Below are 56,123 nucleotides of genomic sequence, written 5' to 3'. Positions count from 1 at the left end.
TTTTGTTTGTCAATTAATGGTGATGGTTCAGCTGGTATCCAGGTGGCGAGAAGGGAAAAGAAGCTTGAGCCCCCGCCTTATATCACATACAAATAAGCGTTCTAGGTCTGTTGTAGATCTAAGTGTGAAAGGTAGAGTGAAAATTCTAGAAACTAAGATAGGAGTATATTTTCACGACTTGGGGTTCACTAAACCAACAAAGATTAATGCAGTGAGCCTAAAAAGGTGTGTGCAAGAACATTCCTAGCAGCATTATCTGTGAGAGCGCCAAGGGGAAAACAACTTTATGTCCGTCAACAATACAATGGCTAATACCATGGTATGATCATAAAATGATGTAAATGAATTATGGTATATTTATATAACAGTGAAAATGAACAGTTGTTATATATATCATGGATAAATCTTGTAAACATCAAGCTGAGTGAAAGAAACCAGACCTTCCTTCCTGCCCCTCCCCCCAATATTGGACCATTCCAGATAAATGACATTCTACCATAGGTAAAACTATAGGGAAAGAAAACAAATCAGTGGGTCCCAAGACCTGGGGATGGGGAGAGGGATTGATTACAAAGGATTCAAGGGAATTTGGGGGGTGAGGGAACTGTTCTGTATCTTGATTGAAGTATGATAAATAAAACTCTGTGTTTAAGAAAAATCCTAGGGCGCCTGGGTGGCTCAGTGGGTTAAGCCGCTGCCTTCGGCTCAGGTCATGATCTCAGGGTCCTGGGATCGAGGCCCGAATCGGGCTCTCTGCTCAGCGGGGAGCCTGCTTCCCTCTCTCTCTCTCTGCCTGCCTCTCCGTCTACTTGTGATTTCTGTCTGTCAAATAAATAAATAAAATCTTAAAAAAAAAAATCCTAGAACTGCATACTAAATTTCACTGTACGTAAATTCACAGTACATATCTCTACGTTTAAGTCTTAAGATTTAAAACTTTAAAGATTTTATTTATATATTTGACAGAGAGCGAGCACAAGCAGGGAAGTGGCAGTCAGAGGGAGAGGGAGAAGCAGACTCCCCACTGAGAAGAGGGTCTTGATGTCTTGATGGAATGGTGGGACAAGAAGCTGGATCCCGGGACCCTGAGATCATGACCTGAGCTGAGGGCAGATGCTTAACCAATTGAGCCACCCAGGTACCCCAAGATTTAAAACTTTAAAAAGGATGTAAGACTAATCTATTGATGTCAGGAGATTCTTACTTTGGGAAGGAGAACAGTGCCTTCTGGGATGTTGGGACTGTTTTATTGTCCGGTGTAGTGGGTGCTTAAGTGGGCTCATTTTGTAATAATCCACTGGGCTGCCCTTATGTATTGTTTATTTTCTATATGTTCGATTTCAATTTTAAAAAGAGAACAGGGGCTCCTGGGTAGCTCAATTGGTTGAGTCTGACTCTTAATTTTGGCTCAGGTCATGATCTCAGGGTCAGGAGATCCATCCCTGAGGAGGGCTCACCCTCTGTGGGGAGTCTGCTTGGGATTCTCCCTCTCCCTCCGCTCCTTCTTTCCTTGCATGTGCGCTCTCTCTCTCAATAAATAAATAAATCTATCTTAAAAAAAAAAGGGGGGGAAGAGAGAACAACTTATACCCAGGATTTGTTGTATCTGTTTATACAGGTAGATTGCTCTTATAATGGCACCACATATAATTACAGACTGATAAAAACATTAGGAGGGAAGCAAGGAGATTCCAGGAGGGGAATCTTGTTCATTAGGCAGCTGTCCTAGTCTGGGAAGCTTCCCTTCCCACTCAAATTTTATGTGGAGACACGAGGGAAGGACACAGTTAATGGCGGAGGAGACAGCCTGGAAAACCCTTTCCAGATCGACAGACTCCTCCGAGTGGTCCCTCTCCTGAGCCAAAAGGCGGGAGAGACTGGAGCACAGTCCAGAAGAAGTGACGAAGGATGGGAAGGCTCAGTCTGCCATCTGTCAGGCTGTGTGGCAGCCAAACCCACTTGGGGCTGTCTTGTTCTGTCAACCGGACAGACCAACCTTCTTTGCAATCATGCCAGGACAGAAACTGCAGGACCCAGAAAGTCAGAGACCAGGTGGGTATCACTTGCCCTTTGTGCCCCTCTCACACGCCAGAACTCTCCCAGGCTGTTCTGTGTGGCTTCAGCTTCTGCCAGGGATGGGGAGGTAGTGGGGTCCTGGACCTCAGATCTTACCACTTCCTCCATGATGGGAATGACTGCAGGTGAGTCTCTGCTGCGGTTCAGAAGGTTTGGGAGCGGGGCAGTCAGGGGATACGTTGACACTTTTCATTATTTTCCTCACCACGGAATTATGGGTCCATCGTATCATTCAGTCAGTACCATTTTAACCTCTATTTGGGACATCCAGGATGCAGATTTCTCAATATTCAACATTCAAGGAGAGAAAGCAATAGGATTTTTAAACTGAGAGGAACTTTTAACAAGGAAGTTGCCAAATTGTAAGTAAATTCTCCTCCCTTTTCCTGCAAAGGGCACCAGGATCTGGGGTATGGTGCTGGAAACAAGGAACAATGGTCTCATGGCAATGGTCTTATGGCAATGCTCCCATCTGCTTCCCTTATGAAGTCGAAAACAGTCTAAGGTTGCATCTGGGGATCTCTCTGTGCAAGGAATTTTCCCAAGGTCTCCTATAACTAGGATGCCTGCCCTGGGAGTCTCTCTGGTTCTGGAATGATCCAGAAGCAGCTGATTCTCACACAGGACCCCAGATCACAGCTCATATCTGTGGAAGCCTGTATAGAATAGTGGGAGCAGGAAGGGTTCTTTGGGAACTGTTCAGACCTGTGTGTGTGTGTGTGTGTGTCTATGTAAGATTTTATCTATTTATTTGAGAGAAGAGACAGAAAGAAAGAGAGAGAGAAAGCACGAGTTGGTAGGAGAGGGAGAAGCAGACTCCCCACTAAGCAGGGAGCCCCAAGTAGGACTAGATCCCAAGATCCTGGGATCATGAACTGAGCCAAAGGCAGATGCTTAACCAAATGAGCCACCTGGGTGCTCCTGGACCTCCTTGTTTAGCAGAGGAGCAAACAGGGACACAAAATCTAAGAGTCCTTCTCCAAGACACACAGCTGGTCGACAACAGAGCCAGGCTTCTCATGCCTGGTCTCCAGACTTTCTAATCCAATGCTCAGTCTCCTGTTCTCTCAACCCATTTCTAGGCCTGTCCAGAGAAGGAAGTTTCATGAACTCTGGTAGCCTGTTTCCATGTGATAGCAGCCGGCTGTGGCTGAAAAACAAATATTAAGCATCTCTGGCACCGATAATGTTGGGTGATGCTTAAAATAATTCCATTTGTTTGTGCGTGCTTCCCTGCTGCCTGAGGACTGTTTCACACGTGGATGTCCTATTTTCCTTGGAAGCCTTCCCAACTTCCCCAAACACCTTGTCAGCATTTCTATCAGCTCCTTTGTATCCAGCCCAGGAATAGTTATTCTAAAACTTTTTATTTTGGGAAGTTCTAAATATTTACTAAAATCGATCCCCATGGAACTGTCACCCAGGCTAACAGTGATCATCCTTGGCGGGGCTTGTTCCATCTGTCTACTTCTCCCTCCTGTAATGCTTCGAAGAAGATTCTAGACATCATATCATTCATCTATAAATATTTTAGCATGTATCTCTAAAAGGTAAGGACACACTTAAAATAACCTCAAAACCATTATCTCACCCCAACTTTTTAAAGTTAAAAATTTCTTCATATCATTAAGTGTCCACTCAGTGCTCAAATTTTCAAATATCTAGTAAGAGTCTTCATTTTTTGTTCATTTGTTTGTTCACAGTTTGCTTGAACCAGGATCCAGAATATCTTACCATTGGTTGGTAAGTCTTTTAATTCTCTCTTAATCTGTAGGTTCTGCCTCAGTTTCCTTGCAATTTATTTGTCGAAGAAACCAGGTTATCTGTTGTGTAAGGTTTCCTACAATCTGGCTTTTGGTGACTGAAGTTTCTGGCACGTTCCTCTGTCTGCTGTATTTCCTGTAAATTCATTTCATTATAATCGGCTCTTCAGGATCTCTCCCTTGCTTGACTGTGTGAGCTCCTTGGGGTGTTTTGTTTATCTTGGCCTACCAAAAGCCTATCACTCTAAGTGCCCAATAAATGGGTAAAGGAACAAATGAAGTCAGGATGCTGTGTGTTCTTTCCTGATTAGGAAAAGGGAAGGCACCAAGTCAGGACTTGATCTTAGTTCTACCCTTTGTTCTAGACAAGCCTCTTAGCCTCTCTTGGCCTCTGTTCCTCATTTCCCAAATGAAGCAATAATAGCGTCCACCTCTGTGGGGTGACTTGGGTCTTAAATGAGGAAATATGTGTAAAATGCTTGGCATAGTGCCCCGCCTAGGCTCAGCACTCCATAAATGTTAGCTATTGTTCTGAAAACACTGCTCACTTGAAATTCTGTGTTAGTCACAATAGGCTAGGTCAAGCTGAAGTAAGAAATTAATCCTGAAATCTCAGGACTTAGTGAAACAAAGATCTTTTTTTCTTTCATTGCTCTTGTTACATGTCAAGGGCAAGTCGGTGGCCAGTATACTCCACACAGTCACTCAGGGATCAGGAGGCTTTCATCTTGTTCTTCCACTCGCATCTCATTATCCAAACACATCATAGGAACCCACTTAATTGCAAGAGTGTTGGGAAGTGTAGACCACGCATGTGCAGGGAAGGAGAAGAGAAGTGGATAGGAATGAGCCTTCACAGTCACTTCCATAGACTCGGTCTTGTCTGTGATTCACTGTTAGGATGATTGCACATCTCACTGGTTCTGGTACATTTCCAACAGGCGAGGAGTGGTAATCTAAGAGTTCTTAGATACCACTCAGTTGAAATTTAGAACAAATCACTTGACAGAACCATCTATTTTCCTGTATGCAATAGAGTGATGCTTTGCGATAGAGATCAGATCGTGACCCTCTCCTGTTTTCAGTCGTTCCATGGCTTCATAATGTACTTATAAAAAATACCTTTCACCATGAACTTCAAAATTCTACGGAATCTGTCCCTTGCTCTGATTTCCTGCCACAGGTTTCACTGACTACAGTTAACAGCCATGCTGTTCGCTGGGCTGATCCTTGACCATGTCAAGCAGAGGCTGGTCTGAGGCCTGTGTCTGTATTGTTCTCCCCCAGATATCCTGATGGCAGTGCCCACATCTAAGTCAGGCATCTGCTCAAATATCACCTCATCGGAAAGACCCTTCTCTGTAAAGTGCTGGCAAATGTTTAACGAGCATTCTGGAATTAAAAAAAAGAAAAATTTCCCCAGTTTGCACTGTTTGCCGATTTCCATGGTGTAAGTACAACCACCGTGACTGATTACAAGCTGCCAGCGTGAGCTCATTCAACACAGAGTCGGGAAGACAAGGGCAGTAGCACACCATGATGTGAAATTTACAACATGCAGATATAATGGATGTAAATGAAGAGCAGTGATGGTCGTAACAGGTAGAAAAATGAATATGAATGGTGAGTTTTGCGTATTTATTACCTTTGCTTTTATTATAATGTTTACTCATAAACTTATATAATTTAATTTATAATAATGGCTGTTTAATATATGACTAGAAACATTCCTAAAAATGTAGTCAGCTCTGCTGACGGTGGAGTGAACTGTAACCAGCATACCATTGCCTTCTCTGAAATGGGAACTTCACCACCATCCTCTTATCCTACTTTATTTTTCCTTAAAGTGTTTATCAGTACCTGCCATAATGTTTTAATTTACATTTTATTATTGTCTGTCTACCCTGCTATAATGTAAGTCCTGTTTTGTCTGAGTCCCCAGCACCTAGAACAGTGCTTGGTTCATAATGGATGTTCAATAGGTGTTTGTTGAAAAATGAATCACTGGGTCCCCTTATATTAAGGAAGAAAAAAGAAAGGTTGAATATAATAATAATATAAGATACACCAAGACAAATCTTTTCTCTAAAATAAGCTAGCACTTCTGAATTTAACCAAGAAAAGTGAAATGCTTGTCACTATTGTCTAGTGCCCCAATTTCAAGGTTGATGACCAGGCTCCCTGCTCAGTGGGGAGTCTGTTTCTCCCTCTCTTTCTGCTGTTTCCCCCTGCCTGTGCTCTCTCCCTCTCTGTCAAATAAAACCTTTTAAAAAATGTCTCAGGAGACTGTATCAGTTTACTCTTTTTTTTTTTTTAATATTTCATTTATTTAGTTGACAGAAAGAGAGAGATCACAAGCAGACAAAGAGGCAGGCAGAGAGAGAGGAGGAAGCAGGCTCCCCACTGAGCAGAGAGCCCGATGTGGGACTTGATCCCAGGACCCTGAGATCATGACCTGAGCTGAAGGCAGAGGCTTTAACCCACTGAGCCACCCAGGCACCCCTATCAGTATATTTATTACCAGCCATAAACCCAAACTATACCAACAGCAATCATTTCTGCAGACCAGCTGGAGTTCGATGGTCTTTCTTGGTGACAAGATTTAAGTATCTATTATTTATGCCTATTTTCATTAAGTAAATTCATAAACTTGCTTAGTTTTCTCTCATCACTTATTTTAATAATTCTTTGAGTCTGAATTTCTACTAGGCCTTCTGATCATTAGAAATTTAATACCAGGCCTGGTTTGTGTTCCCTTACCCCAGCTCCTGCTTTCAAAACTTCCACATTTCTTTTTCCTTCTCACGGCTCTCAGTCTAGCACACCTTCACCTCCAACCTGTCCCAACTAGATGGATCTCAGGGGAAGAGTCCTTCATTCTCTGAACTGCTGTGTGTCTTGGTTTCTGCTTTGGTCAGATAAACATATGCTTGATCACACTGTCAGAGTATGTGAGGTAACACTCTCCAGGAGGTTAATGTTTTGAAACTCAACACCCTTGAAACTTGAGCACTAAAGTGTTAGTATACTCATCTCAGCTTGGGGCTAGGCCTTACATTAAAAAAAATACATTCCAGGAACCTGGGTGGCTCAGTGGGTTAAGCCTCTGCCTTGGGCTCAGGTCATGCATGATCCCAGGGTCCTGGGATCGAGCCCCGAATCGGGCTCTCTACTCAGCGGGGAGCCTGCTTCCCCCTCTCTCTCTGCCTGTCTCTCTGCCTACTTTGATCTCTCTCTGTCAAATAAATAAATAATCTTTTTTTAAAAATTGTAAAAAATTATATTCTTACAAAGTGTTGAATTTAAGAGACTTAGTAGGAAGGGATTTTTTTTTTCTTTTTTTCTTTCTTTTCTCTTTTTCTGAGCATCACCTAATTCCTGGTTTTCCTGAGACAGCACTGTTTTGTCAACTGAATATTGAGCCTTACATTTTAAGCCAGAACCCAGAGGACCTATAGTTTCTGTTTGGGTAATCATCGGGTAAATGATTATGCTCTAAATGACACTGACTGATACAGTGCGGTTTGCTTTTTCATCCAAATTATTTTGATTTACTATCTTCTCAACTCAGTCTGTTAATCCCACCTGGATTAAAGTGGAATTTAGCTGGTACCTCTTGAACTGAATAGTATTAGAAAGGCATCCAAAAGCATACTGCTAAAAGGAATACTGGTCACATTAATGATGTTGCAGGGATAACTGACAAATCATTATTTAAGGTAGATAATCCAGGCTTAAATTCTTTAAAGTACCATTGTGTTTAACTCAAGAAAAAAACATTTTAAACCTGTAGACTTTCCCAGACTCCTCACTATTCAACTTCTTTCCCCTAGCTGTATCAACTTCTCTTAAATGCACTTTCCTTCTTAAATGATGTAAGCCCTCTCTCTCTCTCTCTTTGCCTCCTCTACCTGTAGAGATTTTATTATCATTTTTGGTGACTCATGCATTGCTCCCTTCCTTATTAGAGGATTATACGTCTATCTACCCTTTACCATGCAACATACAGGGACTTCCTGTTGGAGGAGAAACTTTCTTTCCCCATCAATGCTGGCCTTGGCCGTGTGACTTGCTTTGCTCAGAGGAATGTGAGGACATGAGACAAGGGTCACATTTTTAGGTACTTCTCCCTCTGTCACCCGGCAACATGTGCCAGGTGGTGCTTCCCCTTCAGCTTCCATCGAGCGATGAGAAGTCACGAGCAAGGAGTTGTTGGCTCTGACCCACCGCCATTGCAGTGTAATGGGGCCAAGAGAGACATATTTGCTATTGTAAACCACGAGGCGTTTACGCCATCATTCCTTGTTGCAACAGAGCTGACTGGCCCATCCTGGAGGGGCCTTTACCCGCTGGAATAAAGGAATGCTGGATTTTAAAAGGCAGCCCTTCTAAGTTTTCTGGTAGCGTATGAAGAGAAAAGAATTCAGTACAAGTTCCCAGATCACAGTTGAGCTTTTCCCCTGGGTCACCTGCTTGATGAGGGACAATCTGGGCTTTCAGCCTCCTCTCAATGGCAAAACAAAACAAATTAAAACAGAACAAAACAAAAACACGCAATTGTTTCTCAACCAACTCCAGGTACCATGTACCTTAAATAATTGAAAATTTTTTACTATTATATTTTTCATGTTTTGCTTTTCCAAATGGCCTCTGACTAGCACACAGATAGACTTCTGCAAATGAAAAAAAGCACAAAGGAACATTTTTTCCACAGTTCTTGAATACCGGTAATTATCACATTCTAAAAAATACTGTGTCATAGTTTGACTTGATGAAATCTTATTAAAGTGTAGTTTGACAACTGTAATTTGCTCTAGACAAGTTCTTTCTTAAATTAAGGGCTTAGGTAATTATATAGCTGGACATCTAAATAATTAAAGGTTTTCAGGGAATTTTATCATTTCTGAATGTCAAAAGGCCCATTGCTTAGCTTTATGTCTTAGCTTTCACTTACATTTATGTATGTATGTATGTGTGTATAATATTTTGTTTTAGTAATGGAGGAAAAGCTCCATGCTCAACTTTAAAATTACATTTTAAAATGTTACTGCTTTTCACAAGAATGTGCTAAAACGTACAGCGGTTAAATTTTATGTGACATTGATGGCATGTGTCTACTTCACAAAAGGCTAGATGCAGGAGCTATTATGATGAACAAGAAGAACAGGATTAAAGAAAAAGCTCACAACAGTAAAGAAAGCCTCAAACCACAGAATCAATCTGATAAACACTAAAAAATTAGTTTTATTAATCGTAAGACCAGCATCGAGACTTTACCAAAAATAGCAGGTTGGCCACATATAGTTGCTTTCATTTCTTCTAAAACCACACTAGGATGCAAATGAAGGGACATTTTAGGAGAACATAAAGCCACAGGAACAGAGAGCATGGGAAGAATTGGGAGACAGCAGCAAATTTTGGAGGCTGGGAGGCAATTGGAAGAATGTAACTGGCATAGCAGTCTTGAGACCACTAAATCCTAAAGGGATGGAGAAAGCCAGGAACAAGGCAGTCCAATGGCAGACCCCCCCCCCAACTCCCCTGTCCACCCCCCTCCCCCCACCCAGCCCTCAAAGACTCAGGAATTGGTAAACCCAGATACTTCTGGAAGTAAAAGTATGATCAGAAAGTTTGGTTGAAAGTCTGTTGAGGAAGAAGTTAGATGGGGGTGCCCGGGTGGTTCAGTCAGTTAAAGTCCAACTCTTTATGTCAGCTCAGGCCGTGATCTCAGGGTCATGGGTCCAAGCCCCACATTGGGCTTCATGCTGGGCGTGGTTACTACTTAAAAAAAAAGGAAAAAAAAAGGGCGATGAGCTCTCTGGACTTCTTACCTTGCAGGCCAATAGCAGTTGCTCCTCAGCTGAATGCACCAGCAGAGGAATGCAGGTTTATACTCTGGTGTTTAAATCAAGGGAATCATGACTGAAGAACCCCAGATATGGGTTAAGATCAGGTTACCAAAGTGACGATAGGAAGAGTAAGTAAAAATTTTTATGCTGAATATTGATACCACCCCAGGCTTCTTACCTATCTCTCATCCCAGAATGGGGTAGAGCCTTGTCTGGAGTTTGCAACCAGCCCAAGGAGAAAGAAGCCCATTGGAACAGGCAGATGAGTCATCTTGCACTGAAGCCATGTAGCACACCGGCCTTCCAATGGATACTTTGTTGCTCTACTCCTTTAAAAAAATTATTATTTCATTTTTTAAGATTTTATTTATTTATTTATTTATAAAAAGATTTTATTTATTTATTTATTTATAAAAAGATTTTATTTATTTATTTGACAGACAGAGATCGCAAGTAGGCAGAGAGGCAGGCAGAGGGAGAGGGAGAAGCAGGCTCCCTGCCGAGCAGAGAACCCAAGGTGGGGCGCGATCCCAGGACCCTGGGATCATGACCTGAGTGGAAGGCAGAGGCTTTAATCCACTGAGCCACACAGGTGCCCCTAAGATTTTGTTTTTAAGTAATCCAACGGGGCTTGAACTCACAACCCCAAAATCAAGAGTTGCACACACCACTGACTGAGGCAGCCAGATACCCCTGTGCTCTACTTTTTTAAGTATGAGAAGATAGCTAAGAATCACCAGATTTTGAGTAAATCCTGCACTTTGAAAGACAGAGACCAAAACAAGACAAAGGAAATAGCTTATATGAAAGAGATTATGTATAGAAAAGAAAATGTGAAAAAAACCCAAAATTAGTCCCTTGCATAAATAATGAAACAGAATGAGTAAAAATAAAAGGATTTAGGGACTAGAAAACAGATCATGGAAATTAAAAACGTAAGTAGAAATAAAAAATCCCAAAGACTTTTGGAAGAAAAAGTTAAGGAAATCTTCCAAAAGGCAGAAAAAAATACAAAGAGGAGGGGAGAAAATATAAAGTAAGGAATTAAAGTATTTTAGGAATTCCAGAAAAGGGGAGCAGAGAAAATGGAGGGAAGGAAATCATCAAAGAAATAACTCAGGAAAATTCCCCAAACATGAAGTTCCAGACTGAAGGGCCTACTGAGTCCCTGATAAAGTACATCTAGATAGACCCACGTTAAGACACAGGATAGTGAAATTTCAGAACGCTCTGCCCAGACGGGGGAACGAGCCAACATGAGAGGAAGACGTGAGATCAGAGAAACAGGTTTGAAAATGTATAGGGCTGGGATATATGGGAAATCCCTGTACTGCCCCTCCCCCATTTTATTGTAAACCTAAAACCCAAAACTGCTCTAAAAAACTAAAGTTAAAAAAAATGATAAGTGATAAAATACCTGACATATTTGGAAGTGATGAGAGATTTACTCAACGGGAGGAGTGATTGGGGCTAAATTAGTGGTAAGTATTAGAAATTTAAAGAAATGTTAAAAAGCGCTTAAAACTCTCAAGAGAGAAGTTGGACAGGAAAGACAAATTAATAATCCATGAATTAATTAGGTGTTAACAGGGTTTCCATTCTACACGGCTGCAAAATGGGAACTCTGACTATTGATTTAACCAAACTTCTAACACATTGGGAGGGTGAGTCTCAGAGAGCCCGGCGCATGTGGGTGTTGCAGAAAATGTAAAATATTCATCTCCTATGGAGGAAAATCAGTACGTAATGTTTAAAGTAAAAAAAACAAAAAACAAACAAACAAAACACATAAAAAAACCACCCCACAAAACACAAATGTCTGTTTATATTAGCATGTTATATAGAATTACGGGGGAAAATACAGAACTAGTTGAATAGTTCAATGAAGTTGCATTTTGGAAACGATGGTGGTTGTAGAGGCTGCAGTTTTTCATAACAAACCTTTTAGAATTACGGATGAGTCTAAACTATAGGCATAGGTAATGCTGATAAAAATATTGGGGGCACTGGGGCGCCTGGGTGGCTCTGTTGGTTGTTGGTTTCACTCTTGATTTCGGCTCAGGTCGTGATCTCAGGGTCCTGGGATTGAGCCCTGCGTTTAATGGGGAGTTTGCTTGAGGATTCTCTCCCTCTCCCTCTGCCCCTCACCAACCCTGCTATTCCCTCTAGCTCCCTAAATAAATCAATAAACCAAAAAATCTGTATCAAAGAAGAGGCTTTGAGGTGAAACTTTTGAATAGGCTATTTGTGAATTTGGCTCTCTTGGTTTTCTTTCAAGGAGAAAACTCTGGAATCCCCAGTCCTCGGAGACTCCTGGGAAGATGCTTCTCGAACGCCGGGCGGGGGGTGGGTGGGTCCGTGAAGGTGAGCCAGGGGCCTGTTCTAGGCGGGAAAATGCTGAAATGTGGCTGCGAGGACAGAAGGAAAGTTCAGCGAGTTACCCTGGGATAAGGACTACACAGTTGCAGGGATTTGTTTGGGATGACGGAAGGAAACCATTAGCCTCTGAATTCCGTGATTCCCAAACCAAACTTAGCTGGGAACTTTAAAAGAAAAGCTCCTTTATTCGGACGAGTTTACACTCATGCACAGAACAGACACGCACTCGCAACTCCAACCACAGTCAGACCATTGGGTTTTTACGGGGCGGGGTTTAGGACTGAGCATGTCAGGAAATGGAAGTTTTTTTTTTTTTTTAAGATTATATATTTATTTATTTGACACAGAGAGAGAGAGAGAGAACGATCACAAGTAAGCAGAGAGGCAGGCAGAGAGAGAGGGGGGAAGCAGGCTCCCCGCAGAGCAGAGAACCTGATGCGGAGCTGGATCCCAGCACCCCGGGACCTTGACCTGAGCTGAAGGCAGAGGCCCCAACCCACTGAGTCACCCAGGCGTCCCAAGAAGTGCAAGTTCTGATTGCGGCGGTCCACAAGGCTTGGGGGACACAGGCCTGTTAGACTATATCCTGAACAATAGCCCAGTGGTGGGGATTGGCCACACCCACAAACCCTGCTCCTCCTCAAACCTCAGATGTTCTGTTCTCAGCAATAATTCACATATATGAAGCTTGGGTCAAATATCGGCTTCAGATCTAGTGTGTGTTTCAGTATCCTGTTTTAAAATGTCCATTTTGCTTTCAAGTCAGTGGACTGCACTTTGGAAGGGATTTTTCTCCCAGAACTTCTCTTTATTATGGGGGATGTCTATTCCTACGCATAAGCACCCTTGTCATTCGGACATTGCAGACAGTTTGTTTCTTTTCTTTTTAAATTTTTTTAAAAACAGATTTTACTTTTAAGTAATCTCTTTATGGGGGATGTCTATTCCTACACATAAGCACCCTTGTCATTCGGACATTGCAGACAGTTTGTTTCTTTTCTTTTTAAATTTTTTTAAAAACAGATTTTACTTTTAAGTAATCTCTACACCCAAGGTGGGGCCCAAACTTAAAACCCAAGATCAAGATTCACATGCTCTACCAACTGAGCCACGCAGGCACCCCCAGTCTGTTTCTTTTTAATAAAAATGTTAAGCATTGAGAAAAAGAGGTCAAACTGCTCTTTTAATGGCTTTTCTAAAGCACAATTTAAACAGCAAGCAAAACAATTTATTCACTTATGTATTTGCTTTAAAGATTAAATTTATTTCTTTGAAAGAGAGAGAGAGAGCAGGAGCAGTGGGGAGCGGCAGAGGGAGAAGCAGACTCCCGGCTGAGCAGGGCACCCGACCAGACCCCGGGGCTGGATCCCAGGACCCTGAGATCATGACCTGAGCTGAAGGCAGATGCCTAACCAATTGAGCCACCCAGGTGTCCCCAACAAAACAGTTGATAATTCAGTTATTAATCCTGAGGTCATATTTTTATCTTTATTTATTTATTTATTTTTTAAATTTTTAAAAGATTTATTTATTTATTTGAGAGAGCAAGAGAGCATGCCCAAGAGTGGGTGAGGGGCAGAAAATGAGGACCTTCAAGCAGACTCCCCACTGCGTGTGGAATAGGCCGCCACAGGGCTCTAACTCAAGACCTGTGACATAAGACCTTGACCTGAGCCCAAACTGGAGTCAGTTGCTTAACTTACTGAGTTACCAGGCACTTCTTCATTTTTTTTTTAAAGTAAACTCTGCCAAGCATGATACTTAAACTCATGACCTCGAGATCAAGTTTAGCAGCTAGAAACAACAAATATCTTACATTCTTTTTATCTCATGAACTCTTTGAAATATGGTGAGAACATTATAGTGGATTACATCTCCCTTTGGACTAGACTCATTTCAAGTGCTTGGTGGTAGCCTCGTGTTAACGTATTTGCTGCGTGAAGACACAGCGGTCATAATGCGGACTGCCTGGCCCTGGGCGGTCTAGAGCTTATTCTAGATCTCACAGGCAGAAGATTACAGGATAAATGCACAAGCACGTGGCTGTTGTGTCAACTACACTCAATTCCTGGTTTAGTAGGAGGCCCATGAATGGTCTTAGCTAGATGATAGCCCTCTAGATGAAGGAGCTGGGAACCTCAGGACATGGTCTTGGATCTTGGGTCAAGGTATGGTAGTTTTCTAGAAACCTTCTGGGATCTTGTTTACTGACAAGCTTAAGCTAAGAAAGTTTATCCAAGGCTAGCCAAGATAGAGTCAAAATAATTACTAATAGCTTATTAGTATAAGAAATGTTACAAATGGCTACCACAACTCATATGTCCACAGAAACATAGCATCTGTACCTGTGTAGCCTATCTAGCTTTCCTGTCCCTACCACGACACCTTGAGAACACTCATGCACTGGCAAGGGGGATATAAATTGGTATATTGGCAGGGCCATCTTGGAAAAGAAGTGTAGTTGAAAATGTGCATATTCTCCACCTCAGCACTTCCAATTTAGGTATAGAACCTAGAGCAAAGGTCTGCAGACTTTCTGTGAAGACCCAAGTAGTGTGAAGACCCAATCACACAGCTCTGCTCTTGTAGTTGGAAAGCAGCCACAGATAACATGGAATAAAACGGTGTGTTTATGTTCCAATAAAACTTTATTTGTAGACACTGAAATTTGACTTTCATATAATTTTCACATGTCACTAAATATTTTCCTCTTTCTTTCTTTTTTCAGCTATTTAAAATGTGAAAACGATCCCCATTTTAATGGGCCATACCAAAACAGACAGCAGACTTTCCTAGAGGAACTATTGCACATGTGTTGTGAGAGGCTCTTGCAAGGACATGGATAGAACTAGAGGGTATTATGCTAAGCGAAACAAGTCAGTCAGAGAAAGCCTATTATCATTTGATCTCACTCATATGTGGAATTCAAGAAACAAATCGGGAGATCATAGAGGAAGGGAGGAAAAAAATAAAATAAGACAAAATCAGAGAGGGAGATAAACTGTAAGAGACTCTTAATTCTAGGAAACACACTGAGGGTTGCTGGAGGGGAGGAGGGGTAACTGGGTGATGGACATTAAGGAGGGCACGTGATGTGATGAACACTGGGTATTAGATAAGACTGATGAATCACTGATCTCTACCTCTGAAACTAATAATACATTATATATTAATTGTATTTAAATAAAATACTAAAATAAGAGAAGCTCTTGCTAGAAGGCTCCAGAAGTGTTGCCTGTAATAGTAACAAAATAACAAGTCTACCAAAGAAGCATAGACAATGACCGCTAGTTTATGGCATTATGGAATGCTACATAGTCCTGAAAAAGCATGAATACATTTACATGTATCTATTTTTTTTGTATCTTTTTTTAAAAAAAGATTTTATGTATTTATTTGACACACACAGAGAGATCACAAGTAGGCAGAGCAGCAGGCAGAGAGAGAGGGGGGAAGCAGGTTCTCTGCTCAGCAGAGAGCCTGATGCGGGGTTCGATCCCAGGATCCTAAGACCATGACCTGAGCCGAAGGCAGAGGCTTAACCCATTGAGTCACCCAGGAGCCCCTACATGTATCTTTTGGATAGATCCCAAACACTTAATATTGATTAAAAAAAAAAAAACAAGTTACAAAAGGATTCATGCAGTATGACAGTTACATGAAGGGTAAAAAAAAAAAAAAATAGGAGGGGGCAAAATTAAGTAATACATAGGTGATCAAACTATAAAGACAGTCCAGGAAATTATTAACACATAATTTGAGACAGTGGCTCCCTTGGGACCAGAAGAGATGAGGCTGAGTCGAGAGAAGCAGAGAAAAGCAGATGGGAGCTTCCGAGTTACTGGAATTTTTCTATTTCCTAAATTCTTGTGCTGAGCACACAGGAGTTCCTTTCCTTCTCACACTTTAAATTGTATATCTATAAACAATATACATATGAATGTATGCTTTACTAGAAATATAATTTTTTAAAAAGCATCGCTCCTGTTGATTTAAAGTTATGCAGTGCTTTATTCCACGGATTTGTTTATGTATTAGGGATGGAGCGGGCAGATCTTGGTTTTGTAGGAAAAGGTGCCCTCTTCTGGCGATATGTCCAATGTTGTGAACGATGTCTGAAAAAAACTTGCAGACTTTTTAAAATACCAGAAACTCATAAAATGACATGACTAAGAGGTACTCTTTCAGTTGTTTTATGCCTATTCTTAGTCAGGCTGAAGTCATTTATTTTTAGAAGTCTCTAGGGAAGCATTTTTTTCTATTTTCGTTTAATAATACGACTTAGTTTAGTTTTTAAAATCCTCCTTTCCTTTATATCTTAATTTCTACTTCTTTATCAGTCTATGAAGTCCCTTACACCCTTTTCTTGGAAGACTTAAGGTACAAGTCTGGAAGTGTTTAGCTTGAGATGCCTCCCGTGGTCTGTAATCACTCCAACAGGTGGGAAAGACGGAGTTTCTTGTCACCGGCAACAGCTTATTTATTCCTGCAAGTATTTCAGAATTTGATTCAAAGAGGAAGAATCTATTCAGATCTAAAATCTTGTGGGGACTGCCCTGGCTTGCCCAAATATCTAGCATAGGTCTCCCTTTACTATATAACACCACACTACGGTTTCTGAAAAGGATCTGAACAAAAATTACTGTTTGGTCACTAATTACCAAAAATACACTTGAAGTTGTAGCTTTAGTGAATTGGAACTAATAAATCCATTTTTTTTGACCCAGCCACTATAATTTAGTTATATTTGTTCCTTTGTTAACTCACCAAATAAAGTTATTTATGACTACTGTCATCTTAACCTTAAATCATAGTATTTTTTCTCCCAGATCATCTTAGACCACTAGTGTATGAGAATCTTTGTAAAGAATTCCTTTTTTGAACATTATATGTTAGTTTGAAAAAATTGTGACACATTTCTTAATTTCTTATCTTTCCTTTCTTTCATGGCTATCATAAACGGAATTTCTATGAAGGGTTTTATTGGCTATAAACTTGTTTTCCAGCAAAACATATTAACTGAGTAAAAAAGTGGTTGCGCTGCTTTTGAATATGTGTACTATATTTATTATGTATGGAAGAAAGAAAAACAGACAAGAGGAATTAGAATCCTATAGATTAAGGTTTATATTTTTAAAAAATATATATTTTATTTATTTACTTGACAGACAGAGACCACAAGTAGGCAGAGAGGCAGGAGCAGGCTCCCTGCAGAGGAGGGGCTGATGCGGGGCTTGATCCCAGGACCCTGACATCTTGACCTGAGTCAAAGGCAGAGGCTTTAACCCACTGAGCCACCCAGGTGCCCCTTTGTTGATTAGCTTGTCTGTTGCCCCCTCTCTAGGACAAATGCCTTCATCTGAGTAAATGGGAATTCTAAAGTGTTCATTTGATTGGTCCCAAACCACACAGTTTTAGTAATTCAGTTAACCTTTTAACCAGTTTCAAATGGACTTAAGTAGCAGATTGGTCTTTATCTTAATGGACTGTGTTACTTAGTGGGCAATTGGCCTGCCCAGTCTTCTACCATGGGGTAGCTGGGAGGCAGTGTTGTATAGTGGAAAGAGCTTCTAAGTCTGAGAGACAGAGCAGGGAGCAGGCTCTCACCACTGGGTGGCAGATAGTGGGGAAAATTGCTACGGGTTAAAAAGGGAATAATAACATATACCCTAGAGGGTTGTCACAGGGCTTTAAAGAGACGTGTAGTGCTTGAAACACAGTAGATCTTCAATTAATAGAAGTTGCCCTCATTACTAGGTATATATTTTTATCAGCTGTGTACTTATTATTATTAGCCATGTATTTATGTATTAGCTGTTTGCTTTTTATTAGTGGTATTTTTAATGCTTATGTGTGTTTTTCGTCTGAAATCCATCTCTGTAATTACTAGTTATGTGCTTTAATTCTCTGTATTTTACCACAGTCTGTAGCAGAGTGATACATTATATTTAATTCTTTGTTGCCTTAGTTTCCTTATTTGTACTAGGAAGGAGAAATTGAACCAAATAGTTTAAAAATCCCTCTTAACCCCTAACTTTCCATGTGCTTACCAGTTGCTATTTTGAAGCCTCAAATCCCTGCTTTTCAGAGGGTTTTCAGGTCAGAATGGTCTACATTAGCTTCCCACAATAATTCACTCCTCTAAATGCGTAATGAAAAATTTTGGTTGGAAGGGCCCTGGCTGGCTCAGTTGGTAGAGCATGGGACTTTTGATCTGGGAGTGAGTTCAAGCCCCACGATGGGTGTGGAACCCATTAAAAAATAATTAGATTGAAAATCATTGTCAGGAGTTTAAAAAAATGATGATGGGTTACATCACTGTTTCATAAATACTATCAGGCAAGCAGAAGAATAGAGAGAAAAATTCACTTGGATCCGTACTTCATATTATTTACCGAAGTCAACTTCAAGGGGACCTAGAAGTTCAATATTTAATACCAATCTATTAAAGACACACACACAAAAAGTCCTTGGAAAAAATGGAATGCCAGATTTAATCCAGCTGCAGAGGAGAGATAAATCTCTGATGCTTCACAAGTATTGGCTAAGGTCAGAGATGCAATATGGGAAGTCAGACTAACATTTGCGGGCACACTAACTGTACTGAAATGATTATTGAAAGAAACTAACATGATAGAGGAAACGAACATCAGATAATAGCTTTACTGTTCAAATACAGCAGGCACATCAATGGAAAAAGCAACAGGTGGGGTCCATCTAGGAGGCACTGAAGGTGACCCCGAGCAAGAGTGCATCATCTCATGGAAAGTGTCCACGAGCTGATGGAAAGAAGGCATACAAAGTAAGGTCGCAAAAATTAGCGAAAATAATAATGTTCAACCAAGCCTGAGCTACATGGTCACCATGAGGAGACAAAATGTGCTTTCTCACTACAGAAGAGTTACATCTTAAGATTTAGTTTACATCTTAGAGATTGAGTTTCCAATATGTAGCAGGCTCTTTAAAAACTACCCATACCCACATACTCTGGTTTCTCTTAAGATCGCATAAATCTTTCGCCTTTTACTAAAAACTACTCGTACCCTCTAACCCCTTAATTCTATTTTGAAAATATACCCTAAGGAAATAAACATAGAGGGAAAAACAGTGATAAAAGCACAAGTATTGGGGCGCATGGGTGGCTCAGTGGGTTAAGCCTCTGCCTTTGGCTTGGGTCATGGTCTCAGGGTCCTGGGATTGAGCCCCACATCCGGTGAGCAACCAGGGAGCCCGCTTTCCCCCCTCTCTCTGCCTGCCTCTCTGCCTACTTGTGATCTCTGTCTGTCAAATAAATAAATAAAATCTTTTAAAAAGGGGCTTCTCCATTTAGAGTACAAAGTAAATAGAAAGGGAAAGAGAGTTTATTTTACCACAAAGAAAAAAATATGGAACCTGTGTATACATGTGTATGCATATGTATGTATGTACATATATGTATGTATGTGTGTACTTAGTATACATAATATTATACATCCATTGATATGTTCTCTAGGCAGCAAAAGTTAATGTGGTCTGTGTGAAGTGTAAGTACTTGGAATTGTTTGTATGAAAATAATGTGAAAAGGAGAAGCACCAGATCGTAATTATATACTTAGTGCCGCTGAACCCATTCATGTGATGGTTATTCAGCTGAGTTTAGGTCTCATGGTGTCTGTTTCCTCCACGAATCAGATGACTGAGTTGTTTGTTGAAAGCACTTGGGAATGTGGAGGGCAGGAGATGAGGGAGGCGGAAACCAGAGAAGGCTGTCTAAGAACTGAAGTGGCTGCTTTGGGGCATGGGATAAAGAACAAGTATTCTTGGAAGGACTGATGGCTGAAGTTAAGGATCATGACTTTGTTGCAGTCTGAAGTGTGATTTTTTTTTTTTTCCCCCTGGCAGTGATCCCAAGTCAGAACGTGGGAGCAAAAAATGGGGACAGAGTCAATAAATAGAAGTTAAGAGTTTACAGAGAGGTGAAAAGAATGACAATGGAATGGGTGAGTTGAAGTATCGGTCAATACATTGGTCATTTCATCAAAAGTAGCGGAAGTGCAACATTGACTTAAGTAAGTAATGAACAGCTCATAGATGAAAGGGAAGGTTAGAGACTCAGGCTTAAAAAACAGGTGTGAACCAAGGGAGGTCAGACAGCTTACACAGGAAGGAATGACCAGGGCTTCCTGCTGGAATGGCTACCACTGTTGGCAAGGTGGCCCACTGCACCTGGGCGCTTCCTTCCCTCTATATCTGGATCCACCTTGCCCAGATTCTGCAGCCATGAATACATACTCAACTAGCATTTGTCCTCTGTAGTCAAGAGTTGACCTCAGGTGGGAGCATCCAACTGGCTAACCCTTGGTCATGTGTCCAATCTCTGCTTCTAGGAGGAAGGGAGAAGGGTCTGGCCCCTTCAAGCTTCCACTCTGGAAAAGAGTCTCTACCTTCCAGCAGATTCTCACCATGGGAATCCCCTCGCCCATGAAGAAGGGGGTTTAGATCCTGAATAGGAAAAAAAAAAACAACAAAACACTCCCCTGTTATTCACTGTTGTGAAAGAGTGGTTGAGTATTGGACCTTTGGTTCTGGGATGAGAGGAAAAGATGGTAGTTGAAAAAATTTGGAGAAAAGGGAGATAATGGGACTGGAGATTTTGAAGATGTTTGAGTGTCAGGAATGAGAGTGCTGGGAAGATAGGAGGCTGTCAGTAGGACATTGGGGTTAAAAGTAAAAGGACGAGCTCGCAGGATTTCTAGGCATGGATACTATGCAGTTATACATCAAAGCCAACTGAAAGAAAATGTGGAATGGGGAACTGGGGCAGGACTGGGACAGAGGTGATGCAAGTGTGACAGGCCTGTCCCAGCTCATAGCAGAGAGGGCAGCTCTTAACACATAAGTCAATGAATGTCGAATAGGTTTTTCCTTCTGCGGAGTTTTCTAATATTTCTGACTTATTTAAAAAAAAAAAAAAAGAAAATTGTGGTTACTATCTGCCCTGATAATGACTTAATCTGATTTTCTCCCTGACTTACAAGGACCTAAATCCCAGCCTTACTAGATTTTTGCTTCATTAACTAGGTGTTCTCATTGCTTCATGTGTATAGATACAGGCTAAACATTTTCAGTACATCTGTAGGCTCTCTGGTTTAAAGGGTCTGTTGGGCTGGGTTAGATATTATTGTGGACCCCTTGCCTGTCTGCCCTTAGAGTCATTCTCTGCCTTCTCCCTATCTGCTCTTTACTTCCCGGACCTACATTTCTCAGGGTCCCTCATCTACTGGCTTCTTGATAAGGTCAGCTAAAGGCCTAAAGGCAGATTTAGGGCCAGGAAGTGGAGAGAAGCCAGAGTACTTCTCTCTGTGGGTCTGTGCATGCCTCCCTTCAGTCTTCCTTCTCCCTGGCCCCTTCTCTTCCTCTCTTCCTCTCTCTCTCCCTCCTGGCACCATGTTTCTCTCTCTGGTGAAGTCTTTTGACTTCACCTCCTGTCCCTTAGCCCCCTCTCTCCTTCTGGGCACCTCCCACCGGAAGGCCCCAGCTTGGGGACTCTGATGATACATTTTGTTCTACTGACCCTCTTGTCCTGGGGGTGGTAGAGACTTCCCACGTCTCCAATATCTGGGTGGTCTCACTGTCTCTATTTGGCTTCTCAAGTCCTTTTTATACATTTTTTAAAAATTTAAATTTAAATTAAATTAAATTTAAATTAAATTTTAAGTTTTTATAAATTTTCATAAATTTACCATTGGAAATTCTCCTTGCTTGAAAGCCCTAAAGTGTTTTCTGTTTGGACAGGATCCTGACTGATCTAATATTCATAGAGAAAGCAAAATATTGTGAAATTTACTTCATCTTCAGGTGAAGTCTAAAGCCATCAGACTCAGACAGAGCTTCCTGTCCCCTGAGAACACTTCTGTTCAAATGGGGAGTAATATCCCGAAGCCAGAGAACCTAACCATGCATCAAATCCTTTCTCTTTCCATTTCCCAACCATACGATGGACTGCTAGCAAATGGAATATGGATGGGATTTATATCTACTTTTCCGGGCCAGGCCAGAAAAATCTTCCTGCTCTTTCTCTCCCCCTTTCTGCTGACTGGACTTTAACATTTGGGGCAACTCCAGGAGTCGATTTTGAAGCCATCAGATCCTCCCCCTGTCTGGCCCCTTGACTGTGGGGCAGACCCTTTTCACACAGAGCTCTGCGGATTGGATTTAAGATGAGTGAGAGGTCAACCCTTCTGGATAGCCCCTGAGATCCGGGAGTTTGTTATAGCCTTTAATGCTACATGAACTAATGTTTAACATAAGAGAATTTTCTATTTGGGAGGATAGTGGTTAAGAATGGAGGTAGATGGGGACTCCTGGGTGGCTCAGTTGGTTAAGCATCTGCCTTCTGCCTTCGGCTTGGGTTGCTATCCCGGGTTCCTGAGATCGAGCCCCAGGGCAGGTTCCCGGCTCCATGGGGAGGCTGCTCCTTGCTGCCCCTCTGCTGCTCCCCCTGCTTGTGCTTTCTCTCACTTTCTCTCTTGCTCTCTGTCAAATGAATGAATAAAATCTTAAAAAAAAAAAAATGGAGATAGATGGTCTTGGAATCCTGCTTGGCCACTTACAGGCTGTCTGACTTGGAGTAAGTCACTAGTGCTCAGTTTCGTCTGCTGTGAAATGGGCCTAATAACAATCCTGTCCCAATGTGGTAAGGAATCACTATGGGTAATGTCTATACACGCCATTCCATGTGTAATTACCGTATTATACTGCATTATATGAATTAGTAGAGTAATTAGTGAGAAGAACTGTTAGCTTTTTTTGTTATTAGCCAACTAGAAAATGGAATCGATTTTAAAAGTAATTTTCCTTGCCCTAGGTGTGTAACTCTTAGGTCAATTTACATAATCTTCGGACACACGGATGTGATTAAATACCCTCTTTAGCTAAATGGAATTTCATTATGTAATCAGTCACATGACCGATGAACTTTTTCCTGGTGTTGTCATTACATTTTTCCACTGCAGTGGCTGGAAAATAATGTGGCTGATACTGTCTTCCTAGAAAACATCAATGGGTCATTGAAAGGGTATATAGGAAGAGGATTTTATAAACCAGAGCCTCACCCGATCTCCTGGTCTGGACTGATGACTCCTTCCTTTGAACCCTCACCACACACTGGACGCTCTGTGACATTTTCTTGTTGTTCAGCTTGCCTGCTCTATCCGCCTACAGGAAAAAGATGAAAGAGAGTTTAGGCAGGATGTTTCCAAGTCAAGGAGAGCCCCAGGGGGTAATGAGACACTCCCACTCTGCCTCAGGGGGAAGCCACTGTGGGCCCTGGGCCTGCCAGAGCCAGTGGGATGGGTCAGTCACTGGAATCTGCCGCCATCTGGGGCTTGGGGAGAAGGCAGCTTCTCTCTAGCTGCAGCTGGAAGGGAGTGCAGCCCCTGTCAAGCCACGGCATGGCCCATGGAGCCAGGGCCAATAAAAAAGCAAAACAAAACTTTACTCTTGTCTCCCCCACCCTTTTCCTACTGTACCTCCCGTTGACTAAGCCTATCTGAGCCAGGGAGCAAAGGAGCCTAGTCGTAAAAAGGTCCATAAAAGTCAGCCCGCAGGGGTGCTGGGCAGGGTAGAGTGTGGATCTCCAGGTGCAAAGAAGATTCAGTCCCTGGCCCCGTAAGACTGTGAGCTTCTTATGAGAAATCTTATTGCCTTTACACCCTTAGTGCTCAGCAAAGGACACTTTAACAGATGTTAGTTGAACACAGAAATATGGAGAACAAAGATGCTTGCATTTATTTGTTTATTTGTTTATTTATTTATTTATTTTTTGAGAGAGAGAGAGAGAGAGCATGCAAGGGGTAGGGGAGGGACAGAGGGAGAGGGAGAGAGAGAATCCCAAGCAGGTTCCACACCCAGCATGGAACCCCACATGGGGCTTGATCTCACAACCCTGAGGTTGTGACCCCAGCTGAAATCAAGAGTCAGATGCTCAGTGGACTGAGCCACCCAGGCGCCCAAAAGACGCTTGCATTTAAATGTGAGGAAAAACACATCAGGCTTTCATATTCTTAATTTGCCCTGGGGACAATGAAACTCCCTCCTGGAAATGAAGGGTCGAGCTGAAAGGGCCGGTCAGTTCTTCACGAGCGCATGGCACCCCTGTCCTTAAGAGCCATCCTTCCTCATGCGCTGGCACTTGCTGTCCTCCCTTGAGGTCACTCCTTGCCTGTGGTCACCGCGTCCTCTGGCGTAGGTCAGCCTTGCGAGGCTGTGGTACTGATTCTGAAGCCCTTCACCAGGTCAAGGGCTTTCGCCAATGCCCAAGTGGCTGGAACTCCTCATCCTACATTTCCTTGACCTTTTATCCTCGCTAGCTCTTTCGCTGTAGCAAAATCGGCATTTTAAAAAATATTTTATTTTAGGGGCGCCTGGGTGGCTCAGTGGGTTAAACCGCTGCCTTCGGCTCAGGTCATGATCTCAGGGTGCTGGGATCGAGTCCCGCATCGGGCTCTCTGCTCAGCGGGGAGCCTGCTTCCCTCTGTCTCTCTCTGCCTGCCTCTCCATCTACTTGTGATTTCTCTCTGTCAAATAAATAAATAAAATCTTTAAAAAAATTTTTTATTTTATTTATTTATTTGAGAGAGAGGGAGAGTAGGAGCAGGGGCATTAGGAGGGGGCAGAGGGAGAGGGAGAAGCAGGCTCCCCGCTCAGTGGGAGCTCGATGGGGGGGGTCCCAGGGGCCGTAGCAGGGATGTACTCTAGACTCTGTCTTACTTCTTTCCTTAGTGGGGTACTGTTTCATATGATGTCTTGGTTTGTTTTTTCCACTTTGGTTTCAGAAAAATAGTTTAAACACAAATAGTGCATAATAATAGGATATGCATTTCCTGGCAAAAGAAAAACTTTTTAAGGAAGTTATAAACCCTCAGACCTTATGAATAGTAGACATAGTTTTATTATGGAACTTAGAGGAAAGAAGTATTGTAAATTGAGCTGTTTTGGAGCAAACACTTTGTCTGAGGACCAAGGATTCATCTAAAAGGAAATTAGACAATAGGTATATGGAAAATATGTTCCTGTCGCTTTTCCGATTGGTGAAGTTGTTCTGTTTGCTTTGAATGAAGACTGTTTAAAGAAACATTAGAAACAGAAATTTGGTCAGAAGGGAATCACCTATTACCTCCAGGTATGTGCAGGCTTAAAATTCAGATAAATAGATTTTTTTAAAGCATTACTTTTTAACAAGCATCACTAATCATTAAGCTCATTTGCATTTTCTACTTAGAGCATTTCATTGAAGGTCACGGACCAAGTTTCTTTTTGGTCATGACTTAGTCACATGAACTTTGGCCAAGTTTACCTATGACTTTTTTTTAAAGATTTTATTAATTTATTTGAGAGAGAGAAAAGCATGCATGTGTGAGGGAAGGGGCAGAGGGGGAGGGAGAAGCAGACTTAGGGCTCCATGCCAGGACCCCAAGATCATGACCTGAGCCGCAGTTGGATGCTCAACTCACTGGGCTACTCAGGTGCTCCTACCTATGGCTTTTATTGTAGGAAAAAAGGTCTCAGGGAGACAAGATGCTTTTCTTTTGCCTCATTATGGCCAAATTAGGAGTCTGAGGATATAAAATAGGGTATCCTTGTTGTGGTAAGCATACACATCTGTGATCTATATTTTATTCATGAATTCACCATTTATTGGATTGTTTTTTAATCAGGCTCTAGAATAGTCTGGTATTTCAGGGTTTTAATAAAAGGTGAGACATGGTCCATCCCTCCAAAAAGCTTTTGCAGTTGGAGAGAAACCAAATGTTGAATAACTCTACAGACCTAAATATGGCAGCCTTCGCAAGGAACATTTAAGTGCGATCTGAGTGGAAGAGAGAATATACATTTAGAATTCTGAAGGAAGAGAGCTGATTGATGATAATTCAGGGAAGCTTCTAGAAAGGAGAAGGAGATGAGATTGGTAGAATTTGAAATAACAAGGTTCAGGGGAGGAAATGATGGGAGGGAAGATTCCTAGAGAATTGTTACAGACCCCCACCCCCCCACACCAACTTGATTTCTCCGGCAAGCATGGAATTGGTAACTACTTCGCCCCATGGAAACAACTTCACCTGTGGTAGCACAATGGCGAACCCTCTGTTGCAGACCAAGCAATTATATGCACCAGTTGGCTTGTCTGTAGACTTCCCTAGGTGAAATGCTCAGGGCGTGATGAAGGGGAAAAAGCCGGATAAATGATTCCACTTTAGCAAGGATGTTAAGGGATAGTTTTGCTTCAACACTAAGAAGCAGAAACATAATACAAAAGAAGGTAGGGCAAGAAAATCAATATTGGCAAGTGATTCTAAATATCCGGTTATTGCCACTGGATTATAAAAATGTATTTATTACATTAGGATACAATAGGTATAACCAGAGGCACTGACAACATATAATAAAAGAAATAAATTAAAAATACATCAATACATCTAGGAATTAAACTCTTTCTCTCTTTTAAGTTTTACTAGTCCTTGCATTTGACTGGGGTTTCTCAACATCAGTGCTATTGAGATTCGGGACAGGATAATTCCCTGATGTTCAGGGCTGTCCTGTGCTATTCTAGCTGTCTAACAACATCTCTGTTCTTTACCTATTGGATGTCAATAGCATTCCTCCCCACCCCCTAGTGTGACAACCAAAAATGTCTGCATACCTTGACAAATGACATCTGGAGGGCAAAAATCACTCCTCCTGAGAACCACTAATTTAGATAAAAATTTTTTTGAATCGTACATAGGTTTAACAAAGGATTAAACATGTGGTTGGTAGAGTATGGGGTTAGCACAGTGAGAAAAGAAAAAAATAAAGACAGTTAAAAACATTTATTCAAGGAATTATGCTCTCATTTATTCCTAGAAGTCTTGACTCTTTCTGGTACAAAACACACAATATTATTTCCGAAAAAAGCCACCGGCAGTCTTGAGCTCTCCAAACCAAGGTTTGGATGTTCTTGGCGCTGACCTCTGCTGGCTGAGTGCAGGAACCTTGTGGGCCTAGTCTGGGACAGACACTCACGCTTTTTTTTTTTTTTTTTTTTAAAGATTTTATTTATCCACTTAACAGAGAGAGAGAGAGATCACAAGTAGGCAGAGAGGCAGGCAGAGAGAGAGGGGGAAGCAGGCTCCCTGCTGAGCAGGGAGCCCGATGTGGGGCTTGATCCCAGGACCCCGGGATCACAACCTGAGCTGAAAGCAGAAGCTTTAACCCACTGAGCCACCCAGGCGCCCTGAGATACTCATGCTTTTATCTGATGAGTATTTCATGACTTACCAACCTCAGGGCAGGGGCTAAGGTGAAGCTGGTTGGGGCAGATGGCCTCTCCCCAGCGTTTACAACTTTCTCTCCAAGCGGATGAGCAAGGAGCGCCTGGCTGACTCAGCAGAGCGTATGACGCTTGATCTTGGGGTCATGAGCTCCAGCCCCATATGGGGCATAGAGATTACTTAAGAAAATAATAAATAATAATAAATAAATAAAGCGACTGTGCAAGATATGGGGAACACGCCAGGTGACTAAGCTCCATGGAAATGACCTTCCCTGTGTGGAGAGAACAAACCAAATTGTTCAGCTTTTGATGGGCGGTGCTCTCCAGACAGACGGGCTCAACACGGGGTTCGATTCTCGCTACTAGGCAGAATTACCTCATCGATACTGGCAATGTTCTCTTCTCGATCTCTAGGGATGTAAGCATTGGTGGCCTTTTAGGAAATGCATTATATTTTATGTATGAAGGTGGAGGATATTTTAATCTGAATATTTGGCATCAGAGTTCCATTTAGGGAGAGCTGATGTTGGAAAAACAAACATTTGATGGATACATGGAATGAAGGAAGAGGTGTTTGTTGCATTTTAAGTGAAAAGCGTGATCATGTTTACCAATGCTTTCTGTGAAGCAAAGGGATGATTCTGCTTTGCCTTTTGGAGGAGAGAGAGAAATAAAAGGGACAGGGGAAGGGACAAATAGAAAGGAGGAGGGATAAGCAAGCTGGGAAAAGGTTGTACAGTTTTCACCCTCCCTAGTTCCCCAAAGTAACAATCTCCTCTCTTGTGAGGGATCTATGAGCCTGCAGGTCATATGAAACCAGACTCCTGGTGGCTTAAATAAATGGGAGTTCATTTAAAATCAGAGATACGTAATTCTTGGCGTGGATTCAGTTGCTCGGTGATAACAGCGGGGATCCACACGCTTTCTCTATTTCCACGTTATCATCCTTATCCTGTTGCCTTTTTGCTCCTGCTTACCAGGTGTGGTCTCAGTGAGCTGCTGTGGGCTCACACATTGAGTTGGTATTTAAGGCAGAAAGAAGGACAAAGAGGGGAAAAGCTACCAATGATGGCCATGTTCTTCTTCTTAAGATTTTATTTATTTATCTGACAGACAGAGATCACAAGTAGGCAGAGAGCCAGGGGAAAGCAGGCTCCCCACCCGGCAGAAAGCCCGATGTGGGGCTCGACCCCAGGACCCATGAGATCATGACCCGCGCTGAAGGCAGAGGCTCCAACCCACTGAGCCACCCAGGCGCCCCTGGCCACGTTCTTCTTTTAAAAAAGTGAAATCTTTCGTGGAAGCTCTTACTACTTACACGTGGCCTCCCTGAGCTCAAGGGGCGAAAGGAAATAATGAGCCTTTATATCCTCGTTAACAGAGGCAGGCAAAGGGGAAGGCGTGGTGCTGGGCCCGCCGAGCTCCAGCATTTGCCTCTGCTGAACTCGTGAAGGTCCGCTGTGTGGAAGGAGGAGGCGAGTTTCACCCTGGGAACTGATCCGGTGTGAACAAAAGCAGTCATGAGAGAATCCGAGGTCACAAAGCAAAGAAGATCAGGTGAATGCAGCCTTCCAGAAGAAGCGGAAATCTCGGCGAGAGCCCGCAGGTTGTGGATTTGAGGGGCGGGGCAATCGCAACAATTCGATCTCATGACTGATGTCTGAGTTGTATTAGCCCCTCGTGACTCACCAGTTCCTACTGATTATTCTTCTCTCCGGTCTTCACATTTGCCGCTTTCACACAGTCTCTTCTTTAAGGTCAAATCTAATGTCTTGCATGCCATTCTGGAACTTTCCATCACTTGCCTTGTTTCTCCGCCTTCACTTTTTCTCTTTCTAGTTCATGTTTTTGTGGCTTGTTGTTTATCTAGCTGTTGCTCAATACCTATAAAAACTAAAATATTGCTTTCAGGGAGAAATAGGATAATAAATAAATGGCGAGAAGATGGGCTGTCTTACATGGTGGTGAGAAATTGGTAACGGAAACATTCATCCTAAAGCTGGGGTGGAGATGTCCCCTCGTTTACTGCTGAGAGCTCCATCTTCAAACACAGTGGTCCTCCCCCAGAGCTCTCTAGCCCCCTGTCAGAGAGGCACAGAGCTCCTTTAGGTTCCCAGGTACCAAGAAAGCCCACGCCAATAATTTCTGGTGCCAATTATCTGCAAAGCTCAAATAGATAGGTCACACCTCTCCATAACAAGCAACAGAAATATAATTATCATAAAACAAGCCTTGAACAATATCTATAAATAGGAAATGTGTTATAGAATATTTATCTTGGGAAAATGCTTAAAATATCTTGTTAAATGGGAGAAGTGGGCTCCAAATCAGGATGCATACACTGAGTTTTCTCAAATACAGAGCAAGAGACATGAAAGCTTTGCATTACACGTTCATCTTGGGCACGAAGTTTAGAATTTAATCTCCAGGAAGGTGTGTCTCCATGATCATGTTTAATCTACATAATAGCCAATCTATTAATATGTATCAAGGTTACAGTTGCTTAATATTAAAATATAACAGAGTAGAAACTTCCAGTAAGCAGGCCAACTTTAGAATTTTCCACGTACCCCCCCCCCCCCAACCAGGTTATTTTAAGATACTGCTTTTCTTTCTTTCTTTAGTCTAGCTGAGCCATTCTCTGACTTCAGTATGGCTAAGAAGCATTTTCCAGGCTTGGAAACATAAAACCGAGTACATTCTTAATTTATGAGTGATTTGAGGGCAGCTCGGGGATAATTTGCAAGTTTCCCCCCTTTTAAAGCTGACTTTAGAGGTAAAGCTTGAATCACTTGCTAGTCAGCATATCGACATTATAAAAGAAAATTTAAATGGATATCCTGTATATGAGAAAGTTGGCAGCATGATTTTTGATAATGGGGTTATTAAAAAAGCTCTTACTCTGTTTTCATCTGTATTTTCTAATTTTTCCAAGATGAAGCTGTAGTACTTTCCTAATAAAAAAAATGTTATTTTAAAATAATCAAATGATCAAAGTTCACCAACAGTCCCCCCCCCCCCTTGGCTTTTTTGGCAGCCTGAAGTTAAAGCCTATCACAAAAGCTGCCAGGATGATTCTAGAAGCTAACCCCACCCTCACCCAGAGCCAAGCCCCACAGATCTATCTCTTACTTCAAGACAGGTACAGGCAAATGCCTTCCCATGGGGTTATTTCCAACAGGGTGACAGACCCAGAGATAAATCAATCCAGCCATAGGTAGTGACAAACAAGTCAACTCTCTAACAGAGTGGCCTGCAACGCTAGACAACACCCTGACCCCCTTTGTTCCGTGGCTTGGAGATGATCAGCTTTGTGATTTCTTTGTGTGTGCTCCTAGTTTTTGCTAACCACGCAGTATTGCTGTGGTCACAGAGGTAAGAATTCTGAATTTTCCCATGCTTAATTGATTGTTGAGAGCATACTTTGTGCAAAAGAATTTGGTTTAGATTTATCATGCTGAGCATTTAAGTCAAATTAGTAGCACGGCCCTTTACAAAGTATGTGCAGACTCAACCAGTTTAGCTACTCTGTGCTGTTCAGCTTTATGCAAACATGTTTTGTGTTTCTCAGATTTTTTTTTTTTTCCTCCCAGGACCTCGAGGGTGGAGATCCAGAATGTTCTTTCTCTGTGCTTGCAAAATCTTGGCCCATATGCTCAAAAGCGGCAGGCAATATTGAAAAGGAATAAAAAAATACTCACAAAGCATCCTCCCGAAAAGACCTTTGTGGCGCTCAGTTTTATTGGAGGTAGAGAGCTCTACGTGTCTAGTAGGAAACAATGAAGCTCAGTGGACCACCCAGCGGCACTCTCTTCCCAGGAAATTGCTGTGGTTTCCAGCCCAGGCCTTTTCAGCTTTTTACCTGTGGCTCAGATTAGACAGCTTTGAAGCAGCCATAAAATGACCTACAAAGGCAGTTTGCAGATGCCACTGAGAGAGGGGACACGGTAGGAAGCAGGTCACTTATTTTTATATCCTTATTGGCCTTTGTCGCCCCTTTCATGCTCATTCTCCTCCTGAGCCATCATAAAATTGTGGGGAGGAGCAAAAGCTCATCACCTTAAGATCTAGATGCGAAGTGGCGGAGGGATTGAAGTTACTGTTTTTCTTTTTCAAAGGAAAATAAAAGCAAACGGGTAATTTGGGTATGTGAGGGATGGCGGACACATCAAAGAGCCCTGTAAAGCTGTTGCGTTTATAGGAGCGTCGGTCGAAATGCCTGGGCGTTCGTGCAGGTTTTTGTTTTGATTTGTTTTAGTTCAGCCCGACAAATAATCTTCCCTCCGTACGTGATCTCACCACGTTTGCATCGTGCAAAATCCTTCTTGGAGCAGGAGCTGGCTTCTCCATTGGCAGGACCGAGGGAAGGCTGCCAGGGACAAAGAAGTTCTTGGGGACCCAGGAGATGGTGTAGGTAGCACATTTTTGGGGTCACACATGAAGGTCATGAAGAACCACCACACATTCTGCCCTGGCTTGAAATAAACCTTTTTGCATACCTGAATCCCCTAACCAGCTTGCTGAAAGGCTTTCATTCATCATGAAGCTTCCATGGGAGGTACTTTGAGAAAAGGGTAGAACGGAGGGTCTTTGGGGTCAGCTCTCTCTTCTCTGGCAGCAGTGATTGCTTAGAAAATTCTGAAATCACTGTATTCATTTGGGCTCATGGCTCTTCATATATATTTTAATGTAAGACAGTTTCTCTCAAATGGAGGTCAGTCACAATTTTCTTCATAAGCATTGTATTTCACTATGGTTCCACCTTTAGGCCTTTGAGAAGAGTGGGTGATTTTAAGTTGTTCTTAGGAGACTGGTCTTTCCTGTCTTGTCAGAGCCCGTTATCACTTCTCACATGAATTGCAAACAAGATGGCGACCAGGATGGTTGGAACCCTTTCACATGGGTCACTGAATGTCCACTGTAGGCTGAGGCACTTCTGTAGGATGTGATGGCCGGCAGCAATGAACCACAGTTCAACCAGCCAATCAACACATATTTAGCACTGGGCCAAGCATGGTGCTCAGCATCATGGGAGTAGACAGAGGTGCTGGTATGGTGTGTATTCTTGGGGGAAGGGGGAGGGGTTAATATTTAATAAGTGCTCACCATATAGTTGGCACTCTGCTAGCCATTCGAGAAATACAAAAACAGATAGAAAGCATGGTTGTTGTCCCAGGGAGCATACAGTCAAATTTCAGAGTAAAGGGCGCACGCACACACATACACACACACACATGCACACCATATGTCATATATCCTTTTTGCAGCAAACAAAACGTAATGATACTGGCATTATTATGATCCCTGTCATATAGCTGTGGAGGTGAGGAAGATAAGCCACAGATTTCAACCTAGGCAGTTTCACCACTGACCCTGTGCAATTAATCCTATAGACGGCATCACGCATTCCGCATATGCACAGAAGTAGTTACGAAACAAAATTGGAGTCAAGTAGCCTTCACTTTCGGAATTCTTGCTATCCCACATCAGAAACTGATTAGGGGAGTGTGTGTGTGTATGTGTGTTTGTGTGTGTTTATCTCCCTCTACCCAGAGTTGCCACGTAAGTGCTCACCACTCAATATCAGAAACAATGTTTAGAGAGGAAGTGATCCTTGTATATTGAGGCATATACCAAAAGCAACAGGAGGTGGTCGTTGAAATAACACCTCAAGGGTAAATAGAAGTTAGCCCGAAGATGAAGGAGAAAGGCCCAAACGGTGGAGGTGCACAGGTGAGGCTTAAGCACTTGTATTCAGAACAAGAAGGCTGGAAAGACTGGACACAGAGAGGGGCCAGAGAGGAAGCTAGCCAGGGAGACAGTGGCGAGGTTGTTCAAAGCACTGACTGGATTTTGTGGTGTAGACGATGGTATGTCACTGGTAATTTTATTTTGTTTTATTTATTTATTTTTAAAAATATTTTATTTATTTATTTGACAGGCAGAGATCACAAGAAGGCAGAGAGGCAGGAAGGGATGGGAGAAAGTAGGCTCCCTGCTGAGCAGAGAGCCTGATGCGGGGCTCGATCCCAGGACCCTGGGATCATGACCCGAGCCAAATGCAGAGCTTTAACCCACTGAGCCGGAGGTGGAGGTGCACAGGTGAGGTGCCCCAATCACCGGTAATTTTAACCATGCAAGTGACATTATTAGATTTGTGAATGCAAAAGATTCTGCAGTTTCAGTCTTTCCAAAGATTTGCTGTTAAGTGGCTTCTGCATGCTTGGGAATACTTTTGTGGAAGGAATGGTATTGCTAGTGGCAAATCGTGAAAGTCTAGTTGTGGAATTTTTTTTTTTTTTTGCTAGGTAGCAATGTTGGTCTTAAAACCATTAGAGAAAGCCACAGGGGACAATGGGTCCCCACGGGGACACAGGCCCAAATAGAGATAATATATATGCAGTGACCTGTACAGTATAAAATTCCTTGTTGGTTTATCCCTCTGCATGAAATAGTTAAATTGGAAAACTATGTTTTGTTTGTAAATGGTAGAGGCATTATCTACATTTATATTGGGCTCTGAGTTCTTAAAAAAAACATGGCAGTTTACTTCTTCAAGGCCAATGGGAGAACTTGCTGCTTTGAATCCCTCTGACTTTGGTTTCTGATCTCAACTTATTTTTCCATAGCTTCACCTGGTTAGGTCAGGCCCACTCAGGGCCTCTCCCATTTGAATAACTCAAAATCAATTGATTAGGGACCTTAATCACAGCTGTAAAGTCCCTTTTCCTCTGCCATAGAAAATGACCTAATCACAAGAGTGGTAGCTTATGAAGTGGCAATCTTGGAGATGATCTTAAAATTTTGTCCATCATAGGGGCGCCTGGGTGGCTCAGTGGGTTAAAGCCTCTGCCTTCGGCTCAGGTCATGATCCCAGGGTCCTGGGATCGAGCCCCACATCGGGCTCTCTGCTTAGTGGGGAGCCTGCTTCCTCCTCTCTCACTCTCTGTCTGCCTCTCTGCTTACTTGTGATCTGTCAAATAAATAAATAAAATCTTTAAAAATTTTGTCCATCATAGGTATCCTCAAAAAAGGAAGCTAACCTCTCAGAAGCTATCCTTGGACGCCTCTGTTTACCCCTGCTGAATGTTTTCCTCCTCCCAGACACCACTACTCATGGACGCAAGCTTGTTGACCCTAATCTGATAGAGCTTGCATTTCCAGGGTTGCTCTCCCATGAAAGTAGGTGTAGGTGGGAACACCTTGAAAACGAGTTGCTATTTATTTAGGCTATAGTGGTAGTGACTGTTACGGAAGCCAAGGAAGCCACGGACTGCTTCCTTTCCCTTTGGATGCAGAACCAGGCTACACTATCCAGGCTCCCCCTTGGATGTGGTCCGGTAACTACCCTCCCATACAATCCTCCACTCTCTTGGTGTCGTGCCATCTAGGAAGTTAGGAATCAGAGGACTCTCCTGCTCCAGGGGATGGCGAAGACACAAGGATGAAGGAGCCCGGGTCCTGAGTGATTGATTGCCTGGAAGACAGTCCCATAGTAGGGCTTCCTGGCCAGGAACACCGCATTTTCATGAGTGAAAGCGAACTCTTTCTGCCAAGCATGACTGTCGCAACAGTTAATGTCCCCTGATGGATTTCATCCTGCCTGTGGCCCCGGAGCTTCTCCACATGATACTTAGAGGAGTATCATTAATCTGGTGGTGTTACTTTTGTTGCTTGTCTTTATTATTTTATCTTATTTTATTTTTAAAAGATTTTATTAATTTATTTCAGAGAGAGTGACAGAGAGCACCAGCATAAGTAGGGGAGGGGGCAGAGGGAGAAGCAGACTCCCCGCTGAGCAGAGCACCTGATACGGGGCTCGATCCCAGAACACTGGGATCATGACCTGAGCCAAAGGCAGATGCTTAGCTGCCTGAGCCACCCAGGCTCCCCACGATCTCTTTGTGTTTTTTAAACATAAAAATATAATCCATGTCCTGTGACTACCAGAACACACAAGAGAATATTTATTATATTGGGGGAATGAAATAGTATTCAACTTTTTTTTTTTTTTGATCATATAAGCTATTGAAGTTTTAGGACAATGTTTGTGTAGATCTACTTGTAAAAGGAAAATAATTTTTTTCTTGCTAGCTGAAGTATTCTCTTGACATCGGTAAGTTAGAAATCCAATTGGTTTTCCCTTTATTAATCTGATTGATTTATATAATCATTGCCCCAGACTAAAGCCCGAGTATACTGAGAGGCTACCTAATGAAAACCAAGAGATCAAGTTTTTGCTGCTTGTCAAGTTGGTCCCTATACTTATAAGTTTACCTTCTTAAATTTCTTTCTAGGGAACAATGATGTCATTGCTTAGAATTTAGCTGTTTCTGGGAACTCACTATGTGATTTTAATGATCTTAGTATAGGACATTTTGTTTTGTGCATTGAACTAAAAGAATCAATACTACTTCCAATTTATTTAATAAAACAGCTTGATATTTAGCATTCAAACATTTTGAAAACTTAAGATAACATTTCATGGGCTTTATTGATTCATTTCACTCAAGGTAGGACTATCTGTGGTCTGAGTTAGCTTAATCCTTCAGGAATAAATTGTTAGAAAAAAGATAAGGTAAGAAAAAGCAACAAAAAATGATACAGTGAATAGAACAACAACACTGGAATTATAATTTAGGTAATGAAAGAAGGATGACCCAAGGCAAGAATAATGAACAGGAGCGAAACCAAATAAGACATACGCGAGCTGGAAAAAAAAAAAAAATCAATACAGACACATTTTGTAACTTACAGGCTTAAGAAAAAAAGGGAGAATAAGATAAAAACTTAACTTTAGGCTAATGAAGTCAAGAAATATTAACTGAAGAATGTGAGTAAGAAGAGAAAGAGATGCCAAGTATGCTAAATGTTTAAGAAAAAGAAGGAAATCCTGTAACTTGGGACAACGTGGATACAACTGAAAGGCATTGTGCTGACACAGAGAGACACAGAGAGACAAATACCTCAAGGTGTCGCTGTCATGTGGAATCCCAAGAAAGGAAGAAAGAAAAAAAGAAAGAAAGAAAGGTAGGTTAAAATAATCTCAGAAACAGAATAGAAAGGGAAACTAGGGAAAAGTCGGTCAAAGGGTTCAAACTTTCAGTTGTCAAATGAATAAGGCACAAGGATTGAAGGTAAAATACAGGACGATAGTTGGTAAGACTGTAGTGTATAACTGAAATTTGCGGAGAAGTTCAATGTTTTCACCAAAAAAAAAAAAAAAGGTGGGGTGATGTGTTAATCACCTCGAGGGAGGGAGTCCTTCCACATCCCGTTGTGGTTTTAACATCTTACAGTTTTATTTAATGATGCCTCCGGAAAGCGGGGTGGGGAGAAAAAAAGCTGAAAAGAAGCTTTAAAATCTCACAGCGCTGGCTTCACATTCCAATTCTACTTTCATCTAGGCTGTGGCCTCGGACTAATTAATTATTTACCACTCGGAGTTCAAGTGTGCCCGACTGTCCTATGAAAATTATAACACCTCCCAAGACGCCAGCAAAGCTGGATTTCTCAAGCATTTCCAGTCTCCAGTGCTGTACCCAAGTCAGCCTCTCTCCCGCCCGGCCACTCCTCTCCTCCCGTGGCCAGTAAGGGGCGGCTGGGCAGGGGCGGCTCAGCCACTCTCTATTTCCAGGCTGTCCGCAGGTAGGTGTGGTCACGTGACTACGTTCTGGCCTGTGGAATGTGCGTGGACACCACGTGGGCCACTCTGGGATCTATGGGCTAAGACGCTGGATGTGTCACTTCAATGGGTCTGCCCGGCCTTGACCATGTGGATGAGACTGAGTCCCCAAGACCCTGAATGACCGGAGCAGAGCATCTAACAAGCTCAAATACCCTCCTCACACTAGTGGCTCCATGGGCAAGCAACAAATTTCCATCCTCTCTCAACTCCTGCTGCTCTCCTTTGTGACAAGATCCTAGTCCTGTCCTAGCAAATACCACCCCATTTAGACAAACACGTCTCTCCTTCCCCCTCATGCATTTATTCCCCTGTTGACTCCGGTGGAAAAATCACTGCAGATTCTGGATATTTCCACCCTTCAAGAAAATGGAGTCAGATGACTTTATTGAAAGTTCTAGAAAAACTGGATATTTTTACCAGATATAAAAGGACCTTATTTAATTTTTCCCCTACAAGCTCCCCACTCCAAAAAAATATATGATACCTCCCTTACTGTGTTAAAATATAGTCTAGGGGTGCCTGGGTGGCTCAGTGGGTTAAAACCTCTGCCTTTGGCTCAGGTCATGATCTCAGGGTCCTGGAATCGAGTCTGCTTCCTCCTCTCTCTCTGCCTGCCTCTCTGCCTACTTGTGATCTCTGTCTGCCAAATAAATAAATAAAATCTAAATATATATATATATATATATATATAGTCTATTAGTAGAAAGTTGAGGTACAGGAAAGCCAGTAGATCAGGAGTTGATGGTCATTGAAAAGATAATTTGTTACTGTTCTCAAGAGGAGAGGGACTGGGGCCACACAGGAAAGCGCTGGGGTCTCGATCAGGAAGCAGAAGGAGAGGGGAAACATGGGCAAGAGTCTTTATCCTTGTTACTGTAGGAATGAATGGGTGAAGAGAAGCAAACTGTCTTAATTATTGGGTAGTTTGAGTAATTTCAGCGGGCTGTGTATAAGTAAGAGCTGTCCATAGTTGTCTGGTACCTGACATTGTGAGCACTAGGGTGGATGGATGGTGGTTTGGAGGGTGAGATAGTTGGGGTGTGGATTCTGTATCAGTTGGTTTGTATTTGAAGAGCACACCAGCGGGTGAGTTGTTTATTTTCTCTAGCAACTGACAAACCCTGGGAAGAGCAGTCACTCTAGGTCAGAGAGCCCCAGATACCAAAGCATCAGGATACAGAAAATCAAAGATGTGCTTAATACACTCACCCCTTCCCACAGCTTTGAAAATCTCTTTGACTGGAAAATAGTAGGGCTTCAATAAATGCTAAATATCATTTTTAAAAAGATTTTATTTATTTATTTGACAGACAGAGATTACAAGTAGGCAGAGAGGCAGGCAGAGAGAGAGAGAGAGAGAGAGGAAGCAGGCTTCCTGCCAAGCAGAGTGCCTGATGTGGGGCTCGATCCCAGGACCCTGGGATCATGACCTGAGCTGAAGGCAGAGGCTTTAACCCACTGAGCCACTCAGGCGCCCCTACATATCATTTTTATTGCACACCAATTGTGCTTTAGCATGCAAACATATGAAAAATCGTTCCTATCCTCAAACATTTAATAATCAAGTTGCATAGATAATATATAAATGCAAAAGGTAACATAAGGCAGTGTAAGTACCCACGGAATAATATAAGCAATGAGGAGAAGGGAGGTTCTGCAGACCCCAGAGGACTCTGGGGTAGGATGGTTTAAGTAGTGTGGGGAAGAGCTCAGATGGGCCTCTTGAAGGCAGAGTGGGATTTTAATAAGGAGAGTTAAGGTGGAAGAACATTGCCCAGAATATAGGGTCCAAGAGACCGTGTCCAGCTTACTCATCACTGTTGCCACCAGCACCCAGCACAGTGCCTGGTACAAGACGGACAGTCTGTAAATCCTGGTTGGATGAAAATAAGTTCTGGGTCTTGGAAGAAGGACTTGAATGAAACTGATCTGAATAATGAAGCAATGTGTTTGGAAAGGTAGGTTGGGACCCTGTATTATCTCCAAGAAACAGACCCCACGTGCAATGAAATGTGCAAGCATTCTAGGAAGGGAAGCACCCAAGACAAAATGAAGAGGGATCCAGGCAAGGCTAGGTGAGCCAGCAGACCCTGAGTAAAGGAGAGAGACAAAAGGAAAGTTGGGGTAGAAGCATCTAGATTGCTGCATAGTTTTTCAAAGACCATCAAGGAGCCCTTGAGTGAAAGTTCCTGTCAGATATTTGGGAAATTGCCCAAGATCAGATATCAAAGTCAGGACTAGAACTCAGATCTCCTTTGTCCTCAGCTCAGTGAGCTTTCCTTTTTTTTGATGAATAAATAAAACTTGTAGGAGGTCAAATGGCTTTCCCAGAATTGAAGGAGAATTTTGGGTTCAACCTGTTCCGAGTTCAGTGATAGAGCATAAAACTTCCTGGAAAATTACGTAAAAAAGATAACCTGTTTGCCATATGCTTGCTGGGAATAGGTCCAGGTTGGCACCTAGAAAACCACTTGATGAATGCCAATGCCAAATTCCTGCTTTGAATTTGCAACTACCCTTCAGCAAGGAGAAACTGTGTCACATAATAGAAAAAGTACTGGACAAGGTCACTTACCAGATGAGCAACTTTCCTGGGCTCCTTTACTCGTGGATGAGATGTATGCACGAGTCCACCCAACCCAATGCCTGAGGGGGGGTTCTAAGAATACAGATAGGTGTGAATGTTGTGGCTTCAGTCATGGAGGGCAAGGAAAATGGTTGCTCTTGGAGGGGTGGGGGTGGTGTCAGGATGACTTCTTCAGATTGTGCTGAAGGTGTGGTGAGAACATCACATTTGTTAAATACCTTTCCTGTATCTGACTCTGTGGTGGGCTCTGGGAATAAAATGATGAGTAAGACACGGTACCTGGGACCTTGAGGAGCCCCTAGTCTACTGAGAAGACCCAGCGGGAAGTAATGTTGGATGAGGGATAGGAGAGGAAGAGGGCTTCGTGGGGTGTCCTGTGGAATGCTGGGTGCACCACATAATCTCACAGTTGGTTTCTTCAAATGAAATACTGCTCAGGGGTATTGCGAATGTGAGAAATAATACCGAGAAGCTGACCAGACCAGCATCTGGAACAAAAGTGTTCTTCTCAGCATGGCTTGCTGTTGTAACTAGTAGGACGGGGTAAGAGATTATTGAGTCCAAGTGTTTCTAGGTTGTCCCTTGCCCATCCCCCATCCCTGCTCTAGACAGAGACCGCCTTCTTGGGCTGCTCGCTCGTGGGCTTCTACGGGTGTGAGACACTCTTGAGGGTGAGGCTAAAGATGAGGATATAGAATTGAAAATAGGTGAAGAGGAATTCGGGGTACAAACTTCCAGTTATAAAGTAAGTCACAGGGATGATGACACAGCATTGGGAACATAGTCCACAATACTGTAATAACGCTGTAGGGTGACGGGGCTGACTGTCCTGATCGTGGTGAGCACTGAGTAATGCTGAGAATCGTCACATCACCACGTGGTACCCTGGAAATTAATACAACATTGCGCGTCCACTATACTTCAATGAAAAAACAACAACTAGGTGATAGGCAATGACAGGCATAGAGGAGAGGCCAAGTAGACCCAACAGGGCACTGAGTGAGAGAGGAGGGGTGGTGAGAGAAAAAAAAAAATGGCTCCCGGGGCCAGGAGAGGACCGGGTCAGGAGGGTGGATGGGAATGGGGCTGTGGGGTAAGGGAATTGGGGGGGATTGGAGGATGGAGAAATACATGTACCTGGAGACTTTGAACGAGACCCTTATCCCTTCATTTTTGAGAGATAAAGAATAAAGATTTCCTTTTTGCATGTCTTTGGCTGCCTCTGCCTCTTTAATTATGATGTCATAGAAAGACTGAACCACAAGGGTTTGGCATTCTAAAGGCTCCCATTACACACTTAGAAAATTGGAATGCATTCTGGCGACAGAGGTATTTACAAAGTGCCGTGGGGTTCAAGGCAGGAGCAATTCTTTCTCATGAATGGGTCAGAGACAAGGAAGCGTTTCACCTGTTTGAGGGCTGGCTTTGATTCTTCTTGCACGAATGGCTTTGGTAAAATCACTTAAACTCTCCGAGCCTCGACTTCCTCATCTCTAAATGAAGGATGATTTTTAAAAATACCCCCTTTAAAGGCTTTGCATGAGGAATGAAGGAGATAATTGAATGTATAAAGTGAAGAGGCAGTTGAGGGTTCTAATTGAGAGCACGGGTTATGAGGCTAGACACATGTGGTTTGAGTTTGGACTCCCGTGCCTCGGATAAGCAGGAGGATATCCGTGGGACCCAGTGGTCAGCGCATGGAGAGTGTTCGCAGAATGCCCGTCCCAGGACACAGCTCAGGCTTTGCTACATTCTCTTCACAAATCTTGAAGCACTGTGCAAATAGCTATTATAATTCTGTAATTCCAACGAAGGCCTAACAGCACCAAACCGAAGAGGCGAAAATGTGCAAGGCGAGGGGATGAGGTAACATTTCAGTTTCCTGTTGCAGTTGTTGTGACAAGTCATGAACAGCACAAATTTTGGCATTTATGGAGTTTAGAAGTCTGGAATCCAACCCGCTGGGCTGTCTTCTTCTGGAAATTTGAGCGCAAAATGCTTCCTTGTCTTTGTCTGCTGCTAGAGTCTGACTCCATTCCTGGGGTCAGAGTCCCCTTCGTCCATCTTCAAAGATGGCCGCCGAGCGTCTTCTCTCTCCTTGGGCCCTGGCTTCTGTGCTTGCCCCTGGACTGACCTCGACGCTGCTGCCTCCCTCCTCTAAGGACACTCGTGATGACACTGGGCCCACCTGGACAATTCCTGCTGCTCATCTTAAGATCCTTAACATACCAAAACTTGAAAATTGAGAAAGTTCACTTCAGGTAGTGAATTAACGACAGGAGAGTTTGAAACGCAATGCAGGCGAGCGGTGACAGGACAGATTGAGGCAGGAGCCCAGTCCCGTGTCCCCCAACAGCTGAGGTGGGCTAACTGCCTCCTTCCTGTGGCTCTCAATTCCCATTCTCACTGCAGTGTGTCTGTCCTTGTCCGCTCTCTCCCCTCTGCCTCTCCTTCCTCTCTGTGCCTGGGAGCAGCATGAGACCTGGTGTCAGGCAGACTTGAGTTTTGAATTTTGGCTCAATCACTCTCCAACTTCCTGAACCGGGTCCAATCATTTAACCTTTCTGAACCTGAAATGCCTTATGTATTGGAACAGGTGTCATGTTCGCAGAAGGGAGTGGGTTGCAAAACATAACATGAAATCACTTTTTGGATACTGGATTCAAATCAAGGCTATTTTGGGTTTTTGAGCTCAGCCCACCTTCTTTGCTTCTTGCCCTAGTCCCTTTTCATCTACTGTCTCATGTCCTCACCGTGACCTTGTGAGGCAGACTTATCTATTTCCTTTTGATGGTGAAAATAAATCTGTTTCTTAGTCCGCTGGCCACACTCCTGATGGTCAGGATATGGGATTTCCCCCACGCCAAGCAATTGTCCAACTCCCTGGTATCAACCGGGCGTCTTATAAATTCTGACGCTAACTACTCAGAGCTGGGGCACACCCCGCAAGTCGAGAACCCAGTTTCACAAGACTGTCCCCTCCTCAGACGCCAACCTTAATGTATGGGTCTCCAGGATCCCCGCGCTTCTGTCCTGCTAGGCTACAAAGTAGGGGTTCCCACGATCCTCGCCTCGGGTTTGATAATTTGCTGTAACAGCACCGGAACTCAGGGAAACGCTTAGTGTTTATTGTTTAAGTATAAAAGATGTGACAAAGGATACAGATGAACAGCCAAATGAGGGGGTACTGAGGGCCTCGAACGCAGGAGCTGGTCCCGGTGGGACTGGCGTGTGTCGCCCTTCCAGCATAAGAATGTGTTCGTCAGCTCAAAAGCCCTCCCCATTCTGTAGCTGAGGAGTTTTTGTGCAGGCTTCATTCCATAGGCAGACCTGATTATTCATTCGATCTCCGATTTCTTTCCCCAGCCTAGAGAAGGGAAGGGGGCTGTAAGTTCCAGGCTTCTAATCCTACTCTGGTCTTTCTGGCGATTACCCTGAAGCTATTCAGGACTCCACCACAAGGGTCACCTCATTACAACAAAATATGCTCTTATCACCCAGCACTTTTCAAGGGGTTTAGGAGCTCTGTGTCAGGAATGAGGGGGAAGAAACCAAATATATATTTCTTATGTTGTCAGAGATGGGCACTGTGGAATCCAGAGAACTGAGGTAATTGGCTAACTCTGTGTCCTAGAAGGTGGCCAAACTGTGACCCTGGCTGGAGTCTTCTGACTCCACATCTGTCTTCTGCAATAGAACCTTGGTGTACATCTGATCGTTGCTAGATTAAGATTTTTTTTTTTAAGATTTTATTTATTTGGCAGAAAGAGACAGTGAGAGAGGGAAATTAAGCAGGGGAAATGGGAGAGGGAGAAACAGACTTCCCGCTGAGCAGGGAGCCTGATGCGGGGCTGGATCCCTGGACCCGTGGATCACGACCTGAGTGGAAGGCAGCCGCTTAATGACTGAGCCACCCAGGCACCCCTAGATCAAGGTGTTAATTTCTTGCTACTTATTTTCAAAAGTAGAACAGTCAAAACGTTTAGTTGTTTTTTTTTCCCCCTTCCCTTATAAAGCAACACTAAAAGCCTTCTGTGGTGGAGATTTTAACTTTGTGCGTGGCCCTTAATTCGGTTAATTCAGCCACCCTCAAAGAGTGGCGCCTCTCGGGCAGGACACAGTGTGGCGGGCCGCGGGACATTCCTCCCTCACGATTCGGAGGTGCTGGCGGGCGGCCTGCCCTGGGCGCTGCGCTCCAGCTCATTGTAGATCATCTCTGCTGGGCTGGTCAGGTGAGGCGAGGTGGACGGCTGCAGAGCACAAAAGCCATAATTAGTAGGGGAGGGAGGAGCTTGGAGCTGTACCAGCAAGCCTCCCAGCAGAGGCCACGTACACCCGCGGGCCACCCTGAGAGCTAGCTAGCCCAGAGTAATGAGAGGGAGCGCACAGGCTGCCCGACCTTCCCCAGCGAGCAGAAGTCTCTTCGAGCCAGTTAGAAAAAGGTACCCTTTTCTTTGCACATAGTCCCAAGCCAAGGTGGAACAAGTGGTAGCGTTTTGATCCCCACCTGCCCCCTGGACCTAGGCACTATAGCAGAATGGGTTGAGCCTAGTTCCTGGGATCGGACTATCACTCCACTACTTACTGCCTTGCGACCTTAGACAACTGACTTCACCTCTCTTTGACTTGGGCTCATTGTCTATAAATCAGGGAGAAGAACTATACCTATTTCAAAGGTTCTCATGAGGATGCCATGATTTAATACACATAAAAGTTAAAAAGAGTTCCTCATCAGGGGTGCCTGAATGGCTCAGTCCATGGAGCGTCTGGTTTCAGTTCTGGTTATGATCTTGGGGTCCTGGGGTCCTGCATGAGGCTCCCAACTCAGTGGGGAGTTGGCTTCTCCCTCTTCCTCTGTCCCTGCCTCCACTCACACACACACACACACACACACACACACACACAGACACACACACACACACACAGACACACACACACACACACCCCTTCTCTCTCTCTCTCAAATAAAATCTTCAAAAAAAGAAAGTTCCTAATCAAAGCAAGCACCCTATGACTGACTGTGAGTTAGCATTTACTAGAGCTGCAAAGCCAGCTGGGAGAAACGGACTCCCCTATTCTCTCCTTCCGATCCAAGGCCCCAGGTGTCTTTTTACCCTCCTTTTCCTCTGCCATTCTAGAACTACCCTCTCTGATACCTCACCCTCCCTGACCTCTGATGACACCAGCGAATTCATCCGAAAGCTAAGCTTGCGTGCACACATGCTTCAACCCCATATGATTAGGGACTTAACCTCTCGTGCTTGGTGTATTTGTTAAGAGCTGAGCTGTTGAAAAAAAGAAACCCAGCTGTGGAGTGGTTTAAAGAAGAGGGGCGTTTACAATTTAGAATTGCCACCAGTCACTTTTGGAACAGGTAGTTGACCATCTGCCCTCAGACTCTTTTTCCTATAATGTGCCCTGTGCCCTCTCTAGTCAAGGGAGCCATTAACCAGCCACTTTGTTATGAATAGGAAATGGGGCTCATTCCCATGGTCCCTGAGCCTAAGATCATAATTAGACTTCATTGGGTTCTATGCCTGTAGAACCTACAGACTGTTCTCATCGGTTCATCAGACAGCCAATGTATCCTCCTCGTGGCTGGGTCACCTTCTTTCCCCCTTCCTCTTAACAACCCATATATTCTTTCAAGAAATCCACCATTCCAATGCTTATCTTGCAGTGGTTTGGTCAAAGGGGCCACAGTCAAGGAAAGACTATTTTTACCCCAAGAAGTGATTTGGTAGCTCTTGAAATGATGTTCTTTTCTTCGTATTAGAGTCGACCACGAATGTTCTTGCGGTAGAAGGTGGCAGTGAGTAGGACGTCAATAACCAGGATTGTTCATTGTTATTAGTTGTAAAGGGAGCGGGCAAAGCGATCTCATTACCCAGAGGAGGCGTAAATGCCAATGGCGCACGCAGAAAGTGTGATGTGCATACAGACAAAGCAGAGACTTCACATTTGTAAAGAGTCTTTATTTTGCCATCTGTTCTTTACTTTTTCACTCCGAAATCTCTGACACATGAGTACTTGTGCTGGGAAGGCTGGCCATGCTGCTGTGCTCATTCCCCCAGAGCACCTGGAGGCCGGAGTTCCTGCCCTGGTTTCTTGGGGGTGCACCAGCAGCCGTGGGAGGCAGAGGCTGGCCCTGCTCCCCACTCTGCAGCTGATACTCCCCTTCAGGCACAGTGTGACTCAGCGTGTCCCTTGTCAGTTTGGAGCTGTCTTTGGGGACACGCTCTTCCAGAAACAGATGAAATGAAACAGTACGGGATGCTTCATAATTCTAGAAGGATGAGGAGATCTGGACTCACTTGCATTTTACTCATGCATTCATTAATTTATTCAGCAAGTGTTTTCTTTTTTTTAAGGTTTTATTTATTTGAGAGAGAGAATGAGCATAGGAGCTGGGGGTAGGGACAGAGCGAGAAGCAGTTTCTCGGCTGAGCATGGAGCCCAACTTGGGACTCCATCCCAGGACCCTGGGATCAGGACCTGAGCAAAAACGCAGACGCTTAACCAACTGAGCCACCCAGGCGCCCCTCAGGAAATGTCTACCCTCTCTGTCTCAGTCGGTGTATTTGCCAGGATAAAGGGTAAGCAGCTATAACAAAGAAATGAAGAAATGCGGTGGCTTAAGAAGGAAAAAAGCCTTTGCTCTCCCCAGTCAATGCAGGCTAGCCGGACAGCCCAGCCATATGATCACTCAGAATCTCGTCGCCTCCCCATGCCGCACTCTGCGCCGGTGATGTGCGTGGCTTGTCCTTGTCCTTAGAGGATGTCTCTACTCTCCCTTTCTGCAAAAGGGAACCTGTTTCGATGGTGTGTTTATACCTCCCTGTGATAAACGGTAAACATGTTGAAATTAAGAGATGTCATAAAAATGTTTATAGGAATTTATTACATATGTTGTTTTTGAGAGGAGTTTAAAACACAAAGCATGTTTATCCACGAAAACAAGCAGAATAAACAAGTTGTCTGCATCAGGAAGAGCGCCAGTGAAGGCGCTGGTGTCTGAGGTGATAATCCCCTAATCCCAACCCCCTAGTGATCCCACTTTGCACAAGAGCCCTGCCTCCCTGCTGTCCCTGAATATGGGGCATCTATCTCTTGCCTCTCCTGTGACAACACTAAACTGGGTTTCGTGGATGGTAGCACGCAGTTTGGAGGAGGTTCCGATCTCCTGTAGACAACAGAGAGGAAATTTGGTAGCGGAGGTCAATGGCAGAGTGCCTGGGAGTGAGTAGGGGAGGAGGAAGAGGCAGATGGACCCCGCTGTGGAGGCTGTGTGTGCTTATCACGACTACACCCACCAACTCGCTCTCAGCCTGCCTAGAGAAAGGAAATGCATAAATGTAAATATTGCCTTAACGGAGTGTGTGTGCATGCGTGCATGCGTGCGGGGTGTGTGTGTGTGTGTGTGTGTGTGTGTGTGTGATTGGTAGCTTTTTTAGATATTGACTACCCTTTCACATGCTGAACTTCTGGGTTTTATTTTAGGAAGGGACATGATTTTCTGAGTTAACATTCAGAATAAAAGCAGCCCTCTTCCATATGGTCGAAGATCAGTCAAGAGAAGATCCAACTTCCAGGAAGGGGAAAAGAAATAGTCCAAGACAGCAATTCCCTATAAACGAGAGAGGTGGGTGTAGTACACTCACCCCATGTTAGTGACAACCTGATCCCACAGCCATACTGAGCTGCAAGGGATGCTGGGAAATGTAGTGTCCAGTCCGGTGCCAGAGCCCAAGCTTCAATACGTGCAAGAAAGGGAGAAAAGGTTTGGGGGTGCAATTCCTCAGTGTAGTGTGATTTTTAGTGCTAAACCAAAATCCTCTCTCATTTTCTCCCACCTTTTACCAGAGTTGGAGTTATGTCTTAAAATTTCCATGAAGCAAAAAATAAAATAAAATAAAATAAAATAAAATAAAATTAAATTAAATTAAATTTCCCTTAAGCACAGGGAAACTACTCACAAGAACAGCATCTCCGTGCTCCCCCCTGCCCTCCCAGGAGGTGGTTGCCCCATCACCCCAGAGCAAGTACAGTCCTGCTGTTACTTCTTCCTTCCTTGGCGCTGTTCATTGTTGCCACGAATCAACACTGTTGCTATGGGTTTCAAAGTTGCTAGTTGGCCCCGAGCACAGCGGATTCTAGTGCATGTTGAGAATGAGCCCACTGTCAGGAAATCATCGATTCCAGCACACACATCACTCAGATCCTACCGGGCTTCGGATGCTGCTGTGGTCAGCTGGGACAGAGTTCTAAGGTCACAATGATGATAGCTATGACAGATCAACACCTACTACGATAAAAGCTTTGACCTTGACACTATACGCCATTTTCTTTAATCTCTTAAACTATGCTTCTGGGATCACTTCCCGAAATCCCTGTTCCTGACTCTTGAAGGAATCCAAATGATAATAGTCATCTTAGATTAATCATTACCGATGTCCCTGAGGCTGGGGAGTGCCCAATGTTAACATGTGAATACCCAGCAATACAGAAAATTAGGGTTCTGCCCGCGAAGTAAACGTGTTCTGGGACCCAATTTCAACATGCGTAGGAGGGCTTTTTCCCTTTACACCATCAAGCAATTCTCAGACACACACTGGATGTCCTGTAATTCGACTCAATTCAGACACGGTCTCCTGGAAGACAGCGTCAGACTCCACAGGGGAAGGGCTCAGTCCTACCAGAGGATCACCACCCTCCCAACCCCCGGCCCTTCAGAATTCAGTCTCAAGCCCAAGCCCAGGGTGTCACCTGTGCTTCTAAGCAACTAGCTGTAGATTAGAGGTTCCAACAACCCCTCCTTGCATTATATTAATTTGCGAGAGTGGCTCACATAGCTCAGAGAAACCTTTACTTACTAGATGACCCGTTTATTAGAAAAGGATGTAGCTCAGGAATAGCCAGATGAAAGAGATAGATGCGTAGGGCGAGATGTGTGGGAAAGGGTGTGGAGCTTCCGTGTCTTCTCCAGGGGCGCTACTCTCCCCGAGTGTCTACGGGGTCACCAACCTGGAAAGTCTTCAAACACCGTCCCTTGGGGTTTTATGGCTGCTTCATTACCTAGTAGGCACAATTGATTCAATCATTGGCCATTGGCCAATTAATTTCCCGCCCCTCTCCTCCCTGGAAATCAGGGGGTGGGACTGAAATTTCCAACCCCTAATTCTTGGTTGGTTTTGGTGGCCATTGGTCCCCAACCTTTGATGCCTTTCCAAAGTCGTCATTAATAGTAAACTCAGTTGTGGTGGAAAGAGGCTTGTTATGAATAACAAGACCACCCCCCCCAATCTCACCTTAATGGATCTGAAGCTTTTTAGGACCTGGGGACAAGAGATCGAATATGACAAAAGATGTTCCCATTGCTCTTACACTCAGGAGATTCAAAGAGCTTTGGGAGGTGTGAGCCGGGAACTGTGGATGAAGGCCAAATACATATATTAATTATGAATCACAATATTGCCCTAGGAATAAAGGGAATAATTATGGGGTAGGCAACTAGCAGTTGCCCGAGATGGCTTCAGGCAAGTCTATCTTTCCATAACCAGATTAACGAGTAGTTAGCTGTTCTCACATTCTTGAATACAGCTTTTCCACATTTTACAGTTGCCTGGGAAAGAAGTTGATGCTTCTGTCAGGCCAAGACTGATTTCCACAACATTTAGATAAATATCTCTATTCCTAATCTTTCTGTGCTAGAAAATATCCTCTTCAAGATTTGCTCTCTAGGAGTGTGAGAGATGGAAGCCATTCTTTTTTTATCACAAGTAGGCAGAGAGGCAGGCGGGGGCGGTGGGGGAAGCAGGGTCCCCGCTGAACAGAGAGCCTGGTGTGGGGCTCGATCCCAGGACCCTGAGATCATGACCTGAGCCGAAGGCAGAGGCTTAACCCACTGAGCCACCCAGGCGCCCCATGGTGGAAGCCATTCTTGCAGCTTTTTCTCAGTGTGTTAGTTTTGCTGCACTCCTGGAAGTGGTCATCCAAGTGCAGGCCACGTTGAAGGATCACTTCTTTTCCAGTCAGATCCTTCAGATTCTGGAGTAAAAATAGCCTTCCTCAGACTTGTCTGAGGAGATGGTTCACCTTCAGGACACTAGCTAGACTCACCTCGTCCCCTAATGCAAGTGCCTTACTTCTGTTCGATATACCCTTAAAAGAAAACATAATAATGTGTGAACATGCTGTGATGTTGATCTAGGAAAGACGTTAGGGCTCGAAGCCAATGGCCAGGAAAGAATTCGGGAGATGTCTTTGGTGCAAACAGGCGGTTTGATTATAAAGCATGGAGATAAGACCCGTGGGCAGAAAGGACGGCACTGGGATCATGAGGAGTGGCCTATTTTATACTTTCAGGTTGGTAGGGGGTTAGCGATTGCATAAGTCTCTAAGGAATTTTGGAAACAAGGTTTCCAGGACCTGGAGGGAGCTAGCTATGGGAAAGATCATTCATAACCGTCTAATAAAACCTGAGTCATGAGACCCTTCAGATGTATATCAGTGGGCCATATGCTTGGGAATGATCACCAACATGTATCTTGGAGGGGTAGAGATAAAGGAGGTTTCAAAGGAATTTGTATATGTTCAAGTAGACTTACAGGATCCTGGAGGGTCGGGCTAAGATTGCCTTTTGCCCTCAGCAAGTATTAACATCGAGGCAGCTGAGTTGCTGGAGGAATGTCACTCTGCCTGTTTCAAGGACTTGTCAATGGACTGTAAGCAGTAGGAAAATTTAGTAATTCTTCTTTTGCCTTTGTTTCCCACAGCAGTGTAATTGATTTTTTTTTTCTTTTGAAAACAGCCTGCTGCAATGTATGTATTGAAATTCCTCTTCAAAAGTCTACCTTGCCCATATAAGCTTGGGATTTTGCCTTTTGTCATACCTTCAGAGCCCGGTTTACATTTTCTTCCAAGGCCACATACCTTTGTCCCCGCCCCCCGCCCCGCCCTGCCCCCACCCCACCCCGGGCCTTTTAAAAAAAAAATTTGTGTATTTGACAGACAGAGATCACAAGTAGGCAGAGAGGCAGGCAGAGAGAGAGGAGGAAGCAGGCTCCCTGCTAAGCAGAGAGCCCGATGCAGGGCTGGATCCCAGGACCCTGAGATCAAGACCCGAGCTGAAGGCAGAGGCTTTAACCCACTGAGCCACCCAGGCACCCCCACCTTCGTCCCCCTTAAGGGTGGATTTGATTTCTGAGGACTGCTCACTGTCATCGAAGATCACAAGTTGTAAATACAGTCGTTAAGCAAGTGCGAGAACGCTCTTCAGACCCAACGCGAAGCATGATGATGCACAGTGAGGTTTATTTTCTGAAACAAACTGGTTCTGATAATAATTCTTTTAAATGCTGTTCAAAGATGCTTTGGGTAATGCTGGCATCATTTGAAAAGCATTTCAAGCAAAGCTTTTTCGAGGGTCCATTGCTCTCTTGGAAGCGTGAGTTTGGACCCTGACCCTAAAATCACTCTCCAAGAAACCTTTCTCTAAGTCAGTTTTCCCATCTGTAAAGATAACTTTTTTCTCCACCCCTCTAGGTTCTCATGAAGACATTGGATCTGGCGGTTACATTTCTTTATTCTTTTTTATGCTGAAAAGAATCCCATGTTTTATTTATTTATTTATTCATTCATTCATTAGCATTGCCCTTTGGAAGAGACAGGGCCAGTTGTCTTCAGAATGTTCTATGCTCTGAATTTTCTTCATGGCGTCGTTCACCTTGTTCTTTCGTTCAGGTTATTTCCTGACAGCGGACAGGTAGGTCCAGAAGTTTGATGAGATTCAGCTTACACATTTCTGGCAAGAAATACCACCCAGGTGACCCTGAGTACGTCATGCTGTATTTTATCAGGCGTCACACAATGTCAGGGTGTCTTACCGTGACTGACACTCGATGTGTGACAGTGCCAACTGCTAGAACTTCCCACTGAAATGCTGTTTTCCCCCTGTTGCCAATAGAAAGCAGCGGGGAGATCACTTAGTCTCCTGCACGTAGCCTTGTCTGCGGCCATCTTGACGGACTGGCTCGGTCCTTAAACACAACAGCCTTGTCCACCCAGCAGGCTTGGGAGCAACTCCTGATGGCTTCCGAGCACTATTTTTAAGCACCTCCAATGAGCACTTTTGTATTTCTTATGAATCCTAGGTTACCAGGGTTCATTTGGCTGTTCTTCAAAAACAGCATCTTGCTCAATACTGATAGAGAAGTTCTGCAAATATGTGTAAACATTTCCTGTCGGGGACAGCTGCAAACATTTACCCTGAAACATCCCCACTGGGTTGTGGAGGAATCAGCTTTGCTATGAAAACCTTCTTTCCTTTCCACCAGCACCCAGTGTTTTCAGAGTGACTCACAAGATAGGCTTCCTGCTGGCAAGGACCCCATTGAGTTCTCCCAAGACAGGGGGATTCAATCCTGGTTATACCTCCAAGTCATTGTGGGAGATTTAAACTATCCTGGTCCTACTCCAGACCCATTGGATCTGTGTCTATGAGGGTGAGATCAAGCATAAATATACCCTAAAGGCTTTCCAGATGATTCTATCGGGCAACCCAGGTGGGAACCACTGAAAAAGGAGTTTCTTCTAAAGTGATTGAATTGTCACCATTTAACATCGAGATGCTATATACCTCTCTCCAGAAGCCTGGTTGCCAAACTTGGGCTGCACGTTAGGATCCCCTGCAGGAGATTTTAAAACTCCTGATGGCCAGGTTGCACACTGCATCAGTGAAATGGGAACGTCTGGGCACGGGAGCCGGGCATCAGCATATCTGAAAGATGCCAGGGAAGTCCTAAGCACAGCTGAGTTTGGGAATGACTGCACCGGAAGTGGCAGCTGTGGTTGCTTGAAAGAACGCCAGCTCAGGAAACTAACGGCCCCGCTGCTTGATACCTGTGTTAATTTCTTAACCTACATTGTTTTTGAGGAGAAGAGGCAGAAAAATGCTATCTGCGGTTTTGTTGTCCGGTTTTGTTTTCTGGATCTGATGAGAAGAGCTATGCTAGCACATAAAAGTTAATATCTGTTCTGCCGCTTGGATTAATTTCCTATCGCTGCTCTACCGAATTACCACAAACATCATGGCTTAAAGCAACACAACTTTACTATTTTACTGTTCTGTTGGCCAGAAATCCAACCTGGCTCTCAGTGGGCTATAGCTGAGGTGTTGGAAGGCCGAATTCCTTTCTGAAGGCTCTAGGGAAGGATCTGTTTGCTTTTGGTTTCCAGTTTCTAGAAGACACCTGCATTCTGCATGCATGTCTCCCTTCCATCCGCACAGTCAGGCCAGTAATCTTTCTCACATGACATAATTCAGACTCCTCTACCTCTCTCTCCCATATTTAAGAACCATGCTTGGGTGGCTCAGTTAGTTGAGCATCTGTCTTCGGCTCAAGTCATGATGCCAGGGTCCTGGTATAGAGCCCAGCATCTGGCTCCCTGCTCAGTGGGGGTCTGTGTCTCCCTGTCCCCCCACCCTGCTTATGCTCATTCGCAGGCTCTCTCTCGCAAATAAATAATTAAAAATCTTAAAAAAATACAAAAACCAGCCAGATGATCCAACATAATCTCATTGTTGTAAAATAGCTGATTAATAACCTTAATTTCCCTTTGTCATGTCATGTAACATATTCACAGGAGCTGGGCATTTTGGGGAGCTCATTATTTCATCTACCACACCCTTAATACCGTTCCCTTTGATCAGGATACAAAGCATAATTGTAGGTTCCTGTCAACTGATGTCCTATAAATACACAGGAGTCTTGCTCATGTTAGATGAACGTGACCAACTAAATGAGACCTATTGCAGGTCCTGTTTCGTTATTTGTCCTACTAACAGACTCCTTCCCCGTGGCTCTGTCTGGGGGCCAGGCTTAGGCACCGGTGTTTGTATCACAGGATCCTGCAGTATAACCAGACGTGGCCCCTGGGGGGAGGGCAATAAAAGAGCTCGACAGCACCTCATTAGAATTTTCCTTAAGAACTTGAGGGGAGAGACACAGATAACCATCATTAGTGGTTGCCGCACTCTGGAGTCAAACAGGGGTTGTGGAGATGGGGCTGAAGTTGCCAAGATGCTAATGCAATGCTAGTCAGGGTCTGAAAGGAGCAAGAGCCCGCCAAGCTCACGCAGAGGGGAGGACAGTCTGCAGAGATGACAGCGGAGCACGTTTACTGAGAGGTGCTGGGACACCAGACTTTCCTCACAGCTTTGGCTCTATTTTGGAAAACAGTGTTTTGAACAAGTATGAAGAACTAGAACTTGTGACAGGGGTGAGAATTAAAGAGGGTGATTATGAGTTCTGAAGATTGTTTATAAAGTCGTAGCAGCTTTCTCTTACTTGTGTAACAGGGAAAATAGAGAAAAGAAAGTAAAAAACAATCGTAAAATCTCACCATCCTACATGTTCCTGATCTTCCATCTTTTATAAATAACAACATAGAAAGTGCTATGGGAGAAGCAAAGTATTATTTGGAAGTGTTTTAGGTTAAAATGAGCAGCAAAACTGGTTAACAGCAGCTGAACTCCAAGGGCATTGAATTTTATTTAACGAGAAATCTAGAGGTGATTCTGGGGTTTGTTCTGAAGCTCCATGATGTCATCAAGGATTACCCCTCCCTCTCTCAACTCTCTCCAAAGAAGGACATTATTCCCAGCTATTGGCTTCTCATTCTTGGTCTGGTGACCTCATGGTCACAAGATGGCTGCCTCAGCTTCAGGTAGTGTGGCTTCACATCAGCTTTCCAAGGTGGAATGAAGGTGGGAGTAGTGCACAGAGACTATATTCTTCTGAGGTCCTGTCATTTTGTGTGAGACAGGGACCACACCACCCAAGCCAACATCTCCCTGCATCTCTTTGGCCAGAACAGCCCCATCTGCCTACCTCTAACCCAACACTACCAAAGGGGAACGGGACAACATGATGATTTAGACCACACATGATGGTGACCAGAATAGATGCCTCCCTCCCTCCTTGTGATGAGTGGATTTCCACCGGTTGAAGTTTGGTTAGCAGAGAAGAAGTAGGGCTAGGGCTATTGGGTAGCCGAGAAACTGTTGGCAACAAGCTGGCAATGAAACAAATGGAGGAAGAAGAGGAAGAAACAGGAATTAGGAAACCACAGACTTCTTGGTTTTGCAGATAAGAGCTGTAGCTATGCCTATTACAGCAGCTCTGGCGAAGGCTGCTGAAACCACATCAGAAATGCATTTTTCCTCTATGCTGGAGGAAACTTCCACATTCTAGGTCAAAGGCCTTGCCTGGGAATTGCTTTCCGCTATTGACCGTCAGATGCTATTTGAGATACTGCTGTCATTGGCAATGGGAAGGGCCACAGAACACAAGTGCTAAGAATCAGTCAGATTTTGGGACTTCTCATTCTCTCTCCCACCTTGTCCCAAATAGTTAAAAATCAACACAAAGTCCAACCCATAAATACCAACCCATAACTGCCAATGACTAGTACCCATTTTAGTGTTTTTTAAAAACAACAATATCAAGAGGCGCCTGGGTGGCTCACTGGGTGGGGCGGTCAACTCTTGATTTTGACTCAGGTCATGATCTTAGGGTGGTGAGATCAAACCCTGTGTCGGGCTCCACACTTAGCAAGGGGGTCTGCCTGAGATTTTCTCTCTCTCGCTGGCCCCTCCCCTCCAATCCATGCATATTCTCTCTTTCTCTCTCTCTCAAATAAGTAAATAAACCTTTAAAAAATAATAATAATATCAACCTTTTCCAAAATCATTTTCTGGTAGTTGCCACTTTTCAGAAGCCCATAAATATGCGTTTATTCTCTATTTTGGGTAAGGCACCACTGCTCATGGGAATTCTCTAGTCCTGTATGTCATCACCAGAACCCCAGATAATATATAAAAAATTGTTTATCACGTCAGTACTTTGAGAGTTCACTGAGACCATCAAAGGGTAACATCCTGAGAGTGTAGCTCCAAGCAAATTCAGTAACTAAGTCAACATATGTAAAGTACAGAAGCTACCGCTTGACATAGAGTGAACTTTATATAAAATGTTGTTTGAGATCTCGAAACTCTTTCGGGATGAAAAGAGACCACATGATGTATACACGGACGGTACGTTAATGAGAGAGCCGTGGAGAGAGGGCAAGAGTAAGAGAAAGAACCCTCTCTGATCATTCTTCCTATTCCGGTACAGGAAAGACAATGTACATCCCTGTGTTATGACATGTTAATCACGACAAGCAACCCCATGAGGTAAGGATTATTATAGTCACTTGACCAGAGAGGAAACTGAAGATCAGAAACTTGGAATGACTTAGGCAAGATAAATCGGTAAGCTGCAAAGCTGTCTCAGGTCTGTCCCCACTGACCCATGCTTTTCTTAAGATTACATGCTACTTTTTTTTTTTTTCTTTAGTTGGACAGATTCACAGGACAAAATATTTGGTATATGAATAAAAGCTTTAGCTGTTCATAAAAAAGGGCACCAAATCCATGCAAGCTGGC

General features: G+C 43.6%; 1 long non-coding RNA gene across 3 annotated transcripts; it reads right to left on the bottom strand.

The window, feature by feature from the left end:
* Window positions 1–16,080: 16,080 nt before the first annotated feature.
* Window positions 16,081–40,848, bottom strand: LOC116583892. Of its 3 annotated transcripts, none has more exons than XR_004282958.1 (3): window positions 40,772–40,848; window positions 23,161–23,263; window positions 16,081–16,182 (listed from the first exon to the last, which is right to left on the bottom strand). It is a non-coding gene; the product is annotated as an uncharacterized LOC116583892 (long non-coding RNA). The 3 variants fall into 3 exon arrangements; XR_004282957.1 differs by lacking the exon at window positions 40,772–40,848 and adding an exon at window positions 39,623–39,879; XR_004282959.1 differs by lacking the exons at window positions 16,081–16,182; window positions 40,772–40,848 and adding exons at window positions 22,550–22,582; window positions 39,623–39,879.
* Window positions 40,849–56,123: the final 15,275 nt, after the last annotated feature.

The sequence above is a fragment of the Mustela erminea genome, chromosome 2 (assembly GCF_009829155.1).
Source record: "Mustela erminea isolate mMusErm1 chromosome 2, mMusErm1.Pri, whole genome shotgun sequence".
Lineage (NCBI taxonomy): Eukaryota > Metazoa > Chordata > Mammalia > Carnivora > Mustelidae > Mustela > Mustela erminea.
The sequence above is the reverse complement of the archived record's forward strand: the minus strand, read 5'-3'. Positions and strand labels throughout refer to the sequence as shown.